Here is a 72,089-nt window from a genome sequence, read left to right on the forward strand (position 1 = left end):
TGCTTTGTCAGAAATATGCTCCAACCGTGTTCTGGTTAGAGCCAATGGCCTGTGTGCCAGTCTTTGCACCTTGTGTGCCTGTTTTGCTATAGGTAGGCGGCGAGTTCCTTGCACTTGCAAATGGTCGCTGCCTCTTAGTAGCAGAGTGAATTTAAGTGTCACTGGATGTAGTGGCCAGTGGCATCATGATGGGAAAGCTGTGTGTATGGTAGTTATGCTTTGCTGCAGTCGGGTTGCAGATCAAGTTATCTTTCCGTTGTGTCACCGCTGTGTTAATGCAGTTAAAGCAAATAGAGTCGCCAGTAGAGCGCTCCTTGCTAGTTGGTGCTTTGTTGAGTACAAGCATTTAGTAGAGACTCAGGATAGTATTCCAAGATGTTCTACTTATTGTAATCAGGGGTGTAGGCTCAATGTCCCCCCCTGTATTCGACAATTTCTTTAATTAAGGCTATCAAGGCTTGAGGGCTGCCGCACCGCCCTTTTTCTAAAAAAAAAAAAAAGTATGAGAGGTTCAAATAGCAAATTTAGATGTCCAACTAGAACCACCCATAAAATAAAAAGAGGAAACAAAGGTAAGAAAAGCAGATAAAAAGGGTCGATAGCTAGAGATGAATCATAACTCTAATTCAACAGTAGGGTTGCTAATTTATTAAAAAATATTTAATAGTGTACCCAAGGCTTATCAAGACTCGAGGGCTAAAATTCTCTTGCATAATATTCCTACTCCGGATCAAAGGCTTTAAAAACTCATGACATGAACTAGAGCAATTTTAGGGCCTCTAACTCAAATAAGAGACTTAGTGGTTGAGAACTTAAGTAACCAAGCTCATCATAACCACAATCAAGCGAGTTTGTAACGAATCATGAATGTAGCCCACATGAATACAAAATCAAGGATCATATATAGGGCTGTCAATTCCGACACGACCCGATAACATGACTCAAAACCGGCACGAAATAAAGCTGGTTGAACCCGCATGATTACAAAGCGGGTCGGCCATGGATCAACCCGCCATGACCCATTTAATAAACGGGTCGGCCAGTGGTAAACCCGCCAACACGAAATAAACCAGTATAACCCGATTATGCAATACTTCTTCTTGAAATTTTAGACGTTGAGAGTATTTGATCATAGGATTAGACAATTTGAAATATTTTACTTCATAATTATTGGCTTTAATTATTTATGAATTATATATAATTATTTATATTCTTCGACTTGTGGAGTTTTTAGTGAATTTAATCAATTTACGCATTTTTTTAGTTAAATGGGTCGCATTACCCTTAAATAGATCATTTTATCAAGAGAAATTTTAAATACACATCCCTATTATTTTATATTTCAAATTAGATTTTGTAGATAGGTTGAATGACCAAAACAGACATCTATGCATTAGAAAGAAAAAAAAAATAGTCATATTTTCCTTATATAGAATAATTTATGCATAAATAGTTAGATAAACACAACAAATTTTTATACATGACCTCCTTATTTAGTACAACAATAAAGTTAGGAACTATCTAATTTATTTTTTTCTTAAATAAATTGTAATTAAATGAGATTAGAAGCCATAAAATTTAGAATTGCAAAATCAATGGTATTAAATGTTTTTAAAACTAATCGTTTTATTCCCTTTTTTAGTTAATTTCCTTTTCTTTCTTTTTTCTAAGAGATACAATTAATCCATTTATTTTCTAATATAAAACATTACTGGTGAAAAAACTTTGTAATTGTTAATTTGTTTGGCCTCTCTAATGACAACTTTGTAGTTCCACTATTGGAGAGAAACTAGTGATATAGCTTTAGTTAAATGTTCAACTCATAATTTTATACTTGATCAATATGGTGTTTGGTGGATGAGAACTCAAATAATATAAAACATATTTATATGCATCTATTTAAAGGGAACAATAATAATTCTTTATGGATTTCTGAATAAGTAACACAAGTAATCAATATGGTCATTTAAAAACATCAATATACTAGAATATACTAATCATATTAAATAGTAGCCTTAATATAGTCAAATAATAGGATATTTCATGATTTTTGAGATTAAGGATATTTTAGGTAATTTGGGTTGTGTATTTAGTAGAATATTAGAATGAAAAATTAAATGGGTGGTGTATTAAGTATGGAGTGTGTATTAAGTAATTAGGAGTGTGTATTTAAAACTTCTCTTTTATCAAACACGACATAACCTATTTATTAAATGGGTTAAGCGGGTTGGAAACGGATAACCCGTTTAATAAATAGGTTGGGTTTGAGTTTAAATTTTTGACACAATTATTAAATGGGTTGAGTTTGAGTTTGTATCTTGCGATACGACAAATATCTTGACCTGACACGAACTTAACCCGACACGATCCATTGACAGCCCTAATCATATATACTAGAGATTTTACTAGGGATACTCGTGGTAGTGTTATTTTACTACAGATTTTCTCCCGTTTAGACTTACCCCATACATGACTTTGACCGTTTATTTGTGTCAAAAGTTCAAAACTCTATAGAGCTTTAGACCCTGGTACATGTACGGTGGCATTAACCTTGTAAGAAGTCTGAATACCAAGAAGTCAGAAAGGCCAAACCGTCAACGACCACGAGGCCACGTCGCCTATAGAATACTGCACCAATTTTACTCTTCTCCGTTGACCCTAAGAAAGATCAAAGTAGCTTTCTCACTTTCTACTGCGTTTTCTAGAATTTTTTTTTTTTTGGTAAATGAATTCCAATGAATGAATATATAGAAGAAACCAGGCTTAAAAAAAAGCCAGACAAACAAGAAGAAACAGTAGCTGAAAAGCTAACAAGCTAACAAAGCAACTACCTCAGCAAAGGGGGAGCGGAAAAAACATCCCAGAGATGACACCATTAAGAAGGGAGTCTCCATTCATGAATAATGTAATTGTTAGATGGAGAAGGAGGGATCTTCCAAGACAATAAAGATGGAGTCTCCACAATTGCTTTGAACACAACCATAGAAGGAAGGCTTTCGTCACGGAACTTGCGGTTATTTCTCTCGCGCCGGATAGCATAAACCACAGCTTGCAAAGCCAAATTTTTGATTTCAACAGATAAAGAATTACGTACCCTTCCAGTTAGCAGCAGCCCAAGGAATGAAATGCTGCCAAGAGAGGAGAGGATTACTCACATCTTCTGTGAGGGAATCCTAGAAAACGCCAGAAGAATAAACTGTCTGTGATTGCTGTGCTTATCCTAGAGTGAAGCAGAAGAGCATTGAGATCTTTATATGTAGTTTGTTGGACCATTTGGATCCTTCGAACCATCATAGTGTTAAACCGCATTACTTTCCTTTTCAGGATTTTTAGTGTTAAACTGTTTATATTATTATATTTAATTACAGATAAAAGTTGTGTTATAAGTTAAAGCTATTAAGCAATTCTGGATCCATCTATTTCTCACGGTTTTTGGCCTTTCTGTGAATGATGTATTATGATGCGTAGAAAAGTGCACTTGAATGCTAGAAAGATAAAGTAGTTTGAAACTTTGAATCCAATTTTTGTTTAACATATACGTTACCTGGGCTGCGAAATGTCATAACTTTTATAGGTCTAAAGTTTAACACTGGATCTTGCAACCCATTATGGTATAGTCTTTCTCTTCTAACGTTAAAATGCAAAAAAATTCTTGGTAGAACTCTAAATTTCCTTAAGCTATCACCTTTTCCTACTTCTCCTATCTTTTGATTGCTACTCTGCCTCTTTTTCTTGCAAATATTGATGCAAACAAGCACTTTCAACCATTCTAATCAGTTACTACAATGATGTGGTGATTTACTCTTTCATGTTCATCCTCCCTTGAACTGATCTGCATGATTATTAATTTCGTCGTTGTCCTTTTCAGGTACCTGAAAATTTGGATAACTTACGACTAAAAAGTTTATTTTAATACATGGAGAAGGGTTTGGAGCATGGTGTTGGTACAAAACAATTACTCTGCTGGAGGAAGTAGGATTGCTTCCCACTACCTTTGATCTCAAATTGATCTCACAGATTCTAACTCTGTTGCTACTTTGGCAGAGTATTCAAAACCATTGATTGACTATCTACAAAACCTTCCAGAGAATGAAAAGGTTACAAGCTGTGTATTATTCAACCAATTGCAATTTGCAAGTAATGTATGGTTAAAATTAAATTCTGTGTAATTCTTGTGCAGGTTATTTTGGTTGGTCACAGTAGTGGTGGTGCCTGTGTTTCTTATGCACTGGAGCACTTTCCGCAAAAAATTTTAAAAGCAATATTCATCTGTGCCACTATGGTGTCTAATGATCAGAGACCTTCTGACGTATTTGCTGAAGATGTAAAATATTTTATTATATCCCAGATAGGGCCTAACATCAATTAAGAATGTTAAACTTGGGGATATATAGAACCACTTCTGAACAACACCATATGCTTCTTCATTTTTCTTTGAGATTTGAGAGGGATAGTTATATAGTCAGGGGTTCATCTTTAAGAGGTTCTAATAAGAAATAAAAATATGTTGATAGATTGTCAATAAAAACCACATCTTGAAGATTCACATCTGATTCTTGTCTATATGAACGGTCGTGATCAAATCACACTATCTTACTTTCTGACAATGTGAGATATATCGGTATTTTCTCTAAATTTGAAAAGTACAAAACTCCACGTACTGAAGAGTAGGCTGGTATCCTCCTAAAAATATTAGAAAAGTTATGCTTGTGTCCTTATTAATGACGAGGGCCAGTGAAGTAATTTTTTAGAAATTGTTAGTCAGGCAACCCATTTTGTTTTCCTTCGTGTATTATCATGGTTTCATCCCCAAAGCAACACGACTCTCTCTTTGCAGGTCCTCCTTTTCTCTCTTTTTTTTCGTGATTGGTAAAAGAAAAATCTAGAGCTTTTGTATTTGCATTAGTAGAAATTTATTCAGTGTATGTCTAAAATTGTGATTATAAGGACATAGGAGAGTTCACTTTACTTGAAACTAATTGGTTAATGGGGATGATAAATGAGATATTTGACTGTGTATAATTTATTGGAAAAATATGTCAACTCTTGAAAGTACAATGTTCTTGTTCTGATAAGGAAATCTATATTGCGAGACAAGCTAGTGTACTGGTGGGTATGAGATACCCTCATTTACAACTATTTGAACAAAAATTTACAAGTATTTGAACCAAAATTACAACATTGAGAACAAAAGTTACCATATTCATTTACACTATTTACATATAGTTAAACGAAAATTACAACATTGACAACTAATTTGTTCAAAAGCTTGTAAAAATGTCGTAAGAGATGTAATTATCATTATTAGAACTAAGATTACAACATTGACAACGAATTTGTTCAAAAACTTGTAAAATGTCGTAAGAGGTGCAAACGTGTAATTACCATTATTATAACTAAGATTACACAAAGTAGGACTCAAATTACAACTTTGACAACAAAATTTGTTCTCACTCTTGTAAATGTGGGTATGAGATACCCACCACTACACTAGAATTTCCCCTATATTGCAGCTTGGTTCTGCTGAAGATTTATCCAACAATCAAAGTTTATGATTCATGGAAATGGAAAAGACCAGCCTCCTACAGGATTTATGTTTGAGAAAGAACAGATGAAAGGGTTATATTTCAATCAATCTCCTGCAAAGGTATGTCGCAACTAAAGCATATAAATTTGTCCAAGTTGTTCCAAGTTTCGGTTCCTAATAGTTTTTAATCAAGCAGCACTTTTGCATAAATTACATCGGTTTTCTTATTTTTGTTTAAGAATAAGAGAATTGAGAGAGATTGATGAGAGAATTGAGAGAGATTGATGACAGAATTGTGTATTCCATTATTGATAATAGGAGCCCTATATATAGGGATTACAAAGTACATATTCTAATGATACAAGGAAAACTATTCAGAATAGGACTAGTAATTCTAGAACATTCTCTCCTATTGCAATCATAGAACTAATCCGAGTTTGATAAGGCACACAAATGTCAACATTCTTCAACACTCCTCCTTGTGCCGCTCAAACTTGGTGGTGACGCTTCATCTGTTGCTCGTTAAAAACCTTGCTCGAGTGAAAAACCCTGTGGGTTTTCGAGATTGAACATGTAGACATCATACCTCCCCTTGATGTCGATATCTCCCCCTAATTGTTACAGTCGTGGGAGTTCGGAGACCTTTTTCAATCCGATGCTATTCACATTTTTCTCAAAGGTGGATTTAGGTCACAACTTAGTGAATAAGTCCGCTACATTATCCTCTAATCGGATTTGATTCACTTCAATCTTTAGAAGTAATTGTTGTTGCTGATTATAAAAGAATTTAGGCGATATATGTTTGGTGTTGTCACATTTGATGAAAGCTAACTTCATTTGTTCGATGCAAGTTGCATTATCCTCATAAATGCATGTAGGTTCATCTATGGTAGACTTCAAACCACAAGTTCCTCGAATATGTCTAATTACAGACCTTAGCCATATGCATTCACGCATGGCTTCATGTAGAGCAATAATCTCTGCATGATTTAAGGATGTAGCAACAAGAGTCTATTTTAGAGACCTCCAAGATATCACAGTGTTTCCCATGGTAAAGACATAACTTGTTTGGGAGAGACCTTTGTGAGGATTAGAGAGAAGCCTTGCATCAGCAAAACCCATCAAAACATCACCGTCATTTTGATGGAGGGGAGGAGGAGTAAGTCGGCCACCATTGGTAGCGGCGGCGCCGATGGCAACATGGCCGGTAACCGTACCTTGGACGGTGGCGACTTGCCTTATGGGGTTCGATCCCAATTTTCCATCAATCCTCTTCTCTCTATAGGGATAAAATAGGCCCATATCAATCGTACCTTTTAAGTATCAAAATATTGTCTTTACACCAATCCAATGGAGGCGTGTTAGCGCAGAACTATGTCGAGCTAACAAGTATACTGCGAATGAGATGTTAGGTCTTGTGCATTGAGCTAAGTACAATAATGCGCATGTTGAACTTAAATAGGGCACTTCGGCTTCTAATAACTCTTTGTCCTCATCCTTTGGGCGAAATAGATCTTTTTCGGGCTCAAGACTATGGCCAATCATGGAAGTACTCATAAGCTTTGCTTTCTCTTCATTAAATCATCTTAGAATTTTCTAAGTATATGCAGACTGATGGATCAAAATCCCATCACTACGGTGCTCGAGTTCTAAATCGAGACAAAACCGTGTCTTCCCAAGATCTTTCATCTCAAATTCAGATTTCAAATATTTAGCAATTTCCTTTAACTCATCTAGAGTTCCAATTAGATTCATGTCATCGACATAAGCTGCTACAATTGCAAATCCGGAACTTGTTCTTTTAATGAACACGCATGGGCATATTTCATTGTTGATAAATCCCCTCCCAATCAAGTAGTCACTTTGACGGTTATACCACATCCGTTCCAGATTGTTTAATTCAATCCATATAGTGAGCGTTTTAATCTTATTAAAAACGCACTCCGTGGTTTAGAGCCATTTGATTTGGGTAATTGAAGTCCATCTAGGACCTTGATATATATATATATATATATATATATATATGAATCTAGATCCCCATAGAGATATGTTGTAACCACATCCCTAAACTGCATGTCAAGTTTTTCAGAAAGTACCAAACTGACAAGGTAACGGAACGTTATAATATCCATTACGGGAGGATATGTTTCCCCGTAGTCGATCTTAGGGCGTTGTGAGAAACCTTAAGCCACAAGGTGGGCTTTATTTCTAACAACCTCATTTTTCTCATTATGCTTCCTAACAAAGACCCATTTATGGCAAACAGGCTTTACATTTGGGGATGTCTATACTATAGGCCCAAATACCTGTCTCTTTGCTAGTGAATCTAATTCAGCCTGGATCGCATCTTTCCATTTAGGTCAATCCGCTCTTTGTTAACATTCTTCAATAGAGCGAGGTTCGATATCATCATACTCTATAATTCCTTTTGCAACAGAATATGCAAAGGCATCATCAATAGAAATAGAGTTTCTATTTATCATCTCATGTACACTAGTGTAATTCATGGAGATCTCCCTATTCTTTGGAATTATTTCTGACATTGGAGAGTCCCCCAATGATATCTCTTGGACATAACCATAATCCGGAATATTCTCATGAGATGGATTATTTACATTGATGATACTGGATTATTTTGTGTCAAACTCGCTTTCTTTTGTGGGCGAGAATCCATCGAACCTTTGGGCATCCCGCGCTTCCTGGTAGGAGCCATGGTCTAGCCACAACGTCACCATATGAAGGGACGTTGGCGCCATGCTCAAGTTCCCTTGAGATGGCGTCATGTCACCTAATTTTAGGGACATCAATCCTTGTAGGCACGTTTGCAGCAGGTATGTGTGATCTCGTCACTTTAGCGATATCAGAAAATGCATCAGGCATCGAATCTGCTATGTTATGAAGATCGAGAATTCTCCGCACTTTAATTTCGGACTGTGCAGTTCGAGGATCAGGATGAGACAAAGTGGGGACAGACCACGAGAATTCTTGTCGTTCCTATTGAACATTTATGTTCTAATCTTCTCCTAACGAAGTGAATAACGTTTCATCAAAGTGACAATCCGCAAATCTAGCGGTAAAGAGATCACCTGTCAAGGGTTCTAAGTAAAGGATAATAGTTGAAGAGTCATATCCAACATAAATGCCTAATTGTCTTTGAGGACCCATTTTGGTGCGCTGTGGCAGCGCAATCGGCACATAAACTGCATACCTAAATATGCGTAAGTGTGAGACATCAGGCTTATACCCAGTCACCAGTTGGGACACAGAAAATGGTTGATTGGCAGTAGGTCTTTGATGAATAAGCACAGCTGTATGTAATATTACATAGCCCCAAGCAGAAATAGGGAGATTGGTAGGCATTACCAATGCTCTAGGAACCATTTATAGGCGTTTAATGGCAGCTTCTGCGAGACCATTTTGGGTGTGAACATGAAAAACTGGATGTTCAACTTCAATCCCAATGGACATGCAATAATCGTCAAAAGTTGATCAGGGTGGTGAGCCCTTAACTTAATAATTTGTGCTAGGAGTTTAGCAATGTAGTGTTCCTTGTGGACAAAAGCATGACATGTGACCAATGTGTTGATGCATCAACCAACACCATAAAATATCTAAATGGTCCGTAAAGTGGTTGAATAGGTCCACAAATATCACCTTGGATTCTCTGTAAGAATGGAATATTTTCTTTAGTGTCCTTTACATAGGATGGTCTCGATCCTAATTTTGCTAAAGAGCAAGTTTTGCAAAATGAAAGATGGGTTTTTGAAGCAACTAATGAGGATTTTGGTTGAGCCATGAAGTCACAATTGACTGTAGAAGTAGAATTTGGAAGTAAGGAAGCTTATGTGGCATCAATGCCACTTTTGGGCCACTGGGGGATGGGTGCGCCGGCCTTAGATGGCCGGATTTGTAAGGGTACGGTGCCGTGAGGCGCAAGTGCTCCTTCTTGGTCCAAAATTTGATTTTTACTTCTTTATTTTTACTTCTTTTCGTTCTAAAGAATGGATGTCCGTGTGAAGTTTTCAATATGCAGATCATCATATCACGACCTAGATGTCCCAAATGGTCATACCAAAGCCTATATATGTCAGAATCACATAAGTCATCTCTCATGACATGGTTTGTAGACCCCGTGAATTTCCGAACGTCACTTTTGGACAAGATAATTTCTCACGACCTTTGTTTGGCCAAAGACTTTTGGAAACAGTTTGGCCTTGGGCCCAAGAATAGCGTAAGGATAGAGTCCAAAATTTACTCTGGACACCCAACAGACGGTTATGCTAGTGAACCTAGCCCAATAAGTTAGTCGACCTCTGACCCGAACATCTCTCTTGATCCAATATGGTCCTTGTAGCTCATAATGACATCTTTGCATAATTTTGAAATATATTTGTGTGTGCGTTTACGATTTCTCGTTTTACCTTATTCCTTACTCGTTGGTTGAATTCCTATTCACCTTACCTGACGCTTACTCGTCAACCATCTCACTTGTTTGGCTCCAAAACCAGTTGGCGTGCAAACTGTCTCTTTTGAGCGTGTGCGCAGGCGTACCAGCACCGTGGGGTGCAGTTGTCGGGGGAGTCCCTTGACCTGACTTCTTCTTCAAGCATTGTGGACGAGGAGAGCACCAACCTAGCCACAAGGTTCTTCTCTAACCTTTCGATAAAGGATTTCTTGCCTTACGGGTAAGGACTTTGGATGTGATCTCTTCGCGTCACCAAATCGATACTCAACGTTGTAGGTTGAGCAGAGCAATCCTGGGAAGTTTGGAGAAAGCACGGGTTTTGCTAAAGCGTGACTTTAGCTTTGCGGGGTTACGAGGGCATTACCCTTGCTTCATTGGTAGTGTCAATGGCAGTGGTACTGGCAGTCGGCTCGGAGAGACTAGTACTGAAAGTACGGTCGCCGGGTTTCAATAAGGTTAAAGGTTTGCTCCGGGGAGGCTTTGTAATCGCTGAGATTGATTGATTCGAGAGAGGTCCTTGTTGTATTGCTTTAGCCTCTATATATAGGCTGCCCATAGATTCTCCTTCCAAATATGAATGAAATACTATATTTTAGGCCACAGCTATTGGCCCTGAATCAAATCAAAATTCTTAATAGTTTTGATATCTGTCATAATCAAAGATCAACTCTGTTGTAGCAATCTTCTAGGCAAGGCTAATTACATTTTGGAGTCCTAGACGTAATCTTCCTCTTGGTCGCGCGCAGACTGTAGGATATGCATTAACTGCAAATATATCTCTTCGCGAGCACTCGTATCTTCATGCAATAGTCTTTAATTGCATACACTGTATATGTCTCATATGTTAGCCACGTATTGGCTTTTTCCATGCAACAAAGGAATTCACCTTAATTGACCCTTTGCCATGCAATGAACCAATATATACATACCACAAGATTACATATATTATATAATAATCCTTGATAATTGCAAGCAAGGTGATTGCATGCTTCTGACCAAACTGTTGTACGTCCACCATGCCTCTTAATTGCCATATATGTAGGCAAACTTAATTGCTTGCATTCTGTTGGTAGCGAAGGATGATGGCCCACCATGCTATTTAATTGCATGAATACTCTTGAATATAAGTGGAAAAGGACAGCACGTTGCCATGTTTAATTGCATGGGGAACCTTCCTTACTTGAACCATGCATGAGCCACCATACATACATCATATATATATATATATATATATATATATATATATATATATATATATATACAGATCCTATCCAGAGCGGAGCTCCGCTTTGAAAATTAACGTGTGAAATTCAAGTTTTGGGTCACTTTTCGGTCGCATATCCACATCTCGACCGTTCAGTTTTTAGGTACTAGTGTATAGATCGTCTCTGCAAATTTTCAGCCAAAATGATGATCGTTAAGGCATTGATAACTGCCTTAAAGTTAGTACGGTTCAGGTTGCAGAGATGATCTATACACTAGTACCTAAAAACTGAACGGTCGAGATGTGGATATGCGACCGAAAAGTGACCCAAAACTCGAACTTCACACGTTAATTTCAAAGCGGAGCTTCGCTCTGGATCGGATCTGTATATATATATATATATATATATATATATATATATATATATATATATTCCTCTTTGACCACCATCAAGCATGATTGCATGCTTCCATATATGCCATTGCACATTAATTGAATGGGAATATATGAATATTTGCATGGGCACGTTATTGTTCTCTCTTGCATGATCTTGGTAATTAACCAAACAAACCACCATTAATTACCAAATATATGATAATTAATAGTAAATCAATGAATATCCGGATTTGCCTCAAAATCGCTTGGTCTTCAAGTAGGCTTTACTTAGCCTCTAAATAATATTTTCTGAACTTATCGAAAATATATAGCTTGGGCCACGGGTATTGGCCCGGATTTCTTCGAGTCCCCTTCGTCAGGAAAAAATGTTATTTTGGGTTCAAACATTGCCCCCAGACCTCGAAGTCAAAGTTCCCCGTCTTGACTGAAGAGGTCTTGAGTCAACACTAATCTTGTAACAACATCGTTTTAAAGCCACTTGCATTGGCTTAATTGATACTTACAAAATTGAAATCACTTGACTGATTCCATATAGGCCCCTGACTAGGCCATGACGCTTGAATGACACTCCGACGAGCACTGAGGTAGATAATTATCAAAGTGGTACATTGATTAATTGATAAATGAGCATGACTTGAATCACATATGCCTTGCATGAATTATCCCCCGCTCTTCTTTTGCATGGATCTCTTGCATTCTTTTCCTCTAATTTGTTCAAGTTTTGGACACCCACGTTGCTACCCCCCCCACAAGTCTCTCTAATCTTAGGCCTCTTAGTTCTCTGGGAACGTCTATGCTGATCAGGTCCTCCTCAATAGGACACGTTTCTTTTGGTTCATTGACCAAGTACACAACAATCCATGATTATTAGCATGTACCTAATGATGAACCAGGGATGCGTCTTCTTTGTAGCAATAGTTTGAGATTTGAACAAGAGTCTTCTTCATGCAGTTTGCCCACAGCACCAAAGCCACTTTGCTGGCTTCATATTAAGATCTTCTCAAATGTATACATTGGAACCATTTTGCCGGTGTGAAAGTCACTTTGCTGGCTTCACTAATCTCAATGAAAGTTCAAAGCATTTGGTGAAGTAAGATGCAGCTGCACAATATATATATATATATATATATATATATATATATACGTGCTTTCCAACATTCTTAGTTTTACATTGAGGCCACTGGATTTGACCCTAAAGTGGATTGCTCAGCAAACCTAGATTACTTTCAACCTATTTTCCTGAACAATAAAACCTATTAATTCAATAATGGTCTTTAGCTGCATATGACTTTTGCCATCATGTTCAACAGCACACTACTACATGTCTAGCAAAATGAACAATATTTGATATGATAAAAAGGCCACAAGTATTGGCCTTGAACATTAATGACCAAACTCATGTACTTTGGCTGAACTAGCATAACCACAATTAGATTTGATAATTTCCAGGTAAGCTCATTAAGCTCATCTGGGCTATTCTTTTCTTTGTAGTAGTGAACTTCATGTACTCTTCGATCAGAAACAATTGGTTTGCACCAACCTAGTCATGAACTCATGATTTTGGACGAACAGCTCAAATCATTGCTTTTTCCTTCATGATCTGAGTTGTATGAACTTCACTTAGACTTGTACAACAAAATAGGCGTCATTGCTCAGGGCCATAAATAAACATTCTCTCAGACCTTGCTAGCCTTGAATTGTACTTCAAACATTGACCATTTTTCTGAAACCTTTTCGAAGATGCATGCAAGCTAATGACATTCTCAACTCAAAAGATCAAGGCCCATGAATCCTAAGCTTTCATGAAGGACCATCAAAAGCTAGAAGCATTCCCCAGGTTGGTTTTAGATACAACAGTCCATGTTTAGTTCAAGCCTTTCCCAAAGAAAATGGAGAAACCATTTTCTTCCTGGGTGTTGTTATCTTGTACCAAAGCCTCTCAAAACAACAAGTTGACAGTTCACCAACCTTTATCTTCAGGCTCCAAAGAATCTTGTCCTCTAATCATTATCAGTGAGCATGTAGCAATGCTTTCCAACCAGTATATACAAAGTATGTATAACACTGAAATATATTCTAGGCATTGAAAAACAAAGAACATATATAGATTGTGAAGCAACAAATAAAGAAACCTGGGAATCCCATTGGGAATTGAGTAAATGCTCGCGAGCCACTCTGACTGTCATCTAGGCCTGGGCTACACATAACAAGCAGGTGTGCCACATATTGAGCACATAAAGCCAAAAATCACCCATTCACCATTTCATATGCAGCTTCTTTGACAAAAAGAAATAATGATCCTAATTATGCTTTCTCCCCTGCAACTATAGCCACTGTATTTGGCATATACTAAAGCCACTTGCTGGCTTAGCTAGATCGTCTTCCAATAGTGCTTCAGCCATGGATGCAAAGCAAAGTGTGGTATAACAGACTACTGTGAGGAGAAACTCTAAAAACTTCTTGGTAGCTTCACTTCGCGAGTTCATACTCCTCTATGGCACTCACATTCTCGTTTCATATCTAATCTAGAGACGTCACGTAAGTATGTAATCGGAGTCAACAACCTGAGATGCCCACCAATATCCAAAAATTCTTCTTGCATCTGAAAGCTGAAGATCCTTAGTCTCTGTTCCAGGATCTTGAAACCCTGGTTAAAGAACATCACGCGCCACCTAAATCTGTCTTTTTCCAAGCAGGATTTTGTGTTGCCCCTAGTCTGCAATTGCAGAATCGCCAGACTTTCAGGAATGCCCGTAAAAGGGACCAAAGCACCACATATACTTGACAGTTGTAACTTGGCCACCCAGATATATTGCTGCTATACTTGGGGAAAATATTTTCCTTTGCACCTAATGACAATAGAGTTTGCTTCACTGAAGATGAGTCCCTCACCGAGCTAGCAAGGTGATCATCATCATTCCACAGAAGCCGATCGTGATCCTTTCTTCCACAACATGAATTATTTCAACAAAATGAATTCTTTTTGAACTCCAAGAAGCTCAATTAGTTCCAGCTCTTCATTCTCGCAGCAGACTCTTCTTGGAATTCTGGAATTTTTGTGGTCTTATGCCCAAGCTTGTTCTTCCTGACACACTTACTGCACATGACTTTTTGAATAGATAATTCTACTGCTGCCAAGAACTCCTATTACCTTCTTCTTTGCTCAGTAGATGGCAGTTTGCTCTGGTATTCCCTGGAACCACAGAGTAGGCTTCCACAAATTTTGAACAATTTATTTAAGGCCACAGGGATCGGCCCTAGGCAATATTAAGACACTCAAAGTCTTATTCTGGCGTTGAGAACACTGCAGAACACTGCTACACAAAGAAACATTGAAAAATACCAATCCCCTGATGCCGCCACTGGGCACTAGGCAAATATTCAGAAGCCTCTATTCATTGCACTTGATCATTTGGGACTGATACTCTCTTGTAATCTCTCAGAGATACACTAACTTGAGGATTGATAGTTCGGCCTCCCACGGTTGCCTGTGTCATCTTTGCAGAAGACTTCTCTCAGGCATTTCATCAAACACTTTATGTGCATATTTCAGATTCTCAGATTTTTGATGAAAGCTCAAGAGAATAGCCCACAAAAGGTGAATTTATCATTGCAGAAGAACAACCAACGACTATTACCCGGAAGTTGAACTTGATCCTCACAGCAACAGTGGAAGACTAACCTAGATTGAGTATGGAGACTTCTGCAATTTGATTTAGCTACCTCGATGTCTGCCACTGGGATCGGCATACATCCATTAAAGACCATTGGATAGCCCTTAGATCGCCTTCGCCATAGCTTGTTGGAAATTTCTGGCGAAGCTCGCTGGCGAAGCCCAGGCGATGTATATCAGCAGACCCTGCTTCACGCGATCATTGCTCGCTAGAAAAACGTTTGCGAAATGCCCCTTGCGAACACTCGCGGTCAGTCCCTCGCGGCCATCTCTTCGTGGTCACTCGCTTATGCGGTCACTCGCTCGCGGCCAGTCGCAGATGTCCTCGCGACGCGTAACTCTCTTTTTTTGTATTTTTTCTTTTCTCTATTCTTTTTTTTTTCTTTTCATGTTTTAAAAACTAATTAACAGAAAGATACAAACTGAAAATTGACAGAGAATTAAAAGCAAAGAAAGAAAGGAGCTAGCGGCGATTCATTTGGCTAACCTAGCCACGGGGGAGGGCATCTATGCTTCACTCCAAACTCTGATGTATCAAAATTTATAGCATGAAAACCTCTCTTGTGAAGGATTGCAGGAAAGGAACAAACATACTTTGCGTCAAAAACCTGGAAGAAAATTGGCTCACAGGAGGAGTAATATTTGAAGTGATAAACTACAGAGATTTGAAGTGATATTTGGGCCAAACAAAGCGGGCTAAATATTTGACTTGTTAATAATGATATTGTTCATACAAAAGAGAAGGGTGCCTAATATAAGAGGCCTAAAGTTTTCGACCCACATGGGTTAGACGCAGTAAATGTTCGTCCAAGCGAAAACTGGCATTGGCAGCAGCTCACTCCGCTTGTCGGGCCGCTTCGCGAGCTTGAGCTAGGTTTTGAGACAATGCTTCAAAGGCCGCTAGGGTTGCTCTAGCAAGGGTTCCTCATGCTCAAGCCGGGACGTCACCGCAGTCAATTGGGCTTGAAGTTCCTGGATTTGGGTCCGAAGATGATTTTGTGTGATCCGCAAGTCTCTAACGAGGATAGCCCTATCTCCCAAGAAGTTGCGAGAGGTATCCGTTTGTTGTGTGAGGCCCCAATAGTGAGCCTGAGCTTGCCTGGCTTGCGCGGTCGCGGTCGTTCTTTCATTAATCCGTTGGGGAAGATTCTGTAGCAGTTCGTCTATCTCAGTGAACTCATTCTCAGTGATAGTTCGCTCGCGACGGAGGACCCTCAAGTACTCCAAAGCTCTGGCGGATGTGCCAGGCAGTAGGATGTCGGGGCTCAGAAGGCGTTGGAGCCATCCCTGGCCTCATCTATAACTCCGGGAGGGGCCACTTCAAGTACGCGAGCTAGCCTTTCCAGTCTGGACGGAGGCTCAGGCAGTGAATCTGGAGCAGCAGCAGCGGCATAAGCTTCATGAGGCTCCATAACAGGAGCCGCTTTCGGCTCTAGTTCGACATTCACCCCTTCTCCCGCTTCAAGAGCAGGGGGGTAGGCTCCTGGATCACCATGTCTTCACCGACTAGGTCGGCAGGATTGGGGCCAGGTACTTCAGCAGCGACGGCCGTTTCATCGACAAGACCAAGATTCTGTGGTTAAGGAAGAATCATTAGGGTGCACAAAGAATAAAGTAAGGATCAAGACATTATGCTCATCAAGAGAATGTACCTCTGCGGCCGGAGGCTCGTGAAGGATTGCTATCGATGCAGGCTCTTGAGCCGCTTCACCGTGAATTGAGCCAGGCACTATCTGTGCTAGGGGATCTGCGACGATCGGTTGTTCAGGGGGTGCCTTCGAAGGAGTTGCTCTTTCTTCCAATTCAGGCGAGCTGTCATCTATGACCTGCACTAGGATTGAGACCAATTGCATGTCGCTCGCGATGCTGGCAGGAGGTGGAGGATTATCGGAATCCATGGGCGCTTGGGCCTGTGAGGCAGATGTCCCTTCACCAGCTACTGAAGAGCCTTCCCCAACTTGTCTGGAGGACCGGCGACGAACCTGCGAGCGAGGACAGTTATAGGAATTGGATGAAATGGGGAGTAAATTCTAATGTGGGTTTCCAGTTTCATACCAGTCGATCAGCGATTGGTTCATCTTCTTCCCATGGGTCAGTGCGAGGGTCCGAGCGACTGCGCTTGCGAGCCAAGGCAGCGGCAACCTGTCAGAATCAAAGGATTAGACTTGGCTTAGGGAGAAAGCATGGTTCTAAGAACAAGAGGGTTCTTACCATCTGCGGATTATCATTATCAGAAGAAGAATCTTCAACTTCAGGCTCCGCGATCACCGTTTTCTGTTTTCCAGACTGGTCAGTGGCTGGGGAATCACTGACTACGCGACTGCCAGAAGGTGGCACATTTCCCTGACGCAGCGAAGAGTGAGTGAAAGGGGAGGAGTGAAGGAAGATATAAAATATAAACTAAGATACTTACCTCTGAGGGGGGCTCGCGAGTTACGATACCAGCCTGGGCCTGACATGGGGCTTGCACCGGTTGTGTTGCCAGAGGAGGCAGAGATCGTGCGGCATCTTTAGAGAAGCTAGCGAGCATTTCGATGTCGGCAGCATATGGGTTTTTCAATTCCCCAAAGATGGCCGCAAAGAGTTCATCATCCCGCTGAATCCAGCAGTTGACAGAAACTTCTGCCCACCATTCTTCGTATCCTTCCTCAGTCTCGTCCATGGCGTCGATGACCTTAGCCCAATCGGGAAGGTCAACCAGCGCGAGCATACTTTGTGCCGGCAGAGGCCCGAATTTACGCCAAGAAGTGTTATAATTCCAGACATCATACAAAGGAAATGGCACCAATTGGATGAGGCCGAATTGGCGAGCGAAGTGGTTAGGAGAGTAAAGCTCATAAATAAGTTCTTCGGCAGCGATCCTAATATCTGAATAGGAGACCACGCTACGAAAAGCCAAGCGCACGCGAAGCGCCAGGAAGGAACCTGTTTTCAAGCGGAGTTGGGAATCTTCTACCCAATATTATATCGCAGTATGGCATCTCATCCAGAAGGTACAGATAGGTAAAGCATTCGGAGTAGGGAGGAGATGAGTACCTTTCCTAGCGGCTGAACCATTGACCCAAGAGTTGGTCAGCCGGTGGAAGCAGCGGGATGTCATCGGGACGGAAGAATGGAAAATAAGTTTGGATCCAGAAGTCCAAGATCCAAAAGGGGCCAGATATGCTAGTCTCAAAAGGATGCATAGTGGCCTGATACAAAGTACGATAAAGGGCTCCTAGCACCGGTTGCCCGAGCCCGACATTGCGACCGTTGTAGAGGGCCGTCGCCAGAAGAGTCCAAGTACCAGTGGGCTTGCAAGAGGAAGTATAGAAGATGAATTTACAGAGCCAATACTCCAAGAAAGCAATTCCGCCGGTCGCATTGTGCTCCCTACTGTAATATGACAACCATCGTGGATAGGAGCCACTGTGAGCGCTGCGACCATGTTGGGCCATGGTCGAGGTGAAGGTGACAGAGTCAAATTGACCATGTAAATAAGGCTCGCCATCGATGGGTAGGCCAGTGATGGCGAGAATATCCAGCAGGGTGATGCTCATTTGACCAAATCGAAAATCAAAAATGTTTGTGGCGGTATTCCAGAAACAAAGAAATGCAGCGAACGGCGAACGATTGCCACCTCGTGGAAGATGAAAATAGAGATCGATAGTATGTGTGATACCTGCTGCGTTCCAGCGAGCCAGATCTCACGCCCATGTTTCGCGATACCAAGAAAGTTCTGCCGGGCTGATGGAGGACGGCCAGTGCCCTATTTTGGCTCGATGATTCTGGGCACCCCAACTACTGAAGTCTCCAGGAGTCCTTCGGAGGACTGGGATGGGCCGACGAGCGGCAGGCCGTAGAAAGCAATAGCGTTGTCGGAATCGAATCTTGCGGCGCTGGCCTTAGTCCGACGTGATGGTTTGGGAATTGTAGGACATAATAAACTTACCTTGATGATATTTCAGCTCACAACCACGTATGATAAGCTGGCCAATCGAATATTGATTTTGGCCACTCTTGCAATTTGGGTTGTAAACATATCCATATATTTCAAAGCTGCCGCTTGACTGTTGAACATACATGACGCACTTCTGCTGGTATCGATCAATAAAGCCACATATTGGCTGACCATGACCATAACTTAATTGATAATTAAGGTGACCATGACTTTGGTCATCTCCATGATAACGTCCAATCCCAAGACAGCAACTTGATTGGCAATTGAGTGGACCATGATTTTGATCATCTCTTTGACCATGATGACGTCCTGTAGCATCATGACTATCACCTTCTGGAATAAAGCCATATGGTAGCCCTTCTTTCTTATAATTAAGAGATTGATCTTCACGATCAAATTTATGCCCTTCTTGGCTATCAGATTCATCATCTTGGTGAAGTCGCTTCAGATGATCAAAGGTATGATCAAACATGGTCAACGTCTTGCCCCCCTGTACCTCCTCGCGTGCCGATTCTTGATGGCGCGAGGTCGCGAACTCCAATGAGGTCTGCTTGTTTTATCGCTTGGTATCCTCAGTCCGTTGGGCGATACGCTCGTCCAGTTCGCGTATGAGTTGATCTGTCTTTGCGGTTTCCCTTTCAAAGTCAACGGTTATCTTCTTGCGATGATTTTCAATATTCTCCATGATGATTTTCAATATTCTCCTTGGAGCTCGCTCCCTCTGGAATAGGCTTCGGAACGAAAGCCTCTCTTGTCGTAGTGTCGCCATTGGTGGCAATATTGGCCATCTTTTCACTTTAGGAATCTCCTTTGGTAAAGATTTTCCCCTGGCATCCCAATGATGGTGAACACAAAAGACTCTAGCGTGGTCCCACTAGGCGTGCTAAAATGTTTGGCTCCAAAACTAGTTGGCGTGCAAACTGTCTCTTTTGAGAGTGTGCGCAGGCATGCCAGCATTGTGGGGTGCAGTCGTCGGGGGAGTCCCTTGACCTGATTTCTTCTTCAAGCGTTGTGGACGAGGAGAGCACCAACCTCGCCACAAGGTTCTTCTCTAGCCTTTCGAGAAAGGACTTCTTGCCTTACGAGTAAGGACTTTGGATGTGATCTCTTCGCATCACCAAATCGATACCCAACGTTGTAGGTTGAGCAGAGCAATCCTGGGAAGTTTGGAGAAAGCACGGGTTTTGCTAAAGCGTGACTTTAGCTTCACGGGGTTACGAGAGCGTTACCCTTGCTTCGCTGGTAGTGTGGATGGTAGTGGTACTGGCAGTCGGCTTGGAGAGACTAGGACTGGAAGTACGGTCGCCGGGTTTCAACAAGGTTGAAGGTTTGCTCCGGGGAGGCTATGTAATCGCTGAGATTGATTGATTTGAGAGAGGTCCTTGTTGTATTGCTTTAGCCTCTATATATAGGCTGCCCATAGATTCTCCTTCCAAATATGAATGAAATACTATATTTTAGGCCACAGCTATTGGCCTTGAATCAAATCAAAATTCTTAATAGTTTTGATATCTGTCATAATCAAAGATTAACTCTGTTGTAGCAATCTTCTAGGCAAGGTTAATTACCTTTTGGAGTCCTAGACGTAATCTTCCTCTTGGTCGCGCGCGGACTGTAGGATACGCATTAACTGCAAATATATCTCTTTGCGAGCACTCGTATCTTCATGCAATAGTCTTTAATTGCATACACTGTATATGTCTCATATGTTAGCCACGTATTGGCTTTTTCCACGCAACAAAGGAATTCACCTTAATTGACCCTTTGCCATGCAATGAACCAATATATACGTACCACAAGATTACATATATTATATAATAATCCTTGATAATTGCAAGCAAGGTGATTGCATGCTTCTGACCAAACTGTTGTACGTCCACCATGCCTCTTAATTGCCATATATGTAGGCAAACTTAATTGCTTGCATTCTGTTGGTAGCGAAGGATAATGGCCCACCATGCTATTTAATTGCATGAATACTCTTGAATATAAGTGGAAAAGGACAGCACGTTGCCATGTTTAATTGCATGGGGAACCTTCCTTACTTGAACCATGCATGAGCCACCATACATACATCATAGATTCATATATATATATATATATATATATATTCCTCTTTGACCACCATCAAGCATGATTGCATGCTTCCATATATGCCATTGCACATTAATTGTATGGGAATATATGAATATTTGCATGGGCACGTTATTGTTCTCTCTTGCATGATCTTGGTAATTAACCAAACAAACCACCATTAATTACCAAATATATGATAATTAATAGTAAATCAATGAATATCCGGATTTGCCTCAAAATCGCTTGGTCTTCAAGTAGGCTTTACTTAGCCTTTAAATAATATTTTCTGAACTTATCAAAAATATATAGCTTGGGCCACGGGTATTGGCCCGGATTTTTTCGAGTCCCCTTCGTTAAGAAAAAATGTTATTTTGGGTTCAAACATCACTGACTTTCAAAAGCATAATTTATCCTTATATTTTTCAAACTCAAGCAAAATTCCGACCAAACTTACCTTGCAATTTTTCTACCCAAATACAAGCTTGTTGAGGCCCAATCCTTATTTGGTCTTGCCAACACCTTATTTTACTTTTATTTTTCCCCATCACTTTGGTTTTTACAACCTCTTATTTTTACCCCAAATTATCTAATTCAATACCTTCACTTCCCCCAAGCTGAGTCATCTATCTCACACGCAAGCCCAGCTTTTCCTCTTTCTTTGTTCACGTCAAAGTTGGTGAGAGGGAAAGAAAACCTCAATCAGCAACTCTGTTCCACATTACCAACATGCATATGGCAACTCCTCCAAGAACATCACTCCAGACATTCAAAAGGGAGAGTCCCAAACCAGGTCGTCATCCACCCTCCTCTTCTCACCCTTTCTCTCTTTTCTGGGCATCTCAGTGTGTTTGAATGCCTCGAAGCTCCTAGTTAGGGACCCCCGATTAAAAAACTTTTTCTTCATAAAAGTTGTTCGCCTATGTCTCCTCTATCTATCCTCAAAATTTCAGCTCCATTGGAGTCGATTTGAGTCTTGTACACCCCTCGAAGCGGAAGCTGTTCTAAAGCGAGCCTGTTCCTGATTTCTGCTTGAATTCCCTCTCTTGCTCTACCTAAATCCCTCACATCTTACTTGAGACTGATACCAACACTTGGTAAGATTTTGGAACCATCAAGTTCCCCTTTCTTTCCTCGATTTTAGGCTCAATACATTCAAAACAACTCTTCCACATATTGAGAAGTTTCTGTTTCACTCTGCATGTTCGAGATGGAGCGAATTTCTTGACCTGCAACTGGGCTCGATCCAATCAGCTCCCTCAGCTCTCTTTTCTGTTGAAACACTCAAGAGAAACTCACCTTTTTGGTTAGTCTTTAGTGAGTATCATCCTTTCCATAAAACTCTGTATATTTTTGGGTTGTTACAACTCTTGCAGATTTCAATTGGTCATTGTTGTTGCTGAAACCTTGTTGCTTTAAATTAGAACCTTTCATTCTTTCTTATGTGTTGGATTTGTGCTAGAACATGGTTATTTTGAACATTGAAATCATGCTTGATCAAAGAGTTTATTTGTGTTACTGTTGTCCAAACACCATGTCTTCAAAACATCATGTTAGTGAGCTACAAGACCTTCCCCTTATAGTATTGAAGGGTGACTAAGACTTTAACCCTTTAGAAGCTTTAGATAATTTCTGTAGGTGTCTTAGAGTCTATTTAACTAGCCATTTTGGGTACCAAAAGAGCTTTACACAAAAGAACCAATTTCTGTAGTTTTTCAGTTTCCATTATGATCTGATCTAGCTATATTCCTTTCAAAACTGGAGCTGAATCGTTTAGAATTTGGGATTAGTTCCTTCTGGAGAAATATAGTAGACACAAAGATGAACCTTCCGGAATTTGAATCACCCTAAAATAATTTTCCTAGAATTAGTTATGTAATTTTGAAATAGGTAGACAGAAGCTGATATTTCTAGAGAAAACCTGCACATTGTTTTACTTTAGCTTCTGAAACCTTTACTCTTCACATGGCTTCACTCAAAATTTTATAACCATTTCATTCTTACTGAGTAGGTTGTTAAACCATCTTCTTTCCAAGAATTTCCAATAATTACCTCAAGTATTTTGGACACTCTTCCTTGGCCCTTAACAGTTCCTACTTAAACTCTGTTTCCAGCTTTTTACAACTTGTCTTCTAAAGGTGTTTTTACCACTTTTTTCTGAAAAACCAACTCTCCCTTAGAGCCCTAATGGTTTGGTTATTAGTTAGTAATTAGGTTAAAGGAAAGGTTTTTCTTCGGAGAGTAATGAGAGTGAATGGATAGCCTAGTTTATCGTGATTAATGTCACTTATTTGGTCTAGGCTTGATATTTTGGTAGGATCTTGTGAAATGGTGGTTGCTACAAGATTGCATTAAGGCCACGTGCTGCAAGAGAAAACTCGAGTTCCAGGTAGGGGATGCCTTTAACTCTATCTATGCTTTTCTTTCATATACTACGTTTTATATGAGGCCTTTTGCATGGTTTTGAAAATTATCTGTTTTACAATTGAAATGGTTTTTGTGGATTGGATTGATGTGTTGGCAATTGATGGGGATGTAAGGAGAGATCTGTTCCTCCTTGAGCCACAGGTGGTGGGCAGTGTGCACCATGCCCTTGTTATTGAATAATCCCCTTGTCTCTAGCCTTGTGATAATTGAATTCCGGAAAGTGATTCGCTAGATGGACGGTTGTGATGAAAGTGTGAAAGAAGATCAATTGCCGTGGGATTGTAATTACGTGGTGACGATCACGAGGAAGCGCAAATCAGTTTTTATCTACTTCTTTTATTCAAAAAGATAACTCATGTTTTTAAACTTAGATATGGGGGTAGGCATGGGCAATGACTAGATGTAGGAGCCTAACTCCTACTTTAGTTTGTTTTGCAGACTGTTGTTGTCGAATCTTGGGTATGGAGGATAATCCTTGAAGGCTAAAAATTTATTTTGTTTAAAGTTTGTTTTTATTGGGCATGTTTGATTTTGTTAAATTTTTGTAACGTTATGTATGGTTAATGATGTGTTTGATTGCTTACCACCAAAGTGGAACCCTAGGGTTAGAATCTCCATTTGAGTTTAGGTCTTAGTGGGCTAGACCTAGAAGACTCGCGTAACTTACCATTCAATGAACTTAATGCAAACTTGGGCTAAGAACTAAAAATTGACATAGATTCTTAAACTCAACACAACACCACCTTCCTTTCCTCTTCCTCGCCTAGTTCGTAATCTTGTGGTTACGAGCCAAGCCCACTATACGAGCCTAAGAATTTCGAGCTTATAGATATCTTGTTTTCCAACCTAAATGCCTTGTCTCTTTGAGGAATTCTAGGCCCAAAACACTTACACCAAGTGTCGTGGGTGTAGGTTCCTTGGGGAGGCAGCGCTATGGTAATACGGTCTCCGGGCCCCGGGCCGCCACATGGTTGGATTCAATTATTTGAATTGTGATTGCATACAACCCACTAGATTGACAAATAAGTTTCTCTAAGACTCGTTTATATCTATAGTCATTAGAGGTGATGCAAAGGAACTCTTGTCCATTCTCACAATGTGTTTCCACATGAAAACCATTGGCTCTTATATCTTTGAAACTCAATAGGATTCTTCCAGCCCTAGGAGTATAAAGAGCTTCGGTGACATTAATATGTGTGCCATTTGGCAACATAAATTGGGCTGGTCCTCTACCATGAAACAATTTAGATGATCCAGCCATTATAGTCACAGAAGATCGAGTAGGCGTTGTCCATAAAAAGAGTTGCCTATTTCGAAGAATAGTATGTGTGGTTGCACTATCCACGAGGCATTCTAACTCTCCGGAAAACATACTGAAAAAATAATAAAGTTCGAAATTAAAATATGTTCACGACATTCAAAAATAAATCGATACTTTATTATTAAAATAGTTAATGATTACATCAAAATTTCTTGACCAAAATCTGATCAAAAAATAAAAATCAAACTTTAGACAAATTATAGTCACTCAATCTGTTCGTTAACTGCAATTTAGTTGTGACCAGGTAAGGTAAGGCGAGATTTTGGTGGAGCAGTGCTCACTTTTAAAAACCGTTTTCTTAGTTCAAACCCTTCCTAGACATCACAATTAATCTTGGATGAGCCTAGTGAGATAGAGTTAATACAAAATGTCATTTTATTGATTTAAGGCTTAATTGCCATTACATAATTCTTGAAAAAATAAAGAACTATACTAATCAAAATCTGCGGCATCCTTGTGCACTACTTTGTCAGATTTGAAGTCCGCTATTGTGAGGTTGACATCATTGTCATCACCATCATCTCCTTCTTCGACAAGATAGACTTGTTGCTCCCTCAAGTCCCTATACGCCTTGTATTGTGCAACTAATTGATTGCTTGCATTGCATTGCTTGAACCAATGCTCACTTGATCCACATCAATCACACATGTCATTGTGATGCCTCCTTTCAATTGAGGTGCATTGTTTGCACTAGGTTGGCGTCCCCTAGAGGGATTGGCGCCATTACCACGGCCTTGGGCAGCTCCTCCACATCCTGGAGCCCCACTGCCTCCTCTCCCACATTGCCATGTGTTACCACGTGTCCGTCCTTTATTCTGACGGTTACCTTCCTTTGTATAGGGCGGTTGTATGGACCAATACGTCCGTTTTGTCCTTAATTTTAGGGTTCCCCTCCTTGCTCCCTCGTTTGGGTGCATTATTATAATTCGCCTCATGAACGCTCTTAGTTCCAATGGGCCTTAAATTATAATTCTTCACGAGGATGTTATCATGTTTCACAGCTACAGACATGACATTAATTAGCTGATGAAACCTTGTGATCCATCTACCATTGTACTCACCTCTGTATTACTTGGATACCAAGATGGTTGAGACGGGGAATGTGGAGAGAGTTTTCTCAATTAGCTCTTGCTCTGTGACGAGTTGTCCACAGAACCCCAACATGATTTTGAGGCGTAGAGCTTCTAAATTATATTCAGGATCAGACTTGCAAGAAGCATTGTATATACACATCTAAGCATCCTTGTCACTATATAAACCAACATTGAAGCATAGTTCAGCTTGAGAGCCTAAGCAATTCCACAGTGGCAAACAAAATTAAAGCTTACCCACTTGCCCAAAACTCTTTGAACAGTTTTAATATAGTATTCAATAACTTCTTGTTTGGAAATGACCCTATGTGGAGGAGTCTCCATGAGCACCATCCAGTGGCAGGAAGTTGAAGCTGAGAGCATTTTAGGATCTCATTAGATTAGTCTTCAAACACAGCAGTCTCAATTCACCATAGCATACAAAGTAAACTATTTCAAATCATCATAGCCTAAAGCTGCTATTTCAAAGTAATTTAGAAGTATAAGCTAAAGAAGTAAGTATTATACCTTTCCAACATCAAGACACTAGCAGTCCATGGTTGCAAGCGCAACCTACTCCTATAGAGTCCATTCTGCATCGAGAAATACAAAAAGAAACTTCAAATTGGAGACATAATAATGACAGGATATAAGCTTATGATCATGATTGAATATAGCTAGGACTCAAATGAATTTATCTACTTCCCCCCTTCATTACCAATTTGGTCATGTGAAAATTCTTTCATTTACCAGTTAAAACACCAAACAAACCTCTTATTGGCTGATACTTGCATCACTAAGCTAAGATCTTTCAACTCAAACAATTTTTAGTATACTCGGATACTTGGATGTCAAAACACTACAATTTTCAAACAACATATCAATATGACAATCAACAGCAATCTAACACAACTCAATAGAATTTACACAAATTCAAACACACAAAATTGCACACAACCTAACCTGATTCATCATCAAGTAATTCCACTTCATTCCCTAAGCTACCATGATCCATAATCAAACGGCCTAAATTGAACTAACATAAATTCAAATTGCAATGGTTCACCTAATCAAGCAATTCCAATCCAAACTCAAATTTCAAATCCGGAGCTCAAAACTCACCTTCCATCCAAGACTGGATCTTGAGCTTTCGGACTAAGCACAGGTACTCCCACACTCCTCCTCCTCCTCCTCCTCCATTATCGATCTGGCTCTCGAGCCTGTTTAATTGTGCTTCCTCTGTTTTGCTCACCATAGCTCGCCGTTTCTCTCTCCTCGCAGGCTGGTTTTTTATCTCTTCGAATTTTTAGAGATATAAGTTAAGTGCAGACAATAAAGAATGTAGTTCAAATCAGCAATTGACATAGTTCACAAATCTCATCTTGTCGTGGTCACTGAGAGAGAAATAGAGAGAGGAGGTGTGGGGATGTTCGAGAGCATTTGAAAACTTAGACTTGAGCTGCTCAAAAACTAGCATAAAATTATGAATATCAAAAGCCCAGAAAGAGAATTGGAATAGAAAAGGATGCATGTTCATCTCGAATCTCAAAGAAACCCTAAAAAGTGAATTGCGGTACCAAATTGTGGTATGCAGATGAGGGAGAGATGACAGAGAAATTTACCCACTGCAGATGCTAGAGGATAGGCTTTGTTTCGACATCAACAAGTGTTTTTGGCCATGTGGGTAAGGATGAAGAGGGAGATAGATGGCGAGATGTGGGTGTTGGGGAGAAGAAAGAGGTTTTATTTTTATTTCCTTTCAAAAAAAAAATGTGGGAAGTTTAAGTTTTGGTAAAAAAAAATTGAGCGGGCAACCGTCTGAGGTGATGTGTCAAAAAAAAAATCCTCACCCCCATTTACGGCGCACAAATATTGCATGCAGTAAATACGTTATCCTCATTTACGGCACGCAATCAAAGAATGCCGTAAATGCCTTTTCATAATACTACATTTACGGCGTGCTATCAACGCAAGCCATAAATAACCCAAGACAAAATTCCATTTACAGCGCGCTTCTAAAGCACGCTGTAAATAACTCTATATAACACTATATTTACTACATGCTTTCAATGCACGCCGTAAATGACCAATTTTTACCGCACACATGTATGCACGCCATAAATTTTAGGCAGTAAAAGCCCAGATTTGTTGTGGTGTTGAAGTCGGCGAATTGTAGATTGCTCCATTGAACCTTCAAGTTAGGGAGGAGGGAATCCTGGACATTACCACAACGCTCTTCTAGCGCAACCCATAGTTCTCTTGCATCCTTGATTGTCATGTAATCCAGTCAGAGTGATTTGTCCATGTGGCGTCTCATCAAGATGAGAGCAGTAGCATTATTTGTAGCCATACGCTCGAATATGAGCTCAGGGTTTGGTGCCTAAATTATGGGTAGGATCCCTTTTGAAGTGAGATGGTTCTCAACATCTGTGACCCAACTATGGTAATCTGAGCCAGTTAAATCAAGCATGGGAAAGTTGAGCTTCAGTTTCGACATCCTGAAAATAAGAAGAAGAAATAGATTAGTTTCGGAGTCAAAGCTTCCATGAAAACTAATAAATAATAAGATTTCCCATGATAATTTTTTATTGACAAAGAGGCAAAAAAATAGATTCATCATTCCATTCCAATCAATTCAAGAAAAAAATGCTACCAAGAAATCGATTTCCAAGAATATGGTCATAAATCGATGCTTACGGATGCTCTTAGTCCAAAGTCTTACGAACGCTCTTAGTTCGTATATAGCATGAATCCCCATGATTCGGTTTTTCAAATAATCGAACCCAAGCTATAGAAAGGTGGGATGTAAAAAAAGGGAGGTTGCAAATCCCCGAGAAAAAGAAAAGAATTTAAAGAATGGAAAGCAAGAACTTTACTCTTAAATACTTGCGAAGCTTGAAACCTTGAGTCTTGAATTCTTGAAATTTGGAGACGTTGTAAGTCGAGTTGATGGGGGACCTTAGATGGCTCTGTGATGGTTGGCCGGTGGAGGGGATGTGCGGCTATGTACGGCTCGAATGAGACCGAGTACTGAGCAGAGGAGGTGCGGTGGTGGTGTACTTCAGCGGTGGTGAAACCATGGCGATGGTGTGGCTTGCATGGGCTAGGTGCAAGGGATTTTTGTTTGTGGTTTTTGGTTTTGGTTTCAGGGTTAGAGCTCGTGCTGATAACGTGTTTAAGAAATTGGGAGAGATTGATGAGAGAATTGTGTATTCCACTTTTGATAATAGAAACCCTATATATAGGGATTACAAAGTACATATACTAATGATATATACAAGGAAAACTATTCCGAATAGGACTAGGAATTGTAGAACCTGCTTCTCTCCTATTACAATCATAGAACTAATCATAGTTTAATAAGGCACACAAATGTCAATATTATTCAACAATTTTAAAAGTATATATTATTCCACTGCACCTTCAATTTGCCCAAATACATATTTAACTAAATTTTTTCCACACTCACACACACACACACACACATATATATATATATATATATATATATATAAATCTGTGTGTGTGTATGTATATATATATATATATATATATGGAAGACTTATTGCATCTTTAATGTTTTTGGTACTCATCTTTATGAACATGACACTCAAATTGTAGATCTTTGTGAACCGCTGTTTGTTTATCTTTTGCATACTTTTAAGAAAAAATAAAACTATTGAGTTTGAAAGATGAGAATGTTTGAAGCTATTGCCAATTATATGGCAGTCTAGAGTGGAAAAACAGAAGGCTGCGGTGCTTTGATTCAAAAATTTGAGAGCTAGAACCATCCCCTTGGAAGATAGATTAATAAACAGGGAAGGATGAAAATGTCTTTTCTCTTACAAAGGGGCAAACAGTGCTACATACATCATGATACTGGACATTTTAGATTTTGTTTGGCACTGTGTTCTCAGCAATGAAAAAATCTCTTATATGAGGGATATAAGCGAGTCCTGTCCGGATAAAATAGTTCTTAGGTACTTGATCATATATATTGAATATTTCCACCCAAAAAGTATTGGAATCACTTTCGGTATTAGAATGAACTCTAGTTTTTGCATGGTACAGGTTTAAGTCAAATCATATGAATAATCTACAACATATTAGGATTTCTTTATTGTGTTATATGTATATGACTCGTATTTGTTTCCAGATTTACATTTATTTTGCCTCATAAATTTATCTAGTCACTTCTGAAAGCTGAGTCCTAATAATCAAAATTTTATAATCTACCTTCCCAGACTCCTCTTAGAGAAGTCATGCGGCTTTGGTTGGTCTAATGTCCCAAACACTTTGTCGATTTGGTTTTTGTCGCTCTTCAGCCTCTGTGCAAACTGTGTCTTATTCGTGTTGAGGGTGTCGGAGTGGAGTGACCTAGATTGTGAGAGCTGGGATTTCAAAGAAAGGCGCAATCGGCAAAGCACGTTTGTTAGGTACGGACTGCATCAGCCTTTCCCTTTTGTTTATTGTCTGGTAGTGTTTCTGAGTTTTTTGTTTTTGGACTTGGATATTGGTTTGATTGTTGTTGTACTTGCATTTGCAATAGTAATTTGGTGTGGTAAACCAAATAAATTTGAGTAGAATGTAGTCTGTGTTGTTGGATAATGATTTGTAGATAGCGATTTGGGTTATGCTTGAATTTCTGGGTTTAAAATTGAAGTGGGGAGCGATCTGAACTTCAACGAAGCCCTAGATCCAAAACTTAGGCTGACTCTTGTGCCCTTCTGTTTCTGATTCCAAATACCAGTGGAAGTTCAACAAGATAGTATATTCATAGGCTAGGATGGAATTAGGAACGAAGGCCGTGGCTGAGGGTGCGAGATCTTCTTACCAAACCTCTGCAAGGCAAGCGGAGGTAGAGATAGATTGGTATCTAGAGCGCACCGATGCGATGGATAGGTCAATAATTGAAGATAGCGCGTCTTCCGCTACAGCGCTGTCTGCGAGTACTGAGGGCACCGGTGGCTTGAAGAGTGGGGAGAGTTCAGGGTCTGGGGGTGGGCAAGAGGTGACTGTAGCTATACCATAGGGGATACCAAAATCGCGATACACACTCGTGGACAGGACTATATGCGACGAGCTAGTGAGGAGAATGACAATGAAGGAGATCAGCTCCCTGAGGCTTAGGTGGGGAATACCGCAGGAGGTGGAGCTCAGGCCTCTACGTCCCGGTGAGCTGGCCTCAAATCCCCTCCCATGGTGGGTGGTGCTCCACTAGAACCAGCTATATCAAGGGCTGTCATTACCGCTCGCCCGACCCATTTAATGCATGTTGAGGATGCTGAACCTGGCGCTGGGACAGTTATCTCCAAACTCTTGGCGTTAGCTTCTTTCAATGATTGCAATGTAGGATTTGTACGAGATGGGGTGGCTGTCGATTAACGAGTTCTAGGCCATTTACTGTGCGGTTTAATCAAAGAAGTTTATGGGCAAGGGTACCATAACATTTACTGCCCGAGACTATGAACCATTGGACATTGGTAACTGATCTGCCCAGCTTGTAAAGTAAAAAGTGGAGGAACAATGTATTTCTTTTCGGTGGTTGGTGGTAGATAAAGAATAACAAGTGGTATTAACTGGAACGTTTCAAGCTATCATGGACCGGTCATACACACTTTCGAAGGTAGAGAGGAAGCGGATAGCAAGAGTGTATGTTGTGTGGAGTGACCCTGAAGATAGGAGCTCGTATAGGTTAACCCGGTACTTGATACTGGATAGGTTGGGGATAGGAAGTGTACTTGGTGAGATGGACACCAATAGATTGTTGGGTTTTTTTTTTTTTTTTTTTTTTTTTTAACTTATGTTTTATCTAACATTTAACCTTCTTGCAGTGAAAGTACTGAAGAGGAAACCCCGGAAATAAAAACCTAAAGATAGGATGGATGACTCCAAGTTGATGGATAGATTGATCAGCCAAGGGGAGGATGCCCTTCACATTGATGTGGACTTGTCCACCAAGAAGACTGGGAGAATGCTAGAGGAGATGCTGCTGGAGATATCTAATGACATGTATGGGCAGCCGGACCCAAATGCGCCCATCGTGAACAAGGAAAGCATCTCGACCAGTAAGGTAGTCACAGTGGTGGATCCTGAGAAAGGAAAGGCCGAGGCAACAGGGTCGCAGGCTTCCCGCTCCAGCGAATCGTTGACTGGCGCGGGAGTCTATGATGTGGGTAAGGAGCTTGTATCCCTTTTGTACTTTTCTTCAAATACTCTTGCTCTTGTACTTATGGTACTGTGCTGTAGGCTTTGTATAATGTTTATGCAATCGATGCGAGTGAGGAGGATGCTAAGCTGAAGGAGAAGGTGAGCAGCCTGTCCAAGTAGGTGAAATGCCTACATGAGGAGAAAAGTAAGCTGGAGAAGGAGAGGGACTTCCTGACCCAAAAGGTAGCCTCCTTAACCACGAAAATCAATGAGCTAGAAGAGGAGAAGAAAAGGATCCTGGAACTCGAAGGTATGGTGGGGGAGCTGAAGAAAGAGCTAGAGCCCCTGCAAGATGCAGAGGAGAAAACCAACTACTAGAGAGGTAAGACCGAGTATCTGTAAGGTCGTGTTCCTGAGGTAGGTCGGGAATAGTAGTGGCAGAATACAAAGGTTCCCAAGAGCTGGTCTATTTGCTTATTGCTCAGGACAAGACCGTGATCGAGAAGTACTGGGAGTGGGTGGCTGCGAGGTACATGGATGAAGGGAAGTTTAAGCATGGGCTTATTGACAAGAAGAAAAAGGCTCAAAGGAGCTTGAAGAAAGGGCCAAAGGTGATGCGTCCGAGAGTCGCACAGAAGCTGAGGAGTAGTTTTACCCTTTGTAGTTTTTTGTTTATATGGTAGTATAGTGTTTACCCATTTTTTGAACCATGGCCTTGAGCCAGTATTAGGGTATCCCTTTTATTATTTCCTTTGCTTGGGAGTTTAATCTTTTGATGATGGTTCCATAACTTTTTATTAAAATTGCTTCCATTTGTGCCTTGTTGCATCTTTTTATGTTTAAGTACTTATTATTGGAATAGAGTAGTTAACATTGTAGCCAATAGTATCTGGGATGCCCGGTGGCTAAATTAAATGTAAGCAATGGTCTAAATAATTCATTTTTCCATTTAAGCACGATAAACCAAGTTCGTGGACACGCGGCATGTTAAAATCAAAGTTGTAACGAAGAAGTTATGAGGGTTTAAACGTAGTGGCAATTTTATAATTTTGGGATGTCATTGTAGTATATTGGGGTGTTTCCTGAAGGGGAAACTTACTATTTTGGGTGATTTCCATCTTGGGAAATCGAAGAGAGAGAGAGAGAAATTGTCGTCAAAATTCTCGGCCTCGCCGGCGTAGATTCTGACAACCTTCGGCCGTGAAACTCATTCCATCTAGACCGCCTCAACTTCCTCTTCCTTCCTCTGGCAGCAGCGTATGGCAATTGTGGCGATAGAAGGTGTAGCAAGCAAGTTTTTTGGCTACATTGTTTTGGGTTTTCCGGCCAAATCTCCATTTTCCGGCCACCTCAAGCCCACCACTACCCAGATCTTGAAGCTTTCTTCTTCATAGTTGGAACCCAATTAGTGGGTAGCTCCAATTTTTATGGAGAACGGCGAATCGATAGCTAGAAAAAATCTAGAGGTTTCGAGGTAATTTCCAATAATTAGACTTGAAATTGAGCTTTGTCATAGTTGAAATTGGGTTTTGATTTGGGAAGATCCAACTGTTGGATCGACCCTAGGTTTTGATAGGTTGTTATAATTATTGAGTCGATATAACATATGAAGTTTGGGCTCGTTCCGTTGTGATTTCGAGCGTCCAATGATTTATCGGTTTTAGGGTTTTGAATTTATTATTGTAAATTTAGTTTCGATTCTTTAGAAACAATTAGTTATTATATTGATTTGTTTAGGACAAGGGGTAAGTCAAGTTCGAGGAAGAAATAGTTGGACGACCGTCGTAGCCGCAATCTGTGAGTGGACATTTATTTTTAAATTAATTGTGCATGCAGTATTTTTATTATTTTCATATTGTAATTTAATATATGATTTTACGATATAATGATTTCTTTTAATTGATGATTTATCGGAATTTCCTAAATTCATTTTCAATAGCATGGTGAAAATATTCGAGTATTCGAATTATTATGATTTCTTTCGGAAAGTTGGTGAATTATTGAGATTTTAAGATGATTTATATTGAGCATTTTGAATATCGAGTTTTGAGAGATTAATGGAGATTTAAATGTTACGAGTTTGATATTTAGATACTTGAGTATAATCGATTTCTCGAGAGTTCATGAATTATGCTTTTCACGATTTACTATTGATCTACTGAGTTAATATCGAGTTTCTTTTCTGAAAGCACTTATTGATGAGATTGATTTCAGTTATTCAAGGAGGTAAATATGTCAGCGCATGCATGCATTAACTGGTCGGCAGTACCCTCCAGATGGCATGAGATAGTTAGTCGGCAGTACCCTCTAACCATCACCTCCTCTTTTGATTGGCAGTACCCTCCGATGAGTCCCTAGTCGGCAGTTCCCTCTAGTCATCGCCTATTTTGAGATATGATATTTTGAAGAGATTTCGAGACGGTTTTCGAGATGTTTTACAATATATGTTTGAGACTTCAAGTAAAGAGGAGGATTAAGAGTTTTTCACGAGACCTTACTACATGCTTGGTTTTTAAGAGAATAATTTGGGAAAGCATTAAATCTTATATTTGTTTTCCTTCGATATTACTTATTTTTCGTCCACTCACTCTAACAGTTTTTATATGCTTTTTCCCTAGGCCATTCTGTTTCAAATGCCCAATTTGTAGATTAGATTAGTTGAGGTTGGGCGTACATGGAGTTGAGGCATAACTGTCATTGGTTCAGTATAATAGGACTTATCGATCCTTTACCTTTCTATTTATTTTCTTGTAGACCTTGTGTATAGATTGCTCTGATAACCTAGTGGCTAAATGTTCTCAAGTTGAGACTTGTGTTGTGTTGTGGAGTTTGTTGTGAATCGGGGAGCATGGTTGAGGATGGTGTTTGATTTTAGAAGTATGTTGTTTTCTACAAGTTTTGGGTAGCCCATCTTTAGGGGTGACTCTGTCGACTTTTCGGTAGAGTTATTCCTAAGTTGAACCCGACAGGACCACCTCGGATTTCAGGATGATATCAGAGGTAGGCTTGTGTTCTCATGATAACTCTATTCTCATGTTCGTATTTCTTAATCTAACTCTATACTATAACATAATTCAAAACTTTATAACCTCCAGAAACACCATGAGATATCAGACGATCACCACCAGAGTTGTGACTCACCTCAAATGAAGGAGAAGATGTAATGAACTACTTTCGTTCATGGTTTTAATATGAATTTTGAATTAAAATTTATTTATTTTTATTTGTTTTGATGCGAAAAGACTATAATTATAAGCGAAAGCCTCATGCTTGGAGTTTATAACATCTAAAAGGAGAGCATTAGAGGCAATCCCCGGTAGGCGGTTAGTCCACACGAAACCATTAAAAATCCTATGTCCTACATTTGCCACAACATCAGCCACAAAGTTTGTCTCTCTAAAGTCTAAATACATGGTTGAAAGTGATAGAAGAAAAACTAGTGGCAAGCTGCCGGATGTCTTGAATGAGCTTTGCAATCCTCCAAGGGGGCTGAATATGACCCTTCACATCATCAATGACCAGTTTTGAGTCACCTTCAGCTTGTATATATGTGAACCCATGTTGTCTTGCTATAATTAGACTGTTCCTCAAAGCCATTGCTTCATCTACCGGAACATTGGTATTTCCAAAACCTTTAGCTACTGCTACAAGAGGTTTGCTAAAAGAATTCTTGATAACAAAATCACCTGTAGCAGAACTTTGCATTCCAGAGCCGTCAAAGTTGATTTTGACATTGTTTGGACTTTAGAGGGGGAGGGTGCCACAATTGTGGTTGAGTGGTTTGAGGCACTGGCGGATCCAGGTAAAAGGTTGGGTGGCCTCCAGCCCGTCCGAGATTTTTGGGCCTAAAAAAAAAAATTAGATGTATATATTTTTGAAGCCACCCAAAGTACCCTACTCTCCCGACTCCAGAGTAGAAAACGACTTCGGGCTATTCGATCTGCCCAGTTCGGCACTCTCCTCCAGTCGTCCTCCTCCTCTCGCCTTCTCTGCCCTTCTCCACTTCTCTCAGAGATGAAGACATCAAGACATCAAATTCTCTTGCTCTGGAAATCTGATATGCAGCATTCTCTCCGTCTCCTTGTTCTGCAAATCTGCAATTGATTTCAATACTTATCAATTGACAATTGTTGTGCTATCTCGACCAGGAGCTTGGCCTCATTCGAAGGGCTTAGACCTCAAACAGCAAGTTTGGTTCTCCAGCTGCAGACTGCAGTGTCACTGAACCACTCCTTCGGCCGCCAGCCCTCCACCAGTCCACCATCGTCGCTCCCAAGGTTGTTCTCAACCCTAAACTCCTGATTCATTTATGTTGCATATGCGTTATTGGGTCTTGTAAAGATTTAGTTTTGTGGATACAGTTGGTTGCTTTGGACATTTTTTGCTACTTGGTGTTTTGTACTGTGTGGTAAAAAGGTAATTGGTAAAGGTGATTTGAGACTTGAGTAATTGGTTAGCAAGAAATTTATATGGTTGACTTTGGTAGTCTGATTGTGGTGAAATTATTACCGATTCCTTATACCCTCTGCGGTTATATTGTGGGATGAAGCTAGTTTCTTAGTTTAGAGTTTAGACCTTGTTGAGGTTTTTGTTTTTTGTGTAATTTTGAGGCTTGTCTGCACTTCTTCAGTGGGTTTAATTAAAGTATAACGCAGCAATTTTGTTGTGCTAATGAGTAATCAAGTTTGGGTTTAATCAAGTTGTATAACGATGCTCTGTCAAGTTTGGGGTTAATTAAAGTGTTGTGCTAATCAACTTTTTGCTTCAAATAGGAGGCTTCTTTCTGTTTGTTTGTTAAATTGTGAATGACACTATGAATTGGAACTACGAACTAGAACACAAAGTGAATGGCAAAAGCTTGAGTCCATTATTAGAGTAGCTAAAATCTACTGCTTTCCAAGATACTTTTTTATTTTCTTTTCATTGTGCATATAAAATTGTGACTTATATTGTGACTTTTTTTAAATTAATAAAATTATCCCTCACCGTCGAGATTCTCCATAATATATATATATATATTTTTTTTTTTTTTGTTTAAGAAATTCAAACCCGCCTAAAGTTTCAATCTTGAATCCGCCACTGCTTTGAGGTAGTACTCATCCCGCCAGTTTGAGAGCTTGTACGCATGTTAATTAGTGTCGCAGTCGAAGCCGCCACTCATTAGGAATGCGAGAGATTATTCAGAGCACCGCCGTGCACTTGCACCAACATAAATGAATGGTTAGATTGCATTAAATACACTTTTTATTTATTAAAAATAAAGTTGATAATAAATATCAAGGGTTGAGATTATTTTATAAGAGTTAGGTCACTTATACTGTCGGTGCATAGAATAATTTCCATAGGAATGGTTACATTTCCTTCAAGGATGGTTTTCTTTCTTGCCGTCCATATTTGGCAGGTTACAATAACTTTGGCAAAAGTTTCACTGTCATTGGTCCTTCCAAGTGTCCTGGAGTTTGAATTTGGAATTAAAATTTATTTTTCTAACACCTATTTATCTGTACGATAGTCCAACACAGACCACTTAGTCGTCAGTGGAGTTCCACGTGTAAGTATTATACACGGAAGAGGCTTTGTTCCATTCACTCTTAGCAATGGCGAAGCAAGTCTCTGATCACCTGGAGCCATGGCGCGACCTACCCGACAAGGTCGTCATGGTCACCTGCGCCTCTTCAGGCCTCGGCCGTGACTTCTGTTTGGATTTGGCCAAAGCCGGCTGCCGGATTGTCGCCTCTGCTCTCCACGTCGACCGCCTCCAGTCTGTCTGTGATGAAATCAACCATCTCTCCACCGCGCCGCCGCAGCCGAGGGCCGTCACGGTCGAGCTCGACGTCAGCGCCGACGGCTCTGCTATTCAGAAGTCTGTGCAAAAGGCTTGGGATGCCTTCGGCCGCATCGATGCCCTCATCAACAATGCCGGTGTTAGAGGTTGCTTGCCTTTCATCTCTATCTAGTTTTTTGCTTCTTTTTTCCTAACCTGAAATCTCTGAGAATTTTGAATTGAATATTGAATTTGCTCCTGAACTCAAATCTCATATCCCTTGATGTTTCGTTATATGTTTTAGGACCAAGGTAAACTCAAAGCAATTTGGAATATCAAAGTCTTGCAATATTGGCACATATTGGCACGTATGGTTTGTCTGGACATGTAGGAATTTGGTAACAGCTTTCTATAAACAATGTTATTGCTAGATGTGGTGGTTTAATATTGTAAAGTGCTTTCAGTTTGAGCTGATTTGCGTGCTCATGTTCTTCGGCACTTTAAGATATCAATTCTATCATTGATCGAAGTACTGATGTCGAATAAGATGAGTCAAGTGTGCTTGGTAAGAATTGCTCGTTCTCCGTTTTGGGTCTTCAATGTCGATTTACTTTGTGAACATAACTAGACATATGTTTGACATTTAAACTCACTTCTTTTTCTTTTGTTTTAACTAAAATTCTCGAAATTTTAACATTTGAAGGCCACATATGCTTGACATTCGAAGTCGCTTCTCTTTTTTTTAGACTAATCTCGAAGTTTTAACATGTGGGGGCCGTTTGCTGGCGTTACTCTTGTTAGCTACTATCATTCCAGATATCTTTGGTACGTCTCTTGAAAGAGAGATGACACTATAGCTACCAAAATGAAATAAATAAAAAAATAAACTGTGCAACTGCATTCAATTTATGGCATATGATAGTTCTTTTTTTGTGAAACATGTGATAAATCTTCTCAACCAGCTTGATTGGTTACAAAGACAACATTTTTATTTTCTTTTCTGTTTTATTCCCAACATGTAATTTTTAGCATGGCTTAGGAGTTGGTCACTAGTTTTTTATTTTGTGCTTTTCTGATCTTTTGTTGGGAGGCAGGCAGGCAGCTCCAACTCACACCAAGTTGGGAATAAATTATCAAAGAAAGTATTTGTTTTCGAGACTGATGGGAGCCTTCAGTGAGTATAGAGGGGCCAAGTGGTTGCTATTAATGAGCCTCTTGGATAACTTACACAGGGGAAGCCTGACTGCAAACTTGCTTTTTTTATTTATTATACATTTTTTTTTTTTTTTGAAGATTTGATTAAGTTACCTTCACTCACAAACGTTATTCAAGTAAAACCAGATACCCAAAAGCAATTCGATATCATCTCTTCCTGATCCTGGCCTCTCACATGTAAACCCGTCTGTTTTGCTCCCTTCATTCTTTTACAACTTTATCTCGTTCCACCATTGGAATTGTATATGCATCATTATTAAATTATGGGGAAATTCATTATATAGACCCAATTTTTATAAATCTAATGAAAAAAATTTACCTACTATTTTTTTTTCAATCTGCACCAAATTATTGCCGATTAGGAAAAATATTGCGTTTCTTTTTTTCTAAATTTCTATTGAAACCTCCAAATTTACTCACTTAACCTCTATGCTTTTTATACCTCCTATCAAATTTTTAAATACTAAATTTACTCATTAAACCGCACTAAAATTCCACAAATAACCTCACACATATAATTTACTAACAAACTAAGATCTTTATAATAAAAAACTTAGTAATTTCAATGATTTAATTACTCTATAATTCTTAATTACATCTCCATTCCTTAATCAGACAACATAAATCTCTTATCCAATAAAAAAAAAATTAAACACAAGGTATTGAGCTTTAAAATTAATAAAAATAAAAAATATGTGATTTTTTCATTTACTTTTTCTTTTTTAGCTGTGCAAAAAAAAAAAACAGATTAATCATTTTTACTTAATGTTTCTCTCTTTTCTGTACCTCATGATTAATTATTTAAATATTTATTTATTTATTTTTATTTGCTAGCTCTATTTTTTTTCTTTTTGCAAATATAATGGATAGATTTAAATTTAGGTCATAATACAATTTATTTTGTTCTCCCTGACCAATATGCATTCAATATGCATATCATACATTTTTATCTTAATCATATTTTTATTTCTTATTAAATATATATGAATACTTTAATGAGTATGTAGTGAAATTGGAAAATGAAAATAGATAGGGAAAATAATAAATAATGTAATATAATATTATTGAATTGGAAAGTCTAGAGAAAATAAATATAACAATTTTTTGGGTATAATTATTGTCCTTAATAGTCATTTTATAGTATGTTATATATGTCATTTAATAATTCATAATAGAGTGAGGTCAAGTGAGCAGATTTGGAGGTCCCAATAGAAACTCTCTTACACATATTATCACTATTTAAAGCTGATAAACATTAGTCAACTAGCAAAATTAACGTTTTTTTTAGAATAAAAATTAACGTTCTCTTTAAAAATCTTTTTTTTTTTTTTATCAAGAAGAAACTTCATTAATACTGAACTGGTTACAATGAGTTTGAGCAACATCTCTAACACATAAATGGCCACTGGAATTCACACTAGAAATCCAAACTGACTGACTAACTCAACTACAGACTAAAATTGACACAACAACTAAAAGGCAGAGACAACTTGCGCAGGAGCAGTGAATGCCAAATTCACAACTTTGTCAACACTAACTCGCCACCCAGAGTCCTCCTGACCTGTCTTTGATCGACCAAGTCTACACTCGTTGTGACTTCGAACCCGACCAAATTGAAATGCTGGACCAACAGACCTGAGACTAAACTAAACACAACTCCATTGCCACCTTAATGTCAACATCGACAATCCACAAATGCTCCAAATCGCCATCAACTCCGACCCGAATCCAGAAAGGAACGACCCACTAGAAGGCCAAGTATGATTGTCTATGCTAGTATGCCACAGCCAGACATTTTCACCACCGCTGTTGACCCAACTCCAGAATAGGAACGACCCTATAGACCGTCGAAGAGGAGATTGTCTATGCCAAAAGTTGCAGTGCACCTACCCAATAGTAAAACTTAATACCGAAAAACAAAAACAAAACAAACACAACCCTAAAAACTAATTATAACTGCCCACCAACACGGGCCCAACACACATAACCTGGCCCAACCCCTTTGGTCCCTGCTAGGGACACCCACGCTGCTGGCATCCCCGATCGCCACCGCCTAAACACCCGCCTCCACTGGAGACTGATCGCCGCCATCATCATACCATCTTCCCTTCCGCCTTAAACCAGCCATCACCCCTGAACTGGAGTATCCCATCCCTGCCAATCACCAGACCAGACCCAAACCCAATGCCGCCGGCTATGGGTCTCCTACACACAGCCGCTCCATCTCCGGCACCGGGCGACGATTGACGCTCAAGATCTGAAAGCCAAAGGCCTACGATAGATCTTGGTTTCTACGATAACAGTCCCTTGGTCGTTGCACGCGCATCAAGCCACCATAGCTGCCGCCACAGATCGCCCAAGAAATCCTCCACCAACCCATGCCAAGCCGCCGGGCACCTCCACCTGCAAAACCGTTCATCCTTCTGCAATCCAGATTGTTTCCAGTCTGGTTTTGATCCCCAACCCATCCTACCTCCAACCTGCTCCTAGATGCATCCACACCTAGTGATCCTGCCGCTCAAACGTTGAGCGGCCCAACACGAGTCCCGTCCGGCCACGCTCGTCTCACGCCGGCCGGGCCAGAGGCCAAAGCAGACATGGCGGGGCAGCCGGACGAGGGTTTTTTTCTCTCTTAGGGTTTTCTCTCTCTTCGATACACGACAGTTTACCACTTTAGTCCTCTTTAAAAATCTTAATTGTAGATTTTTTATTGGTACCATTAATTATTATAGCAGTTTTCCTTCTACTCATCATTGTTGCTAGAATTATGGAGCATTCTTATACATTTTTTTTTTAATTCAATGGCTTTACAGATTTAAATGAATATGAAATTTACTTTTTGGTAATTTAAACTTTCTATTTTAAAGGTAGATTTTGTGTTTTTCATCAATTTACTTGCACCCTAACTTAAAGGTAGAGGTTTAAGTTTCTAACATATCTAATAGGTTTTTATTTTAATTACAACATAAACATTAGACGTGTATGTTACACTTCTAGAATTTTCATATCAACCTCTTTCTTATGTATTTTATCATTGCGAGTTGACCATATTTCTTATGTTGAAAATCTCTAACTTATCTCTTATGCATATATCTATCGATTATGTAACATTTGTGAATGAACAATGATCGAATTAATATGATAATATACAAAAGGAAAAGTTCAAACCTAGAACAAAATAATTTACCATTAGAAAATTCAAGGTACAAGGATGAGAAAAGAAAAGATTTGAAAAACTAAATCTCATGAATAACATACCTTATTAATAGATACCGTACTTTCGAAAGACAATATGATCACGAATGCATAGGTGATATACAAGCTCACAACAACAAATTTGAACTTCTGTCTTATGGTCTACATGAACTGAACTAGTATTTGTATAGTTTGAAATCATAGTGCTATATATAAAAGTTTTCCTCAATGAAAATTTGAAATCAAAGCATGCATGAATTAAGCCATAAATCACATACTTTTCAAAATGTTATAATTATACATCAATACTCTGTAAGGAATATTGCCCAAGGATAAATTAGGCATATAGAAAAACAAGAAAAAATATTAATTATACATCAATATATACTCTATAAATATCAGTGTATAATGGGCACTCTCTTTCTCTCTCTCTCTCTCCCTCTCTCTCTCTCTCTCAATCTCAATCTGTTGAATATTGTTTTAATCTTGATATTAGTCATATTTCAGTCTTTTGTGAATACATTAGCTGATTAAGATGTTGGATTCTTTGGTCGGTTGCATTGACATGTTGCTTTTCATTTTACAGACGTTCCTGTTGCAGTCCAGGTCGAGAGTCTTCACTGTTTTTCCTTTCTGTGTCTTCAATCAGAAGTTAGATTGCCAATTCAATTTCTTGCTGAATTTCCATCTCTTCTTGTTCCACTGGCTAGTTGTAACCAGGTACTTGGGTAAGTAACCATATTTCAAATATCTTGTTAACAAAACCGACATGCAACGAGATTTCAGAATATTTCCAACTCAATCCTTTTCAAGAAAACTCATTTAATGATTAGAAAGGACTGTTGTCTAATCATCTCATGCCATCTGGGAGGGACTGCCACCCAGATGACTCATCGGAAGCGACTGCCAACTGGAATAGGAGGCGGTGGGTAGAAGGGACTGCCAACTAGCCACGGGTAGTTAGAAGGGACTGCCAACTGACTACCTCATGTCATCTGGAAGGAATTGCCAACTAGGTGACTCATCGGAAGGGACTGCCAACCAGATTTAGGAGGCAGTGGGTAGAAGGGACTGCCAACTAGCCATAGGTAGTTAGAAGGGACTGCCAACTAACTATGTAGTCTGGAAGGGACTGCCGACTAGGTAATTTACGCACGCGCCGAAGATAGACTCCTTGATAAACTGGAAACAACCTTTTTCAATTACTTGCTTTCAGAAATAACTCAATATTACTTCAATAAATCATTAATAAATCACCAAAAGAATTGCTCAGGATTATCTTGCTAACTCAAAGCTCAATATCTCAATAAATCCTCGAAAGCATAAATCAAATACTTGGTAAATCACCATATAAATCAATATTTGAAATCATTATTTCTCACAATATTTTCAGAATCAGTCACTTCCCGAAAATCATTTCCCAACTCAATAACTCATAAATAAATAGCTTGAAAAATCTATTGAAAGCCCTCGGGAAGGAAATCCACTAAAAAATCCCGTAGCTCATAGAGCATAATAAATCTCAAGAAATCAAGCTCATAAAATCATAACACTCAATAATTCCAATAATAAATTAAACCTCAGTCGGAAAATAATAACATACTGCATATACATTTAATTTAAAATAAATGTCCACTCACAGTACTATTTAGGCAATCACGCATACGAGTTCCTTCATCGAGTAATAGCTCGGTATCTTGCCCTGTACACAATTATAATTCGTGAATAACGATTCGGCAATTAAATACGATTCTAATATCTTATTCTCCTAAATCAAACTTCCAATTTCTTTTCCAATTTAATCCAACTACACCCTTAATACCAACTCATTAGTTTAAAGGTTCTAGGGCAGAACCGAGAGAAATCCGACCGCCAGATTCTAGTAATTCATCGACAACCTAAACTTCGGAATTACACAATCGATACAAAACTCCTTCAATTTCCACCAAACTTCACATACAAGCTCCACAACATTTATAGGATTTAATTGGGCTAAAACAGGAATTAAAAACCAATCCCACGCGCCATCCACAGTGGCGGTGCGTGGGGCCCACGCGCTTGTAGCCACCACCTCCGATGGTCACCAAATTTTGCCAGCACCACCTACTCAACAGTCCAAGCATTTTCACAACTACAACAAGTTTCAATTTTACCTATAAGTGATCGAAATTGGCCGGTGAAGTTTTTCCAGAAAAACCCAAGAATTCTAGGATTTGAAATCGTCAATTCGACCTCCACACTGCAAATCGTGGCTCGAGGCTAGGGGCAAAATGATCCTTGGCAAAAACTGAACCTTCGACGCCTGGTTGGTGGCCGGAGACGGCCGGAATCGCCGAAAATCGACTAATGTTCCGATCGGCTACAATGAACTTCACGGCTCAAAATCGAGCTCCTCCGACCGAATCAAAGCAAAACACCACCACAGATGTGACAAGGAGGAAGAGGCGAGCTTGCCGGTGTCCGGATTCCGTCGTGGGTCAGCCAGAGAAGGAAGAAATAGGAGGAAGAATTGGACCAAAGAGGAGAAAAGGGTCGGGGAAGAAGAGAGAGAAAACTGGGTAGGTTTCCAAAAATGGCAACTTACCACAGTAACTTTTATATTTTCGGCCATAACTTTCACATACGAATTCTGATTTAAGTGTGCCACATGTCCACGGACTCGGTTTAACTTTCTCTACGACTTTCATGAAGGAAATTTTCTCAAATTTTGACCCAAACAAAAAGTCATCTTTTAGGGCCACTAAAAGCACTAAAACGATAGTAAAAGTGAAAGTAAAGATCGTTCACCGTCCAAGTGACTAGTAAACCAGTGAATTCGGGTTCGGGATGTCACAATTGTACCGAGGCTTTTTGTGATTAAAACTCAACACCTATCGGGTGGTTTAAGTTGAAACAATATCGGTACAATGGTGGGCCACAGGCCACACTTGTCACTGTTTAATAACATGATCGGAATATTCCGATTGGATTGTTGCTAAGTGTCCGATGTGGGCTTTGGATTGTTATATTGGCTAAGTCTCTGATATGAGACTTGTGTCCCAATTTCCAATGTGGGAATTGGATTGCTAATTAATTTCATGTGCAAACTTAGAACTACGTTGCACGTGAGGGGACGTGTTGGAGAGGAAATATCTCATATTGGAAAAGCGATATGAGACTTGTGTCCCAATTTCCAATGTGGGAATTGGATTGTTAATTAATTTCCCGTGCAGATCTAGAGCTAGGTTGCACGTGGGGGGGCGTGTTGGAGAGGAAATATCTCACATTGATTAAAAAAGACAACTTACAAAGTCTATGAATAGAGGAGGAATGGATTTGTAAGAGCTTATACTTCAAAACAGAACTGGATCTACAAGTAGTACAGTTGTTTATATTCTGCCTTCTACTTTTTCTTAACATCACCCTTGTTTGTTGAAGGGGAGTTTTGATTCTTGGTATCTTTAGTTCGGTAGTTGCAACTTACAAGTGTTTAAAAGCTAAATTGCTGGTCTTGTATGGTATAGTGGACTTGAAGTTGTATGACTTATTTGCACCATATAGCATTACACTTACAACTTTTCCTCAAGTTTTGTTTTTGGTATTGTATTATCCTCAATTTTGCCTGTTCAACACATAGCATAATAATACTATTGCGCTTTAAGATTTATTTATTTATTTATTATTTTATTTTATTTTAACTGTCATAATCTTCAAGGATGTTGATCTTAGGGTCTTCTTATGGGTATGTACTTCACAAATGTTATTTGTTGGTAGAGTGATGGAAGTATACTGTTTTCTATTATGTTTAACAGGTCATGGCTGTGGAGTTGGGGTACACAAGATCAGAGTGAATGCAATATCACCTGGGCTTTTCAGATCTGAAATTACCGAGGGTCTTATGCAAAAAGATTGGCTACACAATGTGGCTATGAGAGCTGTCCCTTTGAGAACATATGGCACTTCAGATCCAGCATTGACATCACTAGCTCGTTATTTGATACATGACTCCTCTGAATATGTCTCGGGCAATATTTACATTGTTGACGCAGGAGTCACCTTGCCAGGTGTCCCAATTTTCTCTTCCCTTTGAATTTCATGCTGATTTATATTCATAAGAAAATAATCTACAGTAATATAAGACGTATTTGGTACCACCCTGCAAGTGTAACGGTTGAATAAGAAAATAACAATCTGCAAGGTCTTTGAGTCATGCGATTATTACATGTGTCGTGTAATGAAACTTTGCCAATTTGTAAATGATCACTTCATCTGCAATATATCCGTCGAGTTACTTGATTTTCAACAACTATTTAGGATAATTCAAAACATGAGCCTATGTATTTATTTATTTTTTTATTATATTTTTCAGTTTTTATGTTCCTTGTGAAAATATGATGACAGTACTTTAGTTTTCCAACATTTCTTGCACAAGGACTTGAATTACCATGCATTGCATTCTCAGAAGTTTTTCTCGTAAGCCACTTGGATTGACCTCTGAGAAGGCATAGGAAATTCTTTAAACCATTTATTTCATTATCAGTTTAGTTCTGTTTAGCATATTTTGTTTCACTACTCCGGTTAACAAAACGTTATTGTGGTGACTGGTTCTTTTTTCTTTGTTCTAATTGAATGGGCAGTGTCAGGTCTTTAAAACGGGGAGTTCGAATTCCTAACTCTAAGCTTTTCTGGCCCTAACAGATACACGAGCTGAGTAGTGCTGGCCCTATCATGAATATATTAGGCCCATATCCTACTGAAAGGCCATAAAAATTTGGTTGCTTGCCCATAGGAAACACACATAATTTTTTTTTTTTAATGACAGAAAAAAGTTACAACGAGAAAGAAAAACCACGACAAACGCATAACTTATTTTAGGAGGGTTTATGGTTTCTGTTGTCCTTCATTAGCCAAATCGTTCATTTTATAAATTACCCATTAAAAAACGTTTGTGCACAAAATAAATCAGAAACAGCTTTCCCACTTGGTTTTCCCCTCTTGAGCGATAAGGGCATCTAAATCCGCTCTTGTAATTGGGGCATGTTCGTCAACCATTGCTACAAAGGTAAATAAAAGAGACAGGAAAAATCTGGCTCTGATACCACCTGTCGCAGTCGGAAGTAACTTGGGTTTACAAACAATAAACCCTAAAAAGATAAATCTGGAGTCCACCAGAGAATTTGAGAAAAATCTCTCATCTTATTAAATTTGATATCATAAACTGATCCTAATACAAAGCATAATGGTGCTTATATAGGCATCCAAAACCCTAAATCATAATCTATCAAGAAATCCTAAAGAATCCAAATTAAAAAGGAAACTAAAAACCTAAAATAAAAATAATCATAATTAAAAAGAATATAAAACTAGCCTAAAAATATTAAATGCCGAATCGGATAATTAAAACTATATATTTTGGACTAAATCTGATAGGGCTCACTAAAGTGAGTCTTGAAGATCTCGTCGTTCCTATTCTGGAAAGGTATCATGCGTCTCAAACTGACATTCTGGCCAAAAGTTGATCAAATCTGATTAACAATTAAGACCTGACTTTTCTCACGAAAAACTTGAAAAGTCCAAAACCAAATTTTCTTAGATATTGTGTTATGAAACTAATCACAGCAGCCTATGTTGACTGAGTATAGTCCAAGTCTCCTTTATTTTCTATTTCAATTTAGCTATACACACCGTTTCGTTCGTCCTCATAATGGAATCTAATAGCTGCCTTCACGTTAGGATATTGACCAATGTTGAGGTGGCACGTGTCTCACATGACCACGCTCTAGCTATATATTTCTGCTTTCCCTTATAGAAGAATTGTCAATCAATATAATTGCAGTTTCTATTTTCCTCTTCTTCTCGCTAGAATTCTATTCTTATCTGCTGCATTCCAGTAGTTAGGGTTAGTCCCCTAACAATCTGGTATCAGAGCCCTCGATTCTGAGGGTATGGTGAAGCTCAAGGGAGCTGGAAGTACCGGAGCTTCACACTCTTCCGGTGAGCTTTCAAATATGGAATTTGACCTTCAAATTCACAAAGATGAGACTACGGCTAAAATAGGAGCTATGTAGGACTCTATGATGGCGGTTCAAAACTCTGTTACAGTTCTACGAGCTGAAATCCTTGAAGAAATTCATCTAATGCATGCTGAGAGTAGATCAGATCTTGCTTAGCATGGATCACCTCAAATCAGCTTTGGGTCGTTAATTACCATCTTCAGCTGCTACTCCAATCCAAGGAACCACAACACAGTCTGCTTCTTCCACTATGGCCACGTCGACTACAGCGCATTCGATCGATTAGGGTAGCATCTCTAAACCTTAACCATGTGGTTTTCCTCTGAATCTTAATGATAATGATGTTATACTTGGCTTTGCTAGTGAAGTTTATACCAACATGATTAACACCACTAATATGATGCAAGCCACTAGTGCCATGATGCGTCGATCTACTGTTTCTATTCAAATGAGTAGGCAAGCTACTATTAATATGAATAACTTGGATGGTAGTGGTGTGTATGGTGGTGGGTACAGCAGTCCCGATCATCAACTTCACAACCAATACTTTCAGCACACCAATTTTGGTTCACAACCATTCAACTATATTGCTGGTCCACTTCCGGCTTCATTCGGCAATCCACAGCAACCTTCATTTGGATTTGCATCTACTAGTCATTTTAGCAGTACTAAACCTTTTGTGATGAGTTATTTCGGACCATATTCTTACACTCCCATCAGTGTCACACCAATTGCCTTTTGTTGTCCCTACTTATCAAAATGCTCTTACAAACAGTCAAAACGGTCTTGTCCAGCAGGTTTACCAAGGGTCTTCTGTTCAATTACAACTATAGTCTCAAATACACTCTGCAGGACCATATTCAAGGGGGTTTCCACTCCCAACTTCACATCAGCAATTTAACCCTTTTACGCCTCAACCATATCATAGTAATCATCCTCCTATGTTCAACCAACCCCATCATGATCCTACTTTACCCACTATGAGACAAATGAGGCTTGAATTTAGCACCTTTAGTGGTGGAGACCCTGTTGAATGGCTAAATAAAGCTGAACAATTCTTTGAGTTTTATCAAATTCCTGAGGAGAAAAAGTTAGCCATAGCCACCATGCACCTAACAAAGAAGGCATCAGATAGGTGGTACATGTTTAAACATGAATTTCCCCCCACCTGGCTAGGTCTTGCTGATCTACTCATGAGAAAATTCAGTGGTCATAACGTTGTGGACTATCAAGCTGCTCTTGCAAGAATGTCTCAAACTGGAACTGTGGAACAATACAAGGAACAGTTCACTAGGCTATCAAGAAGGGCTCCAGGATTCTCTCAACAAGTGTTGCTATCTTGCTTTTTGGGAGGACTGAAGAGCGACATCAGAGCTGATGTTAAGGCACAAAAATCAAAAACCTTGTATGAAGCCTGTGAGTTAGCAAGAATATATGAGGAAAGAGAAGCTGGAAACAGAAATCAGAATAGGTCTAATTTCAGCGCAAAGCCTGTTCCTACTTCCAACTCGAGCTCTTACAGTAGACATCCCCAGGTTGCTATGCCAAACCAACCTGTGAGAGTACATGGTCACCAATCAAGATCTCTATCTGTTGGCTCCACACCTACTGCCATCGTTTCCAATGGAAATAACAAAAGATTAACTCAGGCTGAATATCAAGAGAGGAGAGCCAAAAACCAATGTTTCTTCTGTGATGAATTATTCCGGCCAGGACACAACTGCAGAAAAGGACAACTAATGGTGATTGAAGTAGTTCAAGAGGAGGTGGAGATGCCTGATCCTTTACATGCAGACACAGAAGATGAGTTACAAAAAGAAGATGAAATTCAAGAACCTGAGATACACCTACAAGTCATGGGAGGTGGTCAGGACAGTCCAGACACTATGAAGCTTAAGGGTCTTCTAAATAAGAAGACAATACACGTTTTGATTGACACTGGTGCTTCGCATAATTTCTTGCACCCTTCCTTGTTGAAGAATCTCAAAACTGAAGTCATTGACATTAAACCGCTAAAGGTCAGGCTGGCTAGTGGAGCAATAATGCAAACCAAAGGGCAGGTAAAGGTTGAAATGCAGTTGCAAAAATACATATTTTAAGCTAATTTTTATATTTTACCAGTTTCAGGGTGTGAAATGGTATTGGGAGTTGCTTGGCTTAAAACATTAGGGGATATAACCTGGAACTTTGAGACAATGAAAATGCAGTTCCATGTTGGCGAGATTAAGTTTGTGTTACAAGGTGAAACAAGGTCCCAAGCTTCTGTGATCAGCTGCAAGGCCATTACTAGATTGTTGAGGAAAGAGAGAGAGGCTGTTTTGGTACAACTGAATCCCATGAAGAATGATAAAACCAAGGAACTAGTACATCCTGCAATCAGCAAGCTACTGCAAAAATTTTCTGAAGTGTTTCAGCCCCCAACATCTTTGCCACCAGCAAGAGTACAAGATCATAGTATTGAGCTGCTCCCTAACACTTCAGCTATAAGTGTGAGGCCCTACAGGTATCCTCACTTCCAAAAATCCGAAATTGAGAAGATTGTGCAGGAGATGCTAGAAAATGGTATTATTAGGCCAACTGTGTCTCCATTTTCTTCACCAGTTTTACTTGCGAAGAAAAAAGATGATACTTGGAGAATGTGCATTGATTACAGGTCATTGAATGTTGTTACTGTGAAAGATAAATACCCCATCCCAGTAGTGGATGAACTGATAGATGAAGTTCATGGAGCTGCCATTTTTACTAAGTTAGATTTAAGATCTGGTTATCACCATATTAGAATGCAGGAAAAAGATATTGGAAAGACTGCATTCAGAACCCATTCTGGACACTATGAGTTCTTGGTTATGCCATTTGGACTTACTAATGCCCCATCAACTTTCCAATCTTTAATGAATGATGTGTTGAGGGACCACTTGAGAAAGGTTGTATTGGTCTTCTTTGATGACATTTTGATTTATAGCCCATCACTCGAAAAACACTTGGAGCATCTGCAAATTGTCCTTGAAAAGCTACAACAAAATAGTTTAAAAGTGAAGGAAAGCAAATATTCTTTTGGTGTTACTCAGGTGGAATACTTGGGACATATTATCAGTGCACAAGGTGTTGCTGTAGATCCTTCAAAAATTGAGTGTATCCAAAACTGGCCGAAACCAAGAACTTTGAAAGGATTGAGAGGATTTTTAGGTTTAGCTGGGTACTACAGGAAATATGTAAGAAATTTTGGGACTATTGCTAAACCTCTTACTGATATGTTAAAGAAGAATAACTTTAAATGGACACAAGATTCTGAATTGGCTTTTGAAGATCTGAAGAAGGCCATGGTAACCACTCCTGTGCTAGCTATTCCTGATTTTAGTAAGGAGTTTACAATTGAGTGTGATACATCTGATAAAGGTATTGGAGTTGTGTTATCCCAAGAAGGCCATCCAGTAGCCTTTTTAAGCAAGGCTTTAGCTCCAAAGCATACCACATATTCAGTTTATGACAAGGAAATGATGGCAGCTGTGTTTGTAGTGCAGCATTGGAGGCCTTATTTATTGGGACATCACTTCAAAATCTCCACTGCCACAGAACTATTGAGTATTTCCTAAAGCAAAGAATCACAACTCCAACTCAACAAAAATGGCTTTTAAAGCTAATGGGGTATGATTATTCAATTCAGTACAAGTCTGGGAAAAATAATGTGGTACCTGATGCATTATCTAGGAGATCAGAACTAGCTATGCTTACTGGGGTTTCACAGCCAGTCCACCAGTTTGTGCATGAAATTCAACAGGATTGCTTGGGAGATACCGAGGCTTCTAACATCATCTCTAAGTTAGAGCAGGGAAATAATAATCAGGTGAAGAATTACAAATTGGTCAACACGCAGTTGTATTACAAGGACATGATTTTTGTTCCAAAACACAATGAGTAGAGAAAGAAAATAATCAGTGAGTTACATGAGGGATATACAGGTGGACATGCTGGAAGAGCTAGAACTTATAAAAGAATCAACAGGACCTTTGCTTGGTCGGGAATGCTGATTGATATTAAGACATTTATAACTAGCTGCCATGTGTGTCAAGTTAATCATTATGAGACAGTAAGGCCACCTGGATTGCTGCAGCCCAACTCTATCCCAGACAAAGCTTGGACTGAGATTTCAATGGATTTCATTTATGGTCTACCCATGTCTGAAGGGAAAACTGTCATATGGGTAGTAATAGACAGACTCACCAAATTTGCTCATTTCATTCCCATGGCTCGTCCTTATTCAGGAGCATCTGTAGCCAAATTGTTTATCCAGGAAATTTTCAGGTTGCATGGAATGCCAGAAAACATCATTTCAGATAGAGATCCAGTTTTTCTCAGCTTATTCTAGGAGTCATTCTTTAAGTTGCAAGGAACCAACCTCAGTAAATCCACTGCATATCACCCCCAAACTGATGTTCAGACTGAGAACCTCAATAGAACCTTGGAACTGTACTTAAGGTGTGTGTGCGGGGAGAAACCTCATACTTGGGTTCAGGCCATACCCTAGGCTGAATGGTGGTATAATTCATCTCATCATTCTGTTATACAGATGACACCCTTCCAAGCTTTATATGGTTATCCCCCACCATCTGTTATTCCCTATCTGCCTCGCTTGACATCTGTAGCTGTTGTGGACCAGCAATTGAGAAGTAGGGACACATTGCTAGCCACTCTCAGGAGGAACTTGCAGGTGGCTCAATCCAGGATAAAAGGGTTTTATGATAAAAAAAACACACTGAAAGAGAATTTGGGAGTGGGGATTGGGTGTATTTGAAGCTGCAACCATATAAACAACACTCCGTGCATAAAGGTGAGTTCCACAAACTATCTCAGCGTTACTATGGCCCCTTTCAAGTAATGGAGAGAGTGGGAAAAGTGGCTTACAGGCTACAGCTACCTGTTACTGCAAAGATTCATAATGTGTTTCATGTCTCACTGCTCAAAAAGAAATTGAGAGACACAATCACTGCAGAGCCCCACCTACCCCATATTATTGATCCAGAGAATCCAAAGTGGGAACCTTTTGCAGTGCTTGACAGAAGGGTCTTTAAGAAAAGAGGAGTTATTGTCCAATGGTTAGTACAGTGGCTGGGAACAACACCAGATGAAGCCACATGGGAAGATGCTGAAACAATCACATCGAGGTACCCTAGCTTCAACCCTACTGTTGAAATTTCAAGAATGCTACTTTTAAAGGACAATAGTCTCCTGGCATAGATGAACTTGAGGACAAGTTCTGTTTGAAAGGTGGAGTAATGTTATGAAACTAATCACAGTAGCCTATGTTGACTAAGAATAGTCCAAGTCTCCTTTATTTTCTATTTCAATTTAGCTATACGCACCGTTTCGTTCGTCCTCATAATGGAATCTAATAGCTGCTTTCATGTTAGGATATTGACCAATGTTGAGGTGGCACGTGTCTCACATGACCACGCTCTAGCTATATATTTCTGCTTTCCCTTATAGAAGAATCGTCAATCAATATAATTGAAGTTTCTATTTTCCTCTTCTTCTCGCTAGAATTCTATTCTTATCTGCTACATTCCAGTAGTTAGGGTTAGTCCCCTAACATATTGCAGCGGCTAGTAAACTTCATTATGCGTGAATTACCTATTTTCCAATCACTCTTCTTGATTCCACGCCACTTCTTTATTTTTCTACTTTTCTGGCTAAACCAGGCCCATTCTCCTCCTACATCAGAAAGTCAGCAGCCAAGTTAATTATTTCATGAATAGTGTTCCAATAATTGTGATAGAAGAAACTTGGGAAGCCATCCGGGCCGGGTGCTTTTAAGTTACCAAGCTGGTGAGTGGCACATTTGATTTCGTCCAATGAGATAGGGCTAGCTAGGTAGTCATTCTGCTCCAGAGAAATTACACAAGTAACACATTCCAAAGTAGAGCCCCAATTTCTACTACCCGAGGAAACAAATAGCTGTTTAAAGAACCCATCAAACTCACTTCTAATCTCAACTTCATCAATAATCCAAACCTCAGCTCCCCTAGATATTTTGGAGATACGGTTGTGGTGCCTTCTTTGTAAAGTGGTCAGGTGAAAAAACTCGGAATTACGAACACCGCAGTTCAGCCAATTTATCCTAGACCGCTGCTTCCAAAATATTTCTTCATTAGACCACAATCTCTGAATCTCCGAAGTAATCTCAGCCTCCCTATTTCTATCCAGCAATCCTATTGGGGCCTCTTGGATGATAGAGAGCTCAAGATTGAGACACTCAATCAATTTCTTGTTATTTGGGAACCTCTCTTTACTCCACTTAATCAAATTTCTTCTACAAGCACCCAGTTTTTGAGACCAAAGGATATATGGATTTTGGCTGGCCCCAAAACTCCAGCTGTTACTAACAACTTCACTGCAATCAGGGTCAGTAGCCCACATAGCCTCAAATTTGAAAGAGCGAGAAGTACCCCTCTGCTTAGGAGCAATGCTCAGTAAGATTGGGCAGTGATCAGAGCCGACTCTCGTCTCATGAATAACCTGTGAATCGGGCCAACTATTAAGCCATTCGGAGTTGACTAAAGCATGGTCCAGCCTTTCCTTCACAACTTGAGTAACATCATCCCGTTTATTCTCCCAAGTATATTTTTGGCCATTAAACCCAATATCAAACAACAAGTTATTATCCACAAAAATCCTCAAATAACGGGGCCGATTCCAACTCCACGGAATTCCTCCCTCCTTCTCATCATTGCTGAGAATCTCGTTAAAATCACCGATGCAAACCCATGGGCACCCATCATTAATAGCAAAGTTGTTCACCGATGCCCGGAATTCTGGTTTGTCAACATTATAGGGAGGACCGTAGAACCAAGTAGCTCTAAAGAATTTGTTTTCACTTTTCACCGTAATAATAGAATCAATCAAATTATGCTTTTTGGAAATAACCTGGACATCAATATCTGGTCACCACCACAAGGTTAGTCCTCCCGCTGCCGTATCTGATGGTTTCACAATTTCACCTTTATAGTACCCAAGTCTTCTTCTCAAGTTGTTAATTCTGTAGTTCTGTTGCTTCCTTTCACATAAGAAGATCACCGATGGGACATGAGAGCGAACTAGCTCTCCCAATTTCTGGACTGTCAAGGCACGTCCCAATCCTTGACAGTTCCATGAGAGTAGCTGTATCATTGGGGACTTGTGGCTGCATCAGGCTAGCCACCACAGCCCTGGAGTGGGATTGCCCCTCCACTGAGAAATGCTCAATTGCATTTAGAGATGATATTTTTGATGAGTCTTCCAAGATTTCCACAGTAATCTCCTCACAAGCTCCCAAGTTAGGCATGGGCATAACCGAATGCAAAACGGTTTTCCGACCGTTTCGAACTGAAAAATATGGTTCGGTTTCCAAACCGAATTAAGAAAGTAAAAAACCCATATTTGCCTAACCGAAACCGACTGTATGCTGGTCGGAATCGGTGTTGGACTTATTTCCGACCGTTTGAAAACCGATCTAACCAATTTTCCTAATATATATTAAAAATATATAATTTATATTATGTGTCAATATTTGATTGTTTTTATTTTTTCTTTCAGTACACCTTACCTTACTTAATCTAAATGAAAAGGAAAACCTAATACCCCCTTACCCATACAAAAGATCTCAGATCCCTCATTTGAGACACTCTCTCAACGGATGTCTCATCTCTCAACTCTCCGACGTCTCTCCCAGCCATCTCCGACGTCTCCCTCTTCTCCGACGTCTCTCTCTTATCCGGGATCTGGTATGTGATTAAATTAGTCAAATTGGGAATTTAGATTTAGGGTTTTCTAGTTTTCTACTTTGATTTCTGATAATGTTTGTGACTTTGTGGGTTTTACATCTTTGGTTTCTACTTTGCTTTTGATTATTGTGGTTAAATAACACTGGATTGTTGGTGTTTGTGGGTTTTGTTTTTGATTGTTGTGTGCTCAGATTATGAAATTAAGGTCACGAAATTGATTTGTGTTTTATTGTTGTTTGTTGTTTGCTTAGATTATGAACATGAGTTAATGAGTTTTGATTTGTTTCTGTTTATTGTTGAGATATTGTTCTATTTGTTTCATTTGTTATTGGCTTACTGCATATAGTTAAAGAAATTGTTTCTTCTGCTTGTTTAGAACATCTGAGGCTAGAATTGTGTTCGATATATTTTGCAGATGATGGAAGGAACTCAAGGAACTCCAACTGATGTCACTGGATCAAGCATAGGCACCACTCAATCCCAGTTGGATCCTGCAACAGCTATGAGAGTTGTTCCTTTAGCCCAGCTTAGATTTTGCAAGTTTGACTGCTTGGATTTTGAATAATGTTTGTAATGTTTTTTTTTTTTGGAATAATATTTGTAATGTTAGTGATGCTTAGATTTTACAATGCTTGGATTATATGCACTTGGATTTTGTGATGCTTCTCATCACGTTTGTGAAAGTGAAAATACACTGAAAAGTCATTATGGGCTGAAATTTGACTATAATAGGCCTAGAAATAAGATTTCACCTTGGGCTTGAAAATGAAAATTTGGGCCCATAATAAAACCGAAACCAACCCGGTCCGATTTCGTAATTCGGCCCAAGCTAGCAACAATATGGTGTTCGGTGTCATAAATGAGATTTCCGATTGGATCGTGTACCTACATGTGCATTTGCAAGCATAATTAGCTATAATGAGCCACGCTCATTGTACCGCCAGAGGTACCAACTCCCACCAAAGGAGTGACCTACAGAAACACTGCCAGGCGGGCTACCGCCTGAGCCCCGGATCACCCCCAGATCACCGCTGACGCGCCCGCCACGCGCCCCTCCAAGATAGCATCAGAAGCTCCAGACGCTGGGAATCGAAGCACATCAGTCCCACATCGAAAAAAAGAAGAAGATCAACCTTCTTCTCACCTATAAAAGGTTCTCTCCTCTCTCCTCATTAATTACGCATTTACTACTCATTCATTGTTATGCTGCCTATATGCATTGACTGACTTAGGCATCGGAGAAGTGAAGACCGCCCAACGCAGTCTCCCTCTGACGCCCTATCTCTCATGTGACAGCTAGCGAAGGCCATCAAGTCCTCAGAGTAGCGGTCCGCCCACCGGACTCGCGTTAAATGAAAGATCGGCTACCGCCGGACTTTGAGCATTAACATTGGCGCCGTCTGTGGGAACCCTTGAACAAAAGGTCATCTCACCACAATCACCATGACTAACGGTAGCGGGGGAAACGCTGAAGAGCAGGCAGACCAGTCCGCCATTCCCCAACCCACCAACCCAGCAGTAAGCATCAACTGCGCACTATTCAGCACCCCGGTAAACCCCGATGGTGAGACAAACCCAAGTAGCAGCCGCCCACCAGGCCAAGACCTCACCTCTCTATATGAGCTGGCACTGACGGATCTTCACAAGGCAAACAGAGAGCGTGAACAAGAGCGCAAAGAAAAAGCCGAGGCCCAAAAGCAGGTGGCCACGCTGGTGTCACGTTTTGATGAACTAAAAAGAACGCTGGAGGCAACCGCCAACCCGGCACGGACCGAACAATCAAGGAGCACCAGGCACAGCCGGCCTAGTACATGCGCATTGGTACCAGCACCAGTTGTGCATGTGCAGGTCCCTCTGAACCCACCAAAGCTATTGAGAATGGGGCCGCCCCCCGTGCCCCAGCTAATGTTGGAGCAGGAGGCAAAATCATCGTTGCACACCCACCGCTCGAGGGCTAGGGCAAGAACCGAGGGAAACCCACCTGCCTCCAGGCGAGGATCAGTCCAGCGGAATGCCCGGCCAGGCCCCGCTGGCGACGCAACCGCTCAAATACTGGAAAGGATGCAGCAGTTGGAACAAAGGTTAATCCGGGCGAAATCAGGCGCCCCAGCGCCAATTTCAAATCCACTTTTTGTGTCCAGGCCAGGACCATTCACCGCTGCGATCCTGCAGGCTGTCAGGCCGGCGTACGCAAAGACTCCAAAAATGTCACATTATAGCGGTAAGACTGATCCCTTCGTCCATATGGACACCTTCAAGAAGGTCACTAACAACAAGGGATTCGATGACGCCACCCTGTGCCACTTGTTCAGCGAAACGCTGGACAATGAGGCAATGAACTGGTTCTTCGAGTGCCCGCCGGGATCCATTGACTCATTCCAAGCGTTATCACACGCTTTCCTTTCTCGGTTCATCCTACTATCCGCCGGACACCACAATACAAGCCAGCTGTTCAACGTCAAGCAGGGTACGGAAGAAACACTAAAGGCATTTGTCACAAGGTGGCGGGCGGCAGCATCTCAATGCCGCGATCTTGATAAAACAATGGCTTCGGCGGCTTTCAAGCAGGGACTCCTCAAGGGGCCATTCCTCTATCACCTCAACTACAATCATCCAAATGCGGTGTACGACCACCTCATGAGTGAAGCGGTCATTCATGCCCAAGCAGAATTCATCACATATGGAGAAACCCCACCACCACCAGCAACACCAACAAAATGAACACAACCCTCCTCCAGTCATCAGGAGACCGCTAGTAAAACTCCCACCGCACCGCCAACTGACAAGAAGAGGGAGTGGCAACAGGGCCATTACCAGAACAAGCGGCAGAAGGACGAACACTACAAGGGAAACCGGCCATCCCATGGGGACAACCGCAACAAACAAACGGAGTCCTCTCAGCGGTATGTAGTATTTACAGTCTTCACAGCCTCGTATGAGGAAATATACAATCAGTACAAGGATCAGATCCCACCGCCATCCCCAGGAAGATACCCAAAAACGGGCAAACCAAGAAACACCGACAAGTAGTGCAAATACCACAAGGACAGCGGTCACAATACCAACAGCTGTAATGCTCTCAAAACAGCCATTGAGACCTTGTACCGTGATGGCAAAATGGAGCAATTCAAGGTGCACCAACCGCCACCTGTGATCGCCAACATTGAGCCCTTGGGCCACATCAACACCATCGATGGCGGTGCTCCAATCACCAACATGTCTCACAGAGCAAGAAAGCGTTATGCACGAGCTAATCACCCAAAGGAAGTCTGCAACATCCGCTACGAAAGATCCGCCAAACTCCCAAAGTCTGGTTGGGAGCCCATTACCTTCTCAGAGGAGGAGGAACGCGGAGTATATCTGCCCCATGATGACCCATTCTTGATCGACGCCATTCTCGACAAATGGTCAGTGGGAAGAATCCTGGTGGATAGCGGGTCTGCTGTCAATGTCATATTCAGCGGTTGTTACAACAACCTTAAGTGGAACAGAAAACTACTCCAAGATCATGAGCCACTGCTTAGCTTCTTCGGTGATGTCACGCAACCGCTGGGTTCTGACTATATGCGGCTAGCTATCGGCGCTAGTCCATGTATGGCAGAGGTACATTCAGAGTTCATGATTGTCGATTGTTTCAGCTCATATAAAGCCATAATTGGCCGGCCAGCACTCAACAAGCTCAAGTGCATCATCGCCGGATACATGCTTCTCATGAAGTTCCCCACACCCAACGGCACAGGCTGTGTCAAGGGAAGTCAGCAGTTGGCATGAGAATGTTATTCAACTACTATGGCACGATCAACCCACCGCCATGAGATCCTAGCGGTGGGCAGTCAGGCACCACCACCAAATATCTTTGAGGATCCTAGGGATGACGAGAAGAAGTATGTAAAGAAGGAGCCAATCAATCCAGAAACATCATTAAAGGTTGTCAGCATCTCTGACGAGCACCCTGAGCGGACAGTCCGCATAGGCGCTCAATTAGACCCAGAGGTGGCGGCGGAACTCACTCAGTTCCTACGTGACAACGCTGCGGTCTTTGCCTGGTCATATGCAGACATGCCAGGTATCTCTCCTGAAATCATCACGCACAAGTTGAGCATCAAACCATCCTTCTATCCTATCAAACAGAAGCGGAGAGCCTTCGATGAAGAGAAATACATTGCAATAAGAGAGGAAGTTGCTAAGCTCCAGGGCATTGGGTTCATCCGCCAAGTCATCTATCCCCAGTGGATTTCCAACCTGGTTATGGTAAAAAAAGCCTAGCGGCAAGTGGCGAATATGTGTCGACTTCAAAAATCTTAACAAGGCATGCCCAAAAGATAGTTTCCCACTACCCCGCATTGATCAACTGGTTGATGCAACCGCCGGACATGAGCTCCTCAGCATGATGGACGCTTTCTCAGGCTATAATCAGATCAAGATGCATCCCGGCGACCAGGAGTGCACCATCTTCACCACCGACAAAGGCCTATATTGCTACAATGTTATGCCTTTCGGTCTGAAGAACGCAGGCTCAACTTATCATCGATTGATGAACGCCATGTTCGCGGAACATCTGGGCAAGATAATCGAGGTCTACGTTGACGACATGTTGGTCAAGAGCGTAAAAGCCAGCGGACATGTGGCAAACCTCAAAATCATAGTAACCATCCTCTTGGCCGATGGTATGCGCCTCAACCCAGAAAAATGTTTCTTTGGCGTCACCGCCAGCAAATTTCTGGGTTATATCGTTAGTGAACGAGGCATCGAAGCTAACCCTGACAAGGTGCAAGCCATCCTCGACTTGAAGGACCCTGAATGGAAGGTGCACGTCCAAAGCCTCCAGGGCAAGTTAACAGCCCTGTCTCGATTCATCTCCAGACTCACTGACAGGTGCGCCCCATTTTTCAAAGTCCTTAAAACTACTCACAAGAAAGTCATCAACTGGAACCCAGAGTGCCAGGCGGCGTTCCAAGGCTTGAAAGAGTACCTGACGGCAGTTCCACTCCTTCCATTCCTGTGCAGGGAGAAACACTATACATATACCTAGAGGCATCACAATCAGCGGTGAGCTGCGCCATCGTCCGGCGGGAGAACCAGGATGAGCTCCCAGTGTTTTATGCCGGCAGAGGCATGAACGGAGCAGAAACAAGGTATCCTCCCTTAGAGCAACTTGCTCTCGCACTCATCGTTGCCGCCAGACGCCTCCGCCAATACTTCCAAGCCCACACAATCCATGTGTTAACCAATCAACTGCTGAGGCAAGTAATGCAGAACCCTGAACATTCGGGGCGCCTCAGCAAGTGGGCCATTGAGCTCAGCAAGTTTGACATTGATTACAAACCAAGAACCGCCATGAAGGACCAGGAACGGAGATGGTGATATCTGAAGAGCCATCTCCCCGGCAGTCAGACTGGAACCTGCATGTGGACGGCTCCTCTTGCGCCAAGGCCAGCGGCGCCGGAATCATCTTAACAGGACCTGGGGGGCTAAACACGGAATACGCGTTGAAATTTAACTTCAAGGCTTCCAACAACATGGCGGAGTATGAAGCACTCATCGCCGGCCTACTCCTCGCCATCGACTCGGGGACCGACAGTGTCAACATATTCAGCAACTCTCAACTAGTAGTCAACCAGGTCAACGACAGCTTCCAGGCCAAGGACCAACAGTTAGTGGCATACTTGGGGTACGTCAAGACACTGCTCAAAAAATTCAAATTTCACACCATCACACAGATCCCTAGGGAAAAGAACGCCAAAGTTGATTCACTGGCAAGACTGGCAACGGCTCAGCCACACCAAAGTCCAGCAGACACAAGAGTAGAGTGTCTCGACAAGCCAAGTATCACAAAAACCCTGGCGGAGATCTTCAACATTGAGGTCAATCCTAGCTGGATGGACGAGATTATTGACTACAAGCGCAACGGGACATTGCCAGAGGACAAAGTCAAGGCGCGACAGCTCAAGCGGAGAGCAACCCGCTACAACATCTAGGACGGCAAACTTTACCGCCATGGATTCACTCACCCCAACCTCCGCTGTCTAACCCCAGAGGAGGGAAAGGTCGTGCTAGCAGCGATACACGGCGGAGAATGTGGAAACCACTCGGGCTCCAGATCCTTGGCCAATCGCACAATGCGACAAGGCTACTTTTGGCCTACACTCGGTGATGACACCCGGCGGGTATCGAGATCTTGTCACAAATGCCAACAATATGCTGATCTCCCACATGCACCGGCGGAACCACTGTCAGTCATAATCGGTCCATGGATTCACTCAACGTGGGGCCTGGCCTTGATGGGAAAATTCCAAACCGCCAAAGGTCAGTTCAAATACATCATTATTGCTATCGACTGCAACAGCAAGTGGATAGAGGCGGAGCCCCTGACGGCAATAACTACCGCCAAGGTAATTCACTTCCTCTGGAAGAACATCTACTGCCTCTACGGTGTCCCGCATACAATCATCACAGACAACGACACACAGTTCAATAGCAAGGAACTCATCTCTTTCACAGCCAACCTGGGTACCAAGATGCGTTTTGCATCTGTCGCTCACCCCCAAACCAACGGCCAGGTCGAAGCAGCAAACAAGATAATCAAGAAGCTGCTAAAAAAGAAACTCGACAAAGCCAAGGGTTTATGGGCGGAGAAGCTCCCGGAAGTTCTATGGGTCATCAGGACGACCCCAACTTCCGCCACTGGTGAAACTCCTTTTTGTATGATGTTCGGAACTGAGGTCGTCCTGCCTATCGAGGTAACTCAACCAACCGCTAGGTTCGAAGGCTACTGCCCAGAGACCAACAGCGACAGCGTCAACCTTGACAAGGACCTCCTAGAGGAAAAACGACACAAGGCCCATCTGCACAACCTGCAAAAACAAGCAGTGGGTATCGCATTTCTACAATGCCAGGGTCAAAGCCCGGAACCTCCAACTGGGGGACTGGGTAATGAAGGAAGTCATTCCACCGCCAACAAAACTCCGCCCAACTTGGGAAGGTCCATACAAAATTGTAGAAGTCGTTAGCCCAGGCACCTTCTACTTAATGGACAAGGATGGCGTCACAATGACCCACCCTTGGAATACCGAACACCTTCGGTATTACTACAAATAGCCATGCCGTTACCCAAGAGCATCTTGACTTAGCTAAATTTTTGTTCAATATTTAGCTAAGGGAAGCTACCCAACGGGTACTACCCCGCTTTTGTAAACGCTGATCAGTCAGCTATCAATGAAACGAGGAATTATTCAAACCATTGTTACCAAGTCTAGCACTGGGGGCAACTGGCAACGCCAGCAATAGTCAGCGGACCACGTTCGCTACATTGTGCACTTGGACCAATCTTAATTCCTTTAATGTTTCATTGATTGGCAAAAGCAAAAAAAACTCTTAGTCAAAACTCTAGCGGTACAGACATATCATGACAAACACCAAATTTCGAAATTTCATATATATAGGGCTGGGACTCCCCACCCAAAAAAGTTCTTTACATCAAAAAATTACGCCTCAGCGGCTACAAAAAAAAACTTCATCTTTCAAGGGTTGGCTCGGCTGCCATAAGAATTTCCACCTTCAGCATGCGGCGGCTTGTTTGGTCAGACCCTCGGGCAGTGGGACTTGGAGTCTCTATTGTACCATCCGCCCGAGTATGGGCCTCCAAGAACCCAGCACGGGACACCTCTGACTGGGTATGAGGAGGTGTCCACTGGGAGTCATCCGCCGGGCGTACGCCACTTTCCCCACTACCCGAGCAGGCACCGTCAACCTGAGCAGGGGCCGTACCCTTCGCCGGCGGAGCATCCTTAGCTGGCGGCACGACGGGCATGGACGTCTTCGCCCAATCAATGGCGCCTTTCTGCTTCAGCATCTCCACATTGGCAAGGGCACTAGCCTTCGCCGCCTCAGTCAGCGCCTTCTTATATTCCGCCGACTGCTTGAATGCCTCCACAGCGGCGGCTGCAGCACAACTTCCCTCATCCCCCAGGCGAGCGACTTCACCCTCCAACCTTTTAACCTCGGCCAGTCTGGCGGCAGACTCCCGCTGAAGGATCTCAACCTTCTTATCCTTGGCAGCCACCCGATCTTGCAGCAAAGACAGGTCTTGCTCCAGCTTGGAGACTTGATTGTTCCGCTCCAGGTCCCGCTCAATGGCGACAACCAACTTGCCACGGGCATCCGCTACATCACAGTCAGCCTTTGTCAGGCGCCGCTCCAGGTCCGCCAACCTGTCCTAGGCCTCCCCCAACTCCCTCTGAAGACCCGTCACCTCCTCCCTGAGCTCCCGCTTGACCTGAGGCTGCTTTGACGCTGCCAGGAACATCTCGTGTAGTCCAACAGAGAGATGCCCAAAGGCCGTGCTGAAGGGCGATTGGTCAACGACGGTTGAGCATACAATCCCCTCCAGGCCACCGAACCCAAGCCGCTCGCAGAGGTGGTAAAGAAACTCCCGCTCACCGTCATTTAAGAACTCGGCGTACGCGGCAAAAGAGTCTAGGTCGCTCGCGGGCACCTCTCTCTCCACATCCGCGGGAGCCTTGAGCGGAGCCTGTCGTGCCCTCTTCTGCTGGCGAGCCCCAGTGGTTTCCACATCATCCTCCTCTTCCCCGCCAGAGTCATTTTGACGGCGTTTTCGCTGAAGCACCCGTGTGCTTCCAGCGAGAGTAGGCCTCGATCCCCTCAGCGGCGGCCCCAACCCTGCAATGGTGACGGTCTCCGCCGGCCGCACCGTTTTCTCCTTGTGTACCCTGCGCCGAGTGGCAGGCGCCCTCTCTTTCAGTGGCACAGCCTCCCTAGCCACACCAGTTCCCGCCTGAACGACGGGCGAGCCGTCACTACCAAGGTGCGAGTGGTGCGGCATAGGTAGCACCACGGGAACCTCTGACTGACTTAGATCCAATGTTCCCGGATCAACAACCGTTTGCTGAGCCGCCAGCCCGGAGGCGTACATACTCGCCAAAAAATCGTCGATCTTAGCACGATCCATGGCTTTAGCAAAGGCGTCCCGGCTCGCTTTATTACCCGGCGGAGTTTCTACAAAAAAAAAAAACAACGACTTAGCCTGGGGCAAACTTAACTAAGGCGTGCTGTGGCGGAAACTGCTTACCAACGGCGCGAGTCAATTGTTGATCTACCAACAACTCCCAACCAGTGAGAAGGCGAAGGTCTAGAAGATTGCGATTCCGCCAACAGCCTCTGATACGTGCCACGCGACACTCTTCTTCACGAGTAAGGTTATAGCGCAGGCCCGCTACAAAACAAAAACAAAACAAAACAAAAAAGTGAAGTAACCGTTAGTACAAACTACAGCGACTCACAATAAAAATCACCAACTTTGGTCAGCGGAGACCGACACAACCTCAGATAGGCTGAAACTTCGACTTAATCCTAAACGACGGTTCCCCCTCATTAGATCCCGCTTGGTACTCCCACCCCTCCGTAGCAACACAGAAGGTGCCCCGCCAATAGGACATGGAATCCTTCAGGTTCTCAACAAGCTTGGGCGCCCCCTGGCAGCGACTCAAGTTTACCTGCCCTCGGTAACCTCGGCGCTTCACGTACACTAGCTCGTAGAAGTATAACACCTCTGCCACAGTTGGCCCCTCACAACTGGACAAGTGCCATAACGAGTTCAGCGCCATCATCAACCGCCACATGTTGGGACAAATCTGCCCAAAGGTGAGGCCAAACTCGCACACCAGAATCTGGAGATTTGATAACAGCGGAAACGACACTCCATGGCGGAAGATCGCCTCGTGCACGGAGGGACACCCCGCTGGCAGGATCGAGGCCTTTTCATCCGACGTCGGCGGGCGCAACTTCACTACACCTGGCAACCGAAATATCCGCTTCAACCGGTTGACGGCAGCAACGATCATCGGCCCTCCCGTTTCATCGACAGGTGTGCCGTCACGGAGCACCCACGCTGACTCAGTAACCTCCCCATCAAATTCTCCCCCGTCAGCGGAGCCGCTAGCAGCACTATTACTCGCCAACCGCTCCTCACGCCTATTTCGGGCAACGACAGCCTCTCCCGCCCTAGAACTCTCTGAACGCGAAGCACGGCCCATAGTTACTTCCCAGGGTATGGTTTGTAGCGGCTCGATCTCTAGCAGTTCTGGCAGTGAGGTTCCTACACGGGCAGACGGACGCAACGAGTCAATAAAAATTTTATCCGCCACACTGAACGACATGTCAGACCCGAAATCCTCACTGCTTGAAATTTCTATGACGTTAGCCATCCCAAACCCTAAAACCCAAATCAGTCAGTTCACACAAAATCTAACCCATCACTACGACAGTTGCATCAAAGAACATCAAGAAACAATTACCCAGAAATCCCAAAACAGGAACAAAACACACACTCAACCCAGATTCGACCATCTACCAAATTCCTAAACACCACCTCTCTGCCAAACACCATAACCCATCCCCAAGACTCACTTTACACCCTCAGAACACATCGGGGAAGAACAGATCACAAAAAAAAAAAACCCAATACCCAGAAACTGGCCATAGCAAAGATCCAATGAAACAGGGATGAGGTTCAGGATACCAACCTCACAGACGAAATCTCTGGTGAGATCGTGAACACTTGTCTTCGATGCAGGAGATCGTCGTCCTTCCAGGTGTGATAACTCCACGAAATCGCCGCAGCCTTCTTCTCAAATCTCAGACGAACAAAGCTTGAAGACGACGAGTAGAGTTTGAAGCTTTAGCAAAGTGTCAAATCTCGCTGAGTTCCCCCCTTTTATGTCAACGTCAAACAATTCTGCGCCGTCCACTGAAAAACGACATCACGTACCACCCGTACACGTGTCCCACGTCTCCACTTACTCTCGGTTACAAAATCCATAATTAGTCGCATTAATGGCAAGGAGACGGCTAGGCTGAGGAGACACGCCTCCACACACTAACCCTCTAGAAGTTAACCACGCGTCGACCACCATCAGACGAAGCGTCTAAAGGAAGTAACCACTTGGGAAGAAATCGCCAATCGTCGGACGTCTCCGCCAAGCGAAACTTCACTAGCGGAACTTCTCACTAGTCACCTTCCAAGTGACGAAGTCTCCGCTGAGCGAAACTTCGCTAGCGGAACTTCTCACTAGTCACCTTCCAAGTGACGAAGTCTCCATTGAGCGAAACCCCGCTAGTGGAACTTCTCACTAGTCACCTTCCAACTGACGAAGTCTCCGCTGAGCGAAACTTCGCTAGCTGAACTTCTCACTAGTCACCTTTCAAGTGACGAAGTCTCAGCTGAGCGAAACCCCGCTAGCGGAACTTCTCCCTTGCCATCGTCCAAGCGACGAAGTCTTCGCTAGCGGAACTTCCACTCGTCAAATTGCAAGAAAGGCAGCCTCCGCTACACGCAATACCGCTGGCAGAACTCCTTTTCCATCTTGCAAACCGCGTACTTTGTTGAGCGCAGCACCGCTCAATAAAATACCGCCAGGCACGTCTACGCGACGCTGCTTCCTGCTACAACCAGCGGGGGGATATCCGCCATCGGCGAATCCCGAGGCTACGCCTCACTCTGACAACGACCGCCAAGCGGCGTTACGGTCAGATCGTCCCTACGGGACACGGGGACTTGTCAACAGTCTACGACGGCCCTGATCAGGTATGTTGACCCCCGTCACTTGGGTACTAAAGATTGGGCTCGCTACCCAACACCCTCTGCTCCGTGCAGCTCCCCTCAACAAACAATTTGCCGACCATCCGGAGGTCCGTTTTGGCTAGGGAGTGGGGGACTCCCTGGCGGGCCTAGCAGGGGCCCACCCAAAAGGGTATAAACCGTTCGCTCAGTAAATCCATGGTCGACAACGTACTGACGCTAATTATGCTTTTGCAAGTCTAGCGGAGGTAACGCTTCACACCGCCGATCAACTCCCCAACCAAGATTGCCCTCCTTGACTGGGGACTTGGGGGACTTGTACCTACGTGTGCATTTGCAAGCATAATTAGCTATAATGAGCCATGCTCATTGTATCGCCAGAGGTACCACTCCCACCAAAGGAGTGACCTACGGAAACATTGCCAGGCGGGCTACCGCCTGAGCCCCGGATCGCCCCCAGATCACCGCTGACGCGCCGCCACGCGCCGCGCCAAGAAAGCATCAGAAGCTCCAGACGCTGGAAATCGAAGCACATCAGTCCCACATCGAAAACAAGAAGAAGATCAACCTTCTCCTCACCTATAAAAGGTTCTCTCCTCTCTCCTCATTAATTACGCATTTACTACTCATTCATTGTTATGCTGCCTATATGCATTGACTGACTTAGGCATCGGAGAAGTGAAGACCGCCCAACGCAGTCTCCCTCTGACGCCCTGTCTCTCATGTGACAGCTAGCGAAGGCCATCAAGTCCTCAGAGTAGCGGTCCGCCCACCGGACCCGCGTTAAACGAAAGATCGGCTACCGCCGGACTTTGAGCATTAACAGATCAGTTAGACTTCGGTTTGGGCCTGAAACCGACCCGACCCGACTATGTCCAGGCCTATTTGTGAAGGTGCCGAATCTTCTAGCTTGAGGCCCACTCCCACGACCCTTCCTGCCTCCCCCACGCCCAAACCAGCCTCTACCACACGACCCTCTACCTCCATAACCCCCTCTACCACTTACCTTTCCACCAATCGAAGCAACATCAGAGGGGATGGCCACATACCCATTCAAGTCTTCGGAGTCAACCGGCAAAAGAAGACGAGCTTTTGTAAACCGGTGAGAAGACTCAATCTCAGTGGGAGTGGCAGGCTAATTATGCAACACAAAAATAACAGTGTATTGTGTTTTTGAAATTAGGGTGTGCATTGACATGATTTTTTTTTTTCTTTCGATGGAAAAATAATACAACAGCTACAAAGTAGCTCCCGTAATACAACCTAGCTCAGAAAAATTTGAGCAGCCGAAGTAGGCAGAGCATTATTACAACTTGCAATAGGAATAGAATGGCCAAGGTGAGCTATTGAGTCTGCAACGAAATTTGCTTCTCTCCAAATCTGATTAAAAGAAATGTCTTCAAATGGTCTTGAAATTTGGATATATCCTTGATAATAGTACATACTCTCCAAGGTGGTTGAATCTTTCCATTCATGCTATCAATGACACATTGTCATGATTGTTGCTCATTCATGGTTTTCAATTTTTTTTTTTAATAATATAGAATGCATATGATCTTGCCATGATTTTGAAATTTATGGTCACATTTTTCAACTTCTGTCTGTTGCTCCAATTTTAGTTACTGATGCATGTTGAAAAGAGTGTGAAAGATAGAATCACAATGTTATTCTTTTTCTTCAGTTTTGATATTTTTGTTCTTTGGTTTTGATGCTTCATTCTTCTCTTTGTCTGATTTCAATATTTCATTCTTTTGATTTTGGTATTCATTTCTTATTATGCTTCGTGAGCTGGTCACATTTTACTCGAGCTTTAGTCGTCATGTTGCTGCTCATAACGTTATCCAGATATTTTGCAACGCATACATTGGAATTTGCATGTTAATCTCATCAAGTTTTGCATGAGGCCCAAAATAATGGATTAGACCAGATAGTTTCACTTATCCATCTGTGCTTAACGCTTGTGGTGAGAGTATTATCATTGACTTTGGGAGGGAGGGAGGTGCTTAAGGTCATTTATATCTGATGCTAGTTGTCAGGAGAGGAATTGGGTTGTGCAAAATCATTTGGTCTCCTTCTGTAGGAAGTTAGGGCTTGTGGATATTGCTCATCACTTATCTGACAAATGCCGCAAAGGGATGTTTTTTGTTGGAATGTAATGATCTCTCATTGTTCCTGCACAAGCGTGTGGAGGGAAGCATTTGAGCCGTTTGGAAGCTTACAGGTGAAGGGAATACTCAAAAAGAGATTATGAATGCAAAGACGAGTAGCCTTTCATGCAGTAGTGAAGGGTTTTTACCAAGATTTCCAGAGGATCAGGGGAGAGTGAGAATTCGAACAAAAGAAGGAGAATTGAGGTTGGGGAAAAGCTCCTTATTTCCATCTAGTTTCTCTGCCAATCCCCTTAGCAGCTTCAACCCTACACATATTAATTGTAGATCAGAACATGTGTGTCTGAGATGATTGATAACTATATATCTTAATGTAGCTCAAGTTTATTCGGAAACAATGGCATCACTCTACCTTTAGTTTTGTCTATGCCAAACCCTGACAATTTAGGAAAAAAATATGAAGGAGAATCTGCAGAAGGAATATATGGTTACTTAAAATACTAATGTTCTTTAACTTACTATGAACCTGCTTCATACTGTCTCAATTATTACAGGAATGAGTTCAGTAAAAGTAGCAAAATTTTCCCTCTTTTCTTTAATATATCGGTTTATTCACCAAAAAGAGAGAGAAAAGGGTGTGAGTATTACCGTGGAATAATTAATAAATATATGCATGGAATCAGATTCACAGCTAGGTAGTGCCGACTTAAGAGTTTAATATGGACAATGACAGTGCTAATTGCTAGCTTAACGACGATACCTCGATCTCCTAATATATGATGCTTGTCCCCTCTCACCTAACATTGACCTTTTTTTCTTTTTTCTTCCATAATATGGAAATTTCAGTGACTGATCTTGTCGTTTTGATGAGCTGGTTCTCTAGAGATTTTTCATTGCAATTTTCTTCTCAAACTTGAAAATTGTCACACGTAGTTTGAAATTTGCATAACTTCTGCAAGTGGAAAAAGGCAAGAAATGTGGGAGTAGTTTAACTAAACTAGCAATCTCTACTCATGAATCAATTAATGATTTTGGTATGCTAATGTTTTCATTGGTCCCGTTTTTTGAGAGTAACTGCTAATTGAATTGATGGCAATCGCTTTTTATTATTTTAAACCGATATTAGCTACAAATTTTGAGACCTGACATGGTTAATGACCGACATGTTGTTTAAATTTGATTTAAATGGTGATGACTTTGACATATTTTCTCATACTTTGTTACTTTTTCAATTGTAACTTTACATGTCAAATCTAAGACATTAAGCTTTAACAATGCTTAGCTTTAGTTCACACCAAAACCTAATTAAAATTAAGAACTTATGAATGGTTATTTACAATGAGATAGAAATAGTCATTAGAAATTGAGAATTAAAATGGTAAAATTAATTTGTAAGGAAACAAAATGAAAGCTTTACAAGAACTAAATTAAAAAAAGAGAGGAAAGAAAGGTAAGAAAAGCAGATAAAAAGGGTTGATAGCTAGAGATCAATCATAACTCTAGTTCAACGGTCGTGTTGCTAATTTATTATACATGCAATTTATTAAAAAATATTTAATAGTGTACCCAAGGCTTATCAAGACTCAAGGGCTAAAATTCTCTTGCATAATATTCCTACTCTTGATCAAAGTAGGGATGACAAAAATCCCCAGAAGGGCGGAGCTTCATTGGATACCTCCGCCCCTAATGAGGGGAGAATTTAGGGACAAATGGGGAATGAGGATGGGATCCCCAATCCCCGTTATCTAAGATTGGGGATGGGGCGGGGATGATATTGTGATTCCCATCCCCAGACCCGCCCCAATAATATATACATATATTTATATAAATTTATTTTTTATAATATAAATCATAAATATATAAATTTACTACTTTATTTTAATGGTTACACTTTCGCTTTAATGGTGTTTTGACTTTTGTAATCACTCTCTCACTGAATTATAATTTATGAATTTAGTTATGTTTTAATTTTATTTGTTATAGATTTTGATTTTAAAAAAGACAATATGAGGAAAAATAATAAATAAATTCTTATTGGGGATTTGTGGCGGGTTTTGGAGGCTTAGTCCCAGTGGGGATGGGAACGGGGAGTCCCCAATATATTTTTATTGGGGATTGGCGGTGGAGAATGACCTCAGTTCCCGAGATAGTATTATGATCTCAATCCCCAACCCGCCTCATTGCCATTCCTAGATCAAAGGCTTTAAAAGCTCAT

At 41.4% G+C, this 72,089-nt stretch overlaps 2 protein-coding genes across 2 annotated transcripts; both read left to right on the forward strand.

Moving 5' to 3' along the window:
* Positions 1 to 37,769: 37,769 nt before the first annotated feature.
* Positions 37,770 to 38,698, forward strand: LOC112179428 (dehydrogenase/reductase SDR family protein 7-like). Its single transcript, XM_024317835.2, has 2 exons — positions 37,770 to 38,177; positions 38,315 to 38,698. The coding sequence occupies exons 1-2, from the start codon at positions 37,844 to 37,846 to the stop codon at positions 38,323 to 38,325; spliced, it is 345 nt and encodes a 114-aa protein (XP_024173603.1). The 5' UTR covers positions 37,770 to 37,843; the 3' UTR covers positions 38,326 to 38,698.
* A 2,222-nt stretch (positions 38,699 to 40,920) lies between these two features.
* LOC121050668 lies at positions 40,921 to 46,510 on the forward strand. The gene is made up of 3 exons (XM_040511495.1): positions 40,921 to 40,983; positions 43,007 to 43,148; positions 46,212 to 46,510. The coding sequence occupies exons 1-3, from the start codon at positions 40,921 to 40,923 to the stop codon at positions 46,487 to 46,489; spliced, it is 483 nt and encodes a 160-aa protein (XP_040367429.1). The 3' UTR covers positions 46,490 to 46,510.
* The last annotated feature ends 25,579 nt before the right edge of the window (positions 46,511 to 72,089 follow it).

This window comes from Rosa chinensis, chromosome 7, assembly GCF_002994745.2.
Source record: "Rosa chinensis cultivar Old Blush chromosome 7, RchiOBHm-V2, whole genome shotgun sequence".
Lineage (NCBI taxonomy): Eukaryota > Viridiplantae > Streptophyta > Magnoliopsida > Rosales > Rosaceae > Rosa > Rosa chinensis.

What these genes read in the sequence shown, in the direction of transcription:
- LOC112179428 (XM_024317835.2), top strand. Translation starts at nt 37,844, where the DNA reads ATGGCGAAGCAAGTCTCTGATCACCTGGAGCCATGGCGCGACCTACCC.
- LOC121050668 (XM_040511495.1), top strand. Translation starts at nt 40,921, where the DNA reads ATGCTCCAAATCGCCATCAACTCCGACCCGAATCCAGAAAGGAACGAC. An exon ending in ACGACCCACTAGAAGGCCAA is followed by an intron (nt 40,984 to 43,006) that starts GTATGATTGTCT and finishes TTCATTTTACAG; the next exon opens with ACGTTCCTGTTGCAGTCCAG. An exon ending in AGTTGTAACCAGGTACTTGG is followed by an intron (nt 43,149 to 46,211) that starts GTAAGTAACCAT and finishes TATGTTTAACAG; the next exon opens with GTCATGGCTGTGGAGTTGGG.